The sequence below is a fragment of the Aristolochia californica genome, unplaced genomic scaffold, assembly GCF_029961685.1.
Source record: "Aristolochia californica isolate CCGP_79_NKW_82.1479 unplaced genomic scaffold, dmAriCali1.0.hap1 SCAF_11, whole genome shotgun sequence".
Lineage (NCBI taxonomy): Eukaryota > Viridiplantae > Streptophyta > Magnoliopsida > Piperales > Aristolochiaceae > Aristolochia > Aristolochia californica.
Window position 1 is genome coordinate 2270990 of NW_027181782.1, and position 70468 is coordinate 2341457.

The window sequence follows — 70468 nt, forward strand, 5'->3', positions numbered from 1 at the left end:
CACGTATGGCTGGCTTTGAATAAATTATGTATAAAATTATGCATACATTTTTAAAAAATATAATGATAGGGGAGGTTCAGGATTGAATTTCAATAATGGATTAAAATGCACCAATATTAATATTTTTTACTCCAATTGTTGTCTAGCTTGTTTTTTAATTTTTGAATCTGGCCATAATTTATTATTGCCTCCTTAGTGCCCCTAGATAAAAATTTATATTCTAGGAAAAACTAAAAATATTTTTCCTATGATACATATTCCCAAAAAAACTTTTAAATAAAATCTTATTACTATTAGTAACTTATTAGAAAATTACAAGAAATATTTTAAATTTTTCATAGGAAAGTTAAATGGACCTTTTATTGTCTCTTCTGGGGAAATAAATAAAAATTAATAATCAATCTAATATATTATTATACTTATCGATAAATTTTTAATTAAATAAAATATCAAACACAAAATTGCAATGAAAATTGCTTCATGCTAAAAGTATTACAGCATCAACTGTTAAATATTTATTCAAAAAATTTCTATACAGTTTTCTACCCCATCTTGGTACGAAAAATCTTACTTAGAAAATTATATGATTTTTAATTAAAAAAATCAATTAGAAAAATGTTTAAAAAAACATGAGACACTAATAGTTTATAGAAACTTATTTCTATAAAATTTATTTTTAAATTTTTCCAGAGGAAAAAGTTTTTTTTTTTTTACTTATGAAATCGCACGTGCGAGATCGTCTTCGTGCGAGGGAGGGGGGAGGTTCTGGTTTTCCGCCGAGACGAGGCGAAGGGAAGGGGGTTACGGTGCCAGGGAGGACCTATCGTCGGGGATGACGGCTACAACGGAGGCGACGGCGAGGAGAGGAAGAAATCGAAATGACGGCCACAAAGGCGGCCGGCGAACAGCTGCGATGGCGGTAGAGGCGGCGACAACAATCGATGGGAGGGGTCGGTGGTGATGAGGGGGGAAGAAAAAATCCCCCCCCCCCTCGCTCTCGATCCCGCTCGCTCGCTATCCCGATACCGATCCGACTCACTTCGAGCTGGCTCGCGAGCCGACGAACCGAACCTGGCTTCGGTCGAGTTCGGCTCGTTAAGGTAAACGAGCCGATTTCGGTGCTCGAACTCGGCTCAAGCTCGATAGATAATGAATCGAACCGAGCCGAACCGAGTCGGCTCGCGAGCCGGCTCGATTCGAAGCCACCCCTACTCACCGTGTAACTAAAGAGTGATTGAACTCTTTTTGGATACTCCCCTAGACTTGCCCTCAAATTTTGTATAGTTTAATATACGGTTTCTATATTTATTTTATAATATACATCTTTTTGTATATATTTTGTAATTTTTACATTTTTAATATATTATAATATATTTGATTGTAATTACTTTTTATGTTTCTTTCATACTATTATTTTTTATTTTTTATTTTTTCATATTAATAGGGCAAAATATGACAAAAGATAAAATTATGAAAATTAATACAAATTAATTAATACTTTCTACCAACGAAACTTTGAAATTGTTGGCAAAAGAATTAAACATGGCAATGAATTGGGAAATTCACTGGCCTAATTTGAACCTTATACCAGGGAAATTAGCAATTTGTTGGCATAGTTCAAAATCTATGCTAGTGAAGTTCCTATTTTACTGACATAGTTCAGAATCTATGCCAGTAAATATCCCCATTTCATTAGCAGAGTTCGAACTCTATGCTAGTGAACAAGAACTACTCTGTCATAGTTCAAATTTTATGCTAGCGCTTTTACAAATTCAACGTCTTAGTATTCAAACTACCTAGCAAATTTCTTATTTCACTGGCAAAAAGTCTATAGCGGAAACGAGACAGAGAATTATCCCAACGATTTTTTTGCAAAAAAAATAGAGATAATTATGGATATTAGAAGTATTTCCAAAATCAAGGGTAGAGAATCTAAATGCTATCAGTTGGACTTATACTTATTTAATTAATTTGATTCTTACTACATACTCAAAAAAAAAAAAAAAAAAAGATGTAGCACAAGGATGATTAGGTTTACATATTAAATCAAGTGAGGGACATTTTGTTATTTGTTCTAGCTGTCTGGAATCTATTCTGTTACTCATTTAATATAGAGACTTTTAGGTTTTTACCCAATTATTAAAACTTAATTAGATAAATGTCGTTTGAACTTATTTAGAAAAATACCCAACTTTGATCGGTTAACTGTACATGTGTACAGTCAAAAGTGACACATAAGCTTTGACGGATTAAGTGTCACTACGTCATTATGGTACACCAATACTCGGTGAGTCGATTGACACGTCAACTACTTTATCACCATTCTAACACGTCACCACCCATGTAAGATGCCACATCATTAAATAGGTAAGAGTTAATTTTTTAATTAATTAATATATTTTTTATAATTTATTATTTAAATATAAGGTAATAAAAAGTGTATTGATAAAATTGATTTTTAAAAACTAAAATATTTTTTTCAAAACTTTTAAATTTTTAAATATTTTAAATCGATGATAAAATGTATTACATGGATGATGACGTGGTTTGCCATGTTATATTTTAAAGGGAATTTTACCAAAATACCGGTTTGAAACAACTTATTTATGAAAATAACGAAGATCTCAAATTATTTACAAAACTACGAAACTTTGACCGGTCCACTGTATTTGTGGACAGTCAAAGGCGATACGTAAGCTTTGACTGCTTACGTGTCGCCCCGTCATCAGAGCGATACTAGAAGAACACATAGGCTGCCACATCATTATTATTGACACATCATCTGCCACGTAACTTACCACATCAATATAAATTACTTTCTTTTTGCCCTGTCATCTAGGGCCACGTAAGCACCCGCCACGTCAGCCCTCACATCTGTTTTTAATTCTAATCTCTTCCACGATCTTTCTTCCACGATTTTCTCGTCGCCTCTCGTCTCGGCTGCTCTCCTCTCGTCGCTCCCCTGCTGCCGCTGCTCTGCCTTGCCCTCGCCCCTTCTGCCGCCGCTCGACCTCGACAGCTCCCATGTTGCCACTGCTCTGCCTCGCCCTCGCCCCTTCTGCCGCCGCTCGGCCTCGACAGCTCCCCTGCTGCCATCGCTCTGCCTCGGCCTCACCCCTGCTGCCACCGCTCGCCCTCGCCCTCGCCCTCAACGCCCCCCTCTCAACCGCTCTCTCTTCGTCTCAGCCTCATCTCTCGTTCTTCTCCTCCGTTCCCCTCTGTTCATCCTCTCGCCACCCCTTCTCTCAAAACATTCTTCGTCTCCGTTCCCCTCTGTTCATCCTCTCGCTGCCCCTTCTCTCAAAACCTAGGAGGGTGATTTTTTAGGGTTTTTGTTAATTGAATCGAATTATTGTATTTAATTATAATGTTGATTTGAATTTAGGTGTTTAATGCTGTATTGATTTTTTTGTGATTTACTGTTTAATTTCTGATTTTATGTTAATGAATTTTTTGCCAAATTAAAATTATTGTAAAGTTTCGTAAGATTTTTAATTAAATAATATATTTTTTAATAATTTATTATTTTGTAAATAAGGTGATAAAAAGTATACAAATAAATTATATTTTTAAACACTAAAACAACTTTTTTGTATTATATTTTTTAATTTATAAATATTTTAAATGGATAATATATGGGTAAGACTTAAGAGTAAATTTTTTTCTATTTATAAATATTTTAAATGGATAATATATGGGTAAGACTTAAAAGTAAAAAAAAAAATATTTATAAATATTTTAAATCCATAGTAAATGGGTAAGAGTTAGATTATTTCTATTTATAAATATTTTAAACTTCTAAATATTATTATTTTGTAAATAAGGTGATAAAAAATATACAAATAAATTGTATTTTTAAACTCTAAAATAACTTTTTTGTATATTTTTTTAAAATTTTAAATATTTTAAATCGATAATATATGGGTAAGACTTAAGAGTAAGATTTTTTAAATTTATAAATATTTTAAATCCATAATAAATGGGTAAGAGTTAGATTTTTTCTATTTATAAATATTTAAAATTTGTAAATATTATTATTTTGTAAATAAGGTGATAAAAGTATACAAATAAATTTTATTTTTTTAATTTATAAATATTTTAAATCTAATTAATTTACTTATTTTATTTTATTTTTTAAAATATGAAGAAATAAAAAGTGTAACTATAATTTTTTTTAATTAATAAATATTTTAATTGATATTAAATGGTGTTAAAGAAGTAAGAGTTAATTTTTTAATTTTTTATTAAAAAATTAAATATTTTTTTATTTTAGATATAAGGTAATAAAAAGTGTATTTGATTTTTAATTTTTTTAAATTTATTCAAAATTTTATCATGTAATGACGTGGCAGATGACGTGTCAATAATAATGATGTGGCAGCCTCTGTGTTCTTCTACGGTATCGCTCTGATGACGGGGCGACGCGTAAACAGTCAAAGCTTACGTGTCGCCTTTGACTGTCCACATATACAGTGGACCGGTCAAAGTTCGGTAGTTTTGTAAATAATTTGAGATCTTCGTTATTTTTATAAATAAGTTGTTTCAAACCGGTATTTTGGTAAAATTCCCTATTTTAAATTGTGGTTTTTTTTGTCATTTAATGACATGGCATCCTACATGGGAGATGACATGTCTGTAATAAGATGATGTGTCAGTTGACATATCGTTGGACTCACCGAGTATTAATGTGGCAACACGTAATCAATCAAAACCTACGTGTCACCTTTGACTATACACATGTGTAATTGACCAGTCAAAGTTAAGTATTTTTCTAAATAAGTTTAAACAGTCTTCATTTATCTAATTACGTTTTAAAAATTGGGTAAAACACTAAAATTCCCTTTAATATATTTCAAAATGGGTGATGAGTTTTTCGGTTTTAATTCATTCACCTCATACAACTTGGTACTTTATATACCAAAACCCTAGCAATTATCAACACCGAGAGACCAGAATCAGACCCTGCAACAACAACTCCCTCTGTACTTTATATACCTTCATTCCATTGCAGCAACATCAATACAATACAAGTATTACAAACTGAAACCCCTACTGACCAGTGACGACACAGAAACGAAGAAAACATCTTCGACAAAGAAAGCAGATAGAAAACCACCTAATCTGTTGACATTCCTTGCTGACAAATCGGAAACTACATTGCAGAAGATTTTATTACCGGAACTAAGTTCTTATAAATTTACTGTACGTCTCCACTGATTGATTTAACTAGATGACCAGAAACCCAGTATCCTTCTCCAGTTTCTCCATAGCTTCCGCCGTCAAGCTCACCTCCACGTCCACGCTCTTCCCTCCTGCCCTCCCTGGATACAAAAAAACCATCCCATCGAACTTGTTGGAGCGTCCACTCCTCACCCTCTCCGGCGGACCGAACCCGAAATCCACGTCGTAGACGCGAAACCTCGGCGAGCTCCCCACGGCCACGCAGTTCATCCCCGCGTCCCTATACTGGAACAGCTTCGGCGCCGCCTCCCACTCCTCCGACCGGGCGGTGATCGCCTTCGCGTCGTGGGACGCTATCACCTGCTGCAGCATCCCTGCGGCGAACTCCGGGGGGTGCGTCAGCAGCAGTCCCGCCGCAGTCACGGTGAATATGGCCTGGATGAGGTTGCCGAAGTAGGCGTCGGGCATGGGCGGGGAGACTCGTTTCCGGCAGTCGATGAAGATGGTGAAGACGGTGAATTCGTCGGGCTTGAGGCCGCGGGCGCGGGTAATGGCCCGCCAAATGTGGGCACCGAGGCACTGGAAGGAGGAAAACGGCGGGGTTCCCTCCGGCCGGTCCGCGTTCACCGTCGACTTGATGGCTTCAACCGCCGCGTCAGAGAACTGGAATATGCGTTCCGGCAGCGGCGGCTCCACTGATACCGGGACGTCGCCGGTAATAAGGCCCTCCGGGATGTCCAGCTTCACTCGCGTGTCACGTGCTTGCGTACGGTCAAGGAAGGGCAGAACAGAGATTTTGTCGGCCCCCCGGCAGATCTCAGCCCACGCCGTCATGAAGTGCCACGTGGCGGTCCCGTCTAGAATTACGTGGTTGAATGCGCAGCCGAGGGCTAAACCGTCTTTAAGCTTCGTGAACTGCTCAACATCCAAATCAACAAATATGAATCTGACACATCAGCGTGACTCACTCAGATTTTACCAACTAGGCAAGGTCAAATTAGCCCACACACTTGCCTCTTGCATTGAAGACAAGCATTAAGGCACCCAAAAAAAAAAAGTCTTTGATCGAGTCTCAAAGTCGTCTCCTACGCATTAATTAAGAGAGAGAGAGAGAGAGAGAGACTTAATTAAGAGAGTTATTAGGGAGTTATTTCTTCAATTAAGGGGCTAATCTTCACCACTAACCTGAACAGCGAGGAGGGGTTTGTGGAAGCCCTGCACGTTGAGGATGCCACTGAAGGGCACTATCTCCTCCATCAAGCTCGAGACCTTCTCCTCCGATAGCTCCTCCACTGAGACGTCTTCAGCCAGCGCCTCGATCACTTCGACTCCTGTGCTGTCATCCCCGCACTTCTCTATCCTGAGCACCCCTTCGTCGTCTCTCCCCAGTCTCCCAGTGAGGGGGTAGAAGTATTCCAAGACCACCCCCAGTCCTTCCTTCAGCTTCTCCACCATTTCCTCATAGTTCACCTCTCTGTACAGCAACAACTTCTGGTTGTAGAAGAAAGTAACGTAAGGGAGATCAAATGTGGCCAGTGGGCACTCAGTTTTCTCCACTTTCTTGCTGGCGAAGGCCTTGGTTCTGCTCCTAACCTTTACCACTCCTTCCTCCTTGTTGCCATTCTCGACGGCCATTCTGAACTTTTACAGTCTGAATTAAACAAGGAGAGAAGACTGATGATCAGCTTTTGGAGAATTTGATGGGGAAAGGGTTGTGGAGAAGGAGGAGTTGGAGTGGAGTTTAAATGGAGAGAATTCATGGGATGTGGTTGGGACAGCATTGATGGGATTAGGTGCCTCCCATTGAATGAAACTCCTCGAATGGAAACTTTTTTTTTTTTTAGCAGACATGCAGCTTCTAACCTGCCAACTGAAAAAGGAGGTGGCTACCACAGCCACATGACTTGATAAATGAGAACTTGAGAAAAAGGCTGCCCCAATTTAATGACTTTGCCTTTTCCAAGGCCCTGTTACAAAGGTTATATTTTTCATGGCAGTCACTACTGATCCTGAAACAGAAAAACACAGAACAAATTCCAAGGGACTTTGAAGAATTTGAGTAGGTTGGGTTGGAGTCCTTTATCCTTCCCCACTTACAGGGTTGATCCAATACAAGAAGCTATTTGGCATCTGATCATGCATGTTTCACACCAAATAGTTTTTCGTATTGGATCAGCCGTGTTCCCACTAAAGCCTATATTAGTATTTGTTCTCCCGTTTAAACTTGTAACAAAACACACCCTCCTACTTCTCCCAATAAAAACATGCCTTGTCTCCCTAGATTTGTCCCACCCTTGCAAATCCACTTCTTTTACCCTTCTTCCATGATTCCATCATAAAAGATACTAGTTCCCTTTTCTCCTTTTATCATGTTCGAAGTTCACTAACTTGGAAGCTTTCTAAAATACCACCGCTTAGTCTTTTTCTATCCTATTGTCGCTTACTCTAAATGCGTTGACTGTGCAAATGGGTAGATCTAAATGGAGAGAAGTGAGAGAACTAGAACCCATAAGGAAAATCGAAGAAAACTGGGCGTGGCGTTCAGATTATTGATGGAAAGAGATGGGTCAAAAGCTTAAAGAGAAGCAGACCCATTAATGGAGGACTAAGGGAGGAAACCTCTTTCGGAGTTAGCTTCTGCCATTGATAGCCGAGAGAGTTCGTTGTGCCTGCCACCAGATAGTTGGCGATGATGGTTTGGTTGTGGCCGTCAGCCATTAACAATTGCCGTGGACCAGGGACGCGCGTCATCTGTAGCTACACTAGATAAATAAGACCCGCTCTCAGAAGCTAGGAGAGGAAGAAGAGTGAAGTGTCCATTAAAGAGAAGGGGGTGTTAATTTTACTTTTTTACTTATTTCGGTTTAATTTTAACAAATGGAATGAAAATGATAAAAAATTCTTACCCAATTATATATTTGGACAATTTGACCCGATTACCCGTTTAGCATTTATTAAATAGAACAAAACATAAGTAAGTGTTATTCTTCTACCTAATTATTCGATTACCCGATAATGTGTAGGAGTAATCCGATAAATTTTTATCTTAGTAAATGTATATATTTGAGATAACTTCTAATGATTTGTATAAGTGACTTTTTTAATGATTTCTAAAGGGTGTGACATTCAAAAAATTTGAATTTTTGCAAAATGTGGTCGACTACAACGGTTTGACATGATGAGTAAATGTAATCGACTCCTCCCACATTGGTCACTTTTTTTCTGATAAGTTCTACTGATGGTAACGGTCGATTACTTTTCTTTTTTGTTTCTTCATGAAACCAACTACTTTGCTTTGTGGTCCACTCCTTTTTAATTTATACTTCGATTCTTCATTTCTTATATTTAATATATCGATTCCTTACGAAGTGGTCCACTTCTTTTATCATATTTACTCTTTTACATTCTTTTTGGGCTTAGTCGGTTTGACAATTGGGGGAACGACTTCAATCGAGCCTTTTTCTCTCTTGTCTGGTCAAACGGTACGAGTTTTATGTCAAGTTTATAGGTAACGATTAAAATAATAAATTATAAAATAACACAAAACCTACAATTGGTTGGGATAATCTTGTTATATAACAATTAAATTTACTCTTAAAAAGAAAAAAAAAAAAAAAACTTGATCTTTTAAAAATCATTTTTAAAAATATTATGTAAGTAAATTAATAGGCAATGGTTGGTGGGGGAAGGGGAAATCATTCCATAAAAGCTTAAATGGGAACAGGATGGAGAACCCATTGGTAAATGGCATTCAATGTAATAAAAACCCAAGAACAATATTCGAACAAAAAAAATAAAAACATCCTCATTTGAGCAGAGATTTAGAATCCATGTTACTCTTAAGAGGATTTCACACATTGAGATACAAATTTGTAAGTAAGGGTCACCTACAAAACAACATTCACACCACAAAAAATCTCAAGGGACAAATTATGCTGTCATATTGGGGTAGGGCATGCACCCCAGGCTGGCCTGACATTTTTATCTGTTGGTGAAAGGACATGACCCATAGATGCCCATAACTAGAGGACCCACTTATTGATTTGGCTTATTTATGTTCATTTAAAAGGAAAATGTGAAGTCCATTTCTTGATACTTGTAAAAATAGTACTGCCCCAACATGTACCCATGTGTGTGTTTTTTTGTTTAATTTTTACTTCTCTAGCCCAAACATATCCAACTTGAGTGAGTGATATAATGTTCACCTATAAATTTAAGGGCATTAATTTGATACAAAATATTGATTTCTCACTAGCTATATTACCCTTTACTTGAAAATATGGCATCAAAGAAAGAGTTATTCCTAATTACCCATTTATTTGTAGCAATGATATTAAGAGATATATCTCCAAAGTTGTGGAATCGAACTTGGAAGTTGAACTTTTGTTTAATCGATTGTAAAATTGTTTGTTAGATCAATTTTCACATAGAATGTACAAATATGAAGTACACTTTCAAGATACACAAATTATTAGTCGTTTTTTTTGTTGTCCAGCTACTTCCCGAGAAAATAATCGATTAACAAGGTTGACCTAAACACTCCAAACTTTGATGCTTACGATAGCATTAACAACAATACTACAATTCTTGTATGGGTGGACCTGGAAACATGGAGGACCACTATTTTTGTAGTCAAGGTACTACATTGTAGCTATACACTTAATTCTTGGCCTCTAGGCCATTAAGCCACAACCACTTGCTATTTGAGTTTTGAGGCATTCCTTGCTTTTGCATGAGATGAACTTCAAATAATTATTACTCACATTGAAATTTTCTTTTAAAATCATAACAAAATCTTTTGTATATTTTATTGAAAACTTTCTAAAACTTCATAACTTAAAAATTATATGGGAATTTATTAGAAATTTTTACTTAGTGTTAGAAGAATACATTTAATATTCTAGCTAATTTTTTGAAGTTTTATTTCATAAAATATTGTCAACAAGAATTATTTCTTTAAATTATTGTAATGTAATCTATAAAATTGTTTCTTGTTCCAATTACTCTTGTGTCTTTTTAAATGCTTCTAAATGATTTAATGTTTGTTTCTTGATCGTTCCATATGAGTTTTAAAAAATTTTTGTTCATTTTCTACTTTTACATTTTCCGTTTGGTTTGTCCAATCAAATATGTGAGAGAGACAGAGAGGACGTTGGTTTTCCGCAAGAATCAAATCATGGCCGACTGTATCCCACACCGACCTTCTGTCACAAATTTGGGGTTCACATGCGACATTGTCAAATCTACGAATTCGAGAAGAACCGGGACGATTGTGGGTGGCGCCAACTGTCGATTGATGTCATGTTCAAGGAATTTAGTCTTTTCCATGCTGCTATGTCTATTTCTTAGTTCTTCATCTTGCAGGTCTTTCCCTTCTTCTTCCCCACTAGTACATAAGTCAAAAAAGAGTAATCAGAGCAATATGCAAATAATTGGTTTTCTTCTGCTTGATCTGGGAATGATGTCAATTGGCCTTTGTTTGTGCTTCTTATTCAACATTTCAATCCCAGATAATGAAAGAAAGAAAGAGTGACAAAATTGTATCTAAACCTTTCCCCGAAAATAAACCTATAGTAGATTTCATTTATTTTTTCAAGCCATATTGAATTGGTCACACTTTACTAGTATAGACTCACATTGAACAAATTAAAAATAACTCAAGATAGATGAGATATAATAACATTATAATAGGGGCATTGGTGAACTCTCTTTATGTATTAGCACTTGAACCTAGAATATAAAAGTTCTTCGCTTCGAAATTCGATAAGAGGGTGAAGAAATTCATTTTTGACTTCTAATTAAAAATTTTGGGTTCGAACTCAATAACAATTTTAGGCTCGAGACTGGGTTCAGTTCGAATCGAGTTTTAAATATTTAAATCAAGTTCTGCTCGAACATAGGCAGATTTGGGCTCCTCAAATCAGACTTTTACATATTGGGACGATCATGCTGTATCCTATTTAATTAATAAATTAATATTAAATCAATTATTTATTTACTTATTAATTCATCAGGAGTAAAAAACTATCTTAATTTATTTATAAAAATTAAAGTACAACTATCTTATAAGAGTTAATAGATTAACTTTGTGTTGTATTTTTTTTTTATACTTTAATTAATAAAATAAATAATTGTTGGTAAGTTAAAATCTATCTTAGTTTATTAATAAAAAATTAAATACAATTATTGTAAGAGTTAATAGACTAATTTTATATAATAAAATATTTTTTTATATAACTATTTGATATTTGGATGTTACAAAATTACAATTTGATTACCATTTTAATATTATAAAAGTATGTATTTGTTTAATTATTATATTTAATATATTTAACTAATTAACTAATATTAATTTAATTTTAATGTATTTCATAATTTTTTAAAATCTATTTTTTATTTTATTAATAAAAAAATAAGTAAAAGTTATAAAAGTAAAAAAATCTCTTGTTTCTTTACACCACATTTTCCATTATGCACACTAACACAAACAAAACAAACACAGGCAACTAATTCATTGTCACTTTCAGACGCCCTCTGCATCCCAGCGACTTCCCCCTCTGCAACCTCTCCCCAGCGATTTGTCTCGCTGATCCTCTCTTTCTCTCGCCGTCCCCAGTGATTCTTGACACGGACGACCTTCAACGAGCAGCACTGTTTACTTCTCCCGCTCGACTCTGCAGATATTAGGGTGGAAATCGAAGGTATGTGGCTGAAATCTTTCTTGGTTCGGAATTAGTTTCCTCTGCCTATCATTTTATTTTTCGTTTCCATTTTCATAGAAGTGAGTGAATCATGCTATTCGAAATGCTTACCTTTTCTGGTTCGGGAATTTGTTTCCCTATTCCTGGTTCCTGGAAATCTTCCTCTTTCGATTTTGTGTTGTTGTGAGGTGGTTTGCTTTTTACTAATTTATTTATTTATTTGATGAACTAGGATGCGTAGATTTAGATTCTGACCTTGCACCTAATAATATTTGGATTTAAATGATCTTTTTCTTCTGTATTCACTTCATTTCGGAAATAAAATCGTGCTGTATTTTTTAACATGTGGGTGAGATTATCGGCAGATTTGATTCCACCGAGTGTTCTATCCTTCATTGGATTTGTACAAATTGCCTGTTCAACACCTATTCCAATCTGTAATTTTTTGTTGATTCTGCTCTTTGTCTGAATTTTCTCCGACTAGCTTGTCAGCTGTTTTTTAGGCCTCAACTTTGATTTCTGCAGTTTTTTTTGCCTCCTGTGTACTTCGCTCTTGGTTTTCCCCATATAAAACACTGCTGCTCAGGGGGGGGGGGGGGGGGGGGGGGGGGGGGGGGGGGGGGGGTGAAGAGACATTTTCTCCTCGGTGGAATCAAATTAAAGTGGATAAAAGAAGGTGAAAAGGAAGTCTAGTTTTCATTTAATTTTTTTTTTGAAATGGTCATTCTTTTGGTACTTCATCGACCATGATGGATACTATTTATTATTTGATCAAAGTGTTTGTACTTGCATATTTTTGTTCCATTATTGGTATGCATTATGCTGCCAGTAGGGTGCTTTTGTGTTCAAGGTGCTGTAAATTTAGATTGCTTATTTTGTTTTGGAACAGCATAAGATAGTAAAATGCTTGACAAATGGAGTATGGAAACATGAAGTTTTCAATGACTGTGTCAATATGTTTAATGGACACAATGAACTAAAAGACGAGTGAACAATTGAAAAACCACATGAGGACTTTGAAAACCAACTATCAGTTTGTAACAACTTGCCTCAATACTAGTGGCTGTGGGTGGGTTCCAACAACGCAGAAAGTCACTGTAAGAATACATAAAGGTTTGTAAACCTCAGCGATTTTCTCCACCATTAATGCAGGTAACCGTCTTCTTTACCCGTTTTCTCTCCCTCAATTCTTTTCGTTTCTTTCCTCTCTCGTCAACCAATTCATTCTTGTCCTCTTTCTTTTTACATTTTCATTTATGAAAGTTGTTATTGAGAGGAGAACTTGTCGAAAGAACTGGTCAGGTCAGAGGCTGGGAGAGCATTGAAATATCTCTATTTTCCACATTAAGTCTCACTGTTGCCTCTTCTTAGTCGACATTTGCTACGTTTTCTTACATTAAATACTGAAATTATCTGTCTCTTTTTTTTTTAATTTGCTAGAGGCATTTATATGTTCAATATGAAATATGCAAATGTCGTTTGCTTGACTCCGATGGAGCTCTAATGTTTCTTAGCGTAGAGGATAACAACAGTGTACGAAATGATTCTACGTTTATTTCTCAGCATGTTTGTCAAAAAATTTGAAAGTTGAGAACAGGTGGATTATTGATGGCATTAACAACTCTTCAATTAGTAATTTTTTGTTTTCTTATGGGAAAAGGTACTAAAAGCAATTAGGAAAATAGGATACATTTCTGGCAGTATTTTAGTGTAAAACTAGTGGCATTCTGGTTTCTGAGTTTCCCAGAAACTCATATCCAGCTTTTCCTGTCATACTTATTTCCATCCATGGCCACTAAAACGTAAAAGTAGTAGTGTTTGAACTCTTCAAATGCTATAATGTGGAACCACCTGCATTCTTCATAAAAACTGTTTTCTGCAATACAGATAAAAATACTAAATCATCATTATCTGTCATTGAAAAGCATGTATAATACATATAATTCAGTTCTCAAATGATTACTCCTTGGAAATTACATTAATAGCTACGAGGATAGTTGGATGAATTTCCTGCCAATTTCCTAGTAAAGCATTAATAGCTTTTCAGGTTAGAAATTTTTTAGAAACTTGTAATCAGGAAAAGCATTTCTAGCCTAAATGTCCATCTAGGGGCACTGAATAACCTTATTGTTTTTTATACATAGGAATGGTGGGTCTATCGGTTGGAGAGAAGCATTTTATAAAGGGTGGGATTGCCCAGGATCTCAGGTGTGATGGTCGGAAAAGACTTCATTATCGACCAATCTCTGTTGAAACTGGAGTCATTCCTCAGGTACAACTTTCATTTTTCAATGTGTGACCTGCTGTGTCCAATTTCCATTTTTTTTGGTGATCTCAACTTTTCCTAGATGTCTTGCAGCATAAACCTTAAAATCTTCCTATGCCCTTGACTCTGCATGGACTGGGTACTTTGGTGATGGTTTGCCCAGCATTGGCTTGAGAGGTCCAGATTTACCCTCCATTTTGGAGGCAGAATCTCTAGTCTGAGAACCCCTTTATTTTTTCTGATGGAATTACATTTTAAGAATAATTTTTGAAAAAAAATCAGTTTTTCTATGTCCCTGCTGCTGTACAAAGTTTCTTATCTTTTTTATCCTCTTTCACTCCAAGTGAGATGGCCCCATTGAGGTCCCTGTTTCATGGCATAGAGATCAATTGAGATCAGGTTCACTGTCTACAAGCTGTCTTAGTATGGACGAACATTGCCATATGCATTTAGTGTTTCTGTATTCAACTTGTATACACAACTTGTCATTCTTGGCAAGCTGAGCACCTAATTCTGCATTTCTGATACATCCTTGGATGCTTTTGGTGGTTAAGAATGTAGGTGTGATCAGATATAAGTCTTTAAACCTTTCCATATGTCTTCAACATTCCTTTGTAATTTGTATTTTCCACTGGTTTTTCATTTAAGTTTCTGATGGTTGTATAATAGGCAAATGGTTCTGCCAGAATAAGACTGGGGGCAACAGATGTTATTGCTAGTGTGAAGGTATGGAAATGTTGTTATATATTTTCAAGGCGTAAGATATTCTGAAATAAGTTTCTGATTATGTATTTGCTGGTTATAAGTGCATAATGGAAGTAAATTCTTCTAATAATTTTGAATTTTTATTTCATTTATTATTACAATTATTGTTAGTATTATTCCTTTTTGGGTGCGGTGCTCGTGGTGTCAATTTGTTGACACTGACACTTTGCAGGTGTTGCCCTGCAACTCAGGTCCAAAAATTTCTTTCCACAAAAAGAACTGCTTGTGTATTCATACTGTAACATTTTATAGTAAAAAATGAATTTTTTACTTCATGTTTATGATGTACCCTCCTTCACTGAGAATAGATAACTTCAGATAAAATTTTCTTTTGACTATATATTTTTTTCCTTTTGGAAATAGTTCAAATGTCTTTTTGCAACTTTTGAAAGGTCATTTTGTGTATTGAATATGAAACTGGGAAGTCAGAAGATTCTGTTCTTTATATATCAATGTCTAGCAAAGTTATATTGCCATAAAACTTCTTTTACTATACCTGATATTGTTACTTTTTAATAATTGATCTCTTCTCAGGCAGAACTCGGAAGGCCTAGTCCTCTTCAACCTGGCAAAGGGAAGGTTGCCATATTTGTAGAGTGCAGTCCTACAGCTGCTCCAATGTTTGAGGTTAGTTGATTATTTTATTCTGCATTGTTACGTCCACCTATCTCATGAGGATAGCTGTTTTGGTGTGTTAACTTAGAGGATTCTAGATGCTGCTATTGACTCCCTGCTCTTATATTCTGGAAGGTTTTTTCAATTATAGAGTATTACTATTAGTTGATATGATATTGGGGAGTTGATACTGTGACACAAGTCCAGGAAGGATGGAGCCACTCAGCTACACTGCCAGTTGTTACTTGCCTGAGACATACTTTCTATAACTAATAAATGAAATCTTGAAATTATGAAACGAAGATTCTTGTGGCTGGGTGCTTTGGACACATTCCTATACCCCTTAGTAAAATGGGAGCGATTATTTAGAGGGGAAAAAAAGAGGAGCATTAGGAATAAAAAGCTTTAAAGCAATGATAACATCAGTTTTATTAAAGAGGCTATGGCAAATCTCAACAGAACATCAAGCACTGTGGAGGAGGATACTAGTGGCAAAACTCAGCCCCTTTCCAAGCTCTTGGGCTCCCTCAAGCATTCTGATAAAAACTATTGTTGAAATACTAGTTCAGGAGCATTTTGGTCATTTCATCATCTCGCATGGTTACAATAGCTGTCATGTTTTTATGTTTCAAGTTACACTCAATTCTGATATGTATTCATGGAGTTATGAAACTTTCTGTACTAAGGGGCATAATTGTCCTTTTGTGTAAAAAACAATTTAAGTGAAATATTAAAGGGGAGAGCTCGACCTTTTTGAGCTCTAACCCCAATGCAGCCTTTAAGCTGCTCTCTCATCTCTTCTCCTCTTCTATTCTTCCCAATTTTACAGTTTTACACCTATAAAATGTTAAAATATTCAAAATTAGAAATCATAAAAATGCTTGCATAGTAATATCAAAAACTATTTTTTTTTTCAAATTTTTTAACTTAAAATGTATAATTTTAGTCATCTTTTACTAAAGATTTCCAAAATTATGCTATCCATTGCATAGGGAGATGTTCTTTTATCTTACTTAGTATAGAGGGGTTAAACGCCGATCTCCATATCCATATAATGAGGTAACCATGTATAGAGTACCTATAACTGTACTCGTTCCTTTAAAAAAGTGTTATAGGTAAATATGTGTGCTTATGCTATTGTTACATGGATGAGGAATTTTTCCATATCACATTAATGCTATAGAATGGGTAATTATAAAATTGCCAGCCTTGATGGACATCTATTACAGTGTTAGACCTTTTTGAAGGAATTCAGTGAAAGAATGTTTTGGAAAAGGTTCATGGTGCCGATCTTTTTTCACCATCAAGGTTGTTAATCCTTTCATTGTGAAGGTAAATTATCTTTCACTTCTGCATTGTAAGCTGTACCTGGAGAAAATACTAGAAAAACATTAATATCCGTTAAATGTATTTCTATTTCTTTCTAAAAATTCCTGCTTTTCTTCCTTATGGTATCACACATGTTAGACTAGCTAACACAGCATATCACATGTCTAATTGTTGATTATGGGTTCTCATTTTTATGCAACTGAGGACTATAATCATGTCTTTTCCTTCTATTTTTGCTCTCCCTTGATCATTAATTTCTTATTGCACAGGGAAGAGGAGGTGAGGAGTTGTCTAGTGAGCTATCAGAAGCACTTCAGAGATGTTTGTTGGGTGGCAAGAGTGGAACAGGTAAAGTAAAATTCTATTTCTTTTATTATCAAGATTCATTTAGTATTTCTTTTAAAAGGTTCAATTAAATGTCAATTTTATAAAATCAAAAAATCAATATTTAAATATCACTTTAGGTTGTTCATATTTTGCTTCTTTTTCTAAAACATTTCTATATTCGTTTTGAGAATAGAATGCCTTTAGTTTCCCTGATATCTGAAGAAAATTTATTTATTTTTATTTAGCTACTATTTGGTTAAACATTGAACAGTTTCGTCCTTTACAAGCTCATTGTAGTAAGGGCTTAACATCATGTCTAGAATCTCCTATTCAAATATGAGATGGGGAACTCTATTCCTGGAGATTGATCTTTTGTCAGTAGGATTTTTCTCAAAAAAAAAATGAGCTTCCTAGTTTAAGAAAACTCCTAGCACATTTGGAAAACAATCCTACCACACGATGTAATAACTAAATTAAACATCAAACTTTTTCATTTTTTTAGGATGTATTCAGATGACAAGTCAATACAATTTCGAAATTAGAAATAAAAGGCTAATACTGGAACATAAAGAGGGTAATGATTATTATATTTTCAGTAATTTGATTTCAGTTCCACTCTCTTTCTCTCTATCTCAAGTTTATAATTTTTCTCAATTTACTGGGAGTTGAGTTCTTGTAACATGTTTATAATAGTGCTTTTGTGAGTTCTTGTCACAGGGGCAGGAATAGATCTCTCGTCCTTGATGATTGTAGAAGGGAAGATATGTTGGGACCTATATATTGATTGCCTTGTGATCAGTTCAGATGGCAACATACTTGATGCACTGGCTGCTGCTATCAAGGTAATTGGTGTGCTTCACATATTAGACATACGCATGGTGTACTCCCGGCAACTACTAAGGTGCTGGCTTATATCTATTTTCACTAAGGAAATGGTGTATCTCAACTAAAAGAGTCTAGAAAAACTTTGAAAATCTATAAAAGTGGAGAAGACTCCCGTTGGCTGACGTGCAGGAAAGTCCTTTCTTTTCTATGCCGACTACACAGTCTCACTTGTGATCTGTCTTCTATTTCTTAAATTTCACTCCATTCTCCTTCTTCGGAGGTCAAAAGACAGATATTAAAGGAAGCTGGTGATCCACAGTTCTTGCTCCAATTGCTGATGTTTATGGTCCGCAGGGAGGAAATAAATAACCACCCAGGGTCTGTTTGGAACCCCTGGAAAAGAAAATGAGAATTTGACCATTATTATTCTAAAAAATAGTTAGTAAAATTGAGATAATGATCAAATTCTCCTTTTCACTAACTTTTTTTGGAATAATAATAGTCAAATTCTCATTTTCTTTCTTTCTTTCTTTTCCATGGGGTTCCAAACAGACCCTCAAGGACACAATATACCCCTTTTATAATGAAACGTTTCTGCAATTAAAAACTTGGTCATGATATGTGCTTAACTGATTAAGATGGGTCTCTTCTTTATAATAAAATATTATATACTTTTGGCACATGTTTCATCTTGTCTTCTTGATTCAAGGGATGAAGACCTGCAGGCCACCATACCTGAACTTTTCTCTTCTTTTTCTATACTTTTTTGCAATGGTGGAGGAAATCTCATAGATGGTTTTTTTATGGATCTCAGTCATTGTTTCTGAGAACTCTTTAAGTCTCTCTCTCTCTCTCTCTCTCTCTCTCTCTCTCTCTCTCTCTCTCTATATATATATATATATATATATATATATATATATATATATATATATATATATATATATATATATATATATATATATATATATATATATATATATAGGTTGGATCCTGTAACTTGTACTTGTCAGTTTCCAGAGTGCAACGGTAGATGGCTGGAAATAGACGGATGTTCTGTCTTTTGTGCATGAATAAAATGTTGCTTCTCCAACCCTACAGTTGACATCTCTTAGTCTCTCTTGCAAGCATATGTGCAGCTTGTGTTCACTCATCATCATGGGACTCATTATTTATAATACATTTGCCTTTATCTTTCTGTTCATCTTTCTAGGCTGCTTTGACCAACACTGCCATCCCAAAAGTTATTGCTTCTAATGCAAATGCAGATGATCAACAAGTGGACGTAGACATTAGTGACGAAGAGTTTTCACAATTTGATACGTCTGGAATTCCTGTCATAGTGACTTTAACAAAGGTGAGTTCATTATTATTCTTCCATGGCGTTGCTGAAGTTAAAAAGCCTCTTTCAAGGAATAAACATATTTATCTTTGTAGGTGGGCAAGCACTACATCGTGGACGCAACACCAGAAGAAGAATCCCAAATGAGTTCTGCGGTTTCAGTTTCAGTGAACAGAGATGGGCAAATTTGCGGCCTGATTAAACGAGGCGCAACTGGGTTAGATCCTAGCGTGATTCTTGACATGATATCTGTAGCCAAGCACGTAAGTCAGCAGCTGATAACTGTTTTGGATTCAGAAATTTGTTCTGCAGAGTCTGTAGAGGAGGAGATGTAACTTGGATATTATCCTTTAGATGTTGATCAAGTCTTTGTAATTTCCTACTTATTGGATCCTAGCTTCTATTTATGTCATGCAAAAATTGCTAGGTTTAGCTACCGACCCTTGCAGTAGTTACTGTGACCATAGCAGCTCCTGCAGCAGTCTTTTGGTTATTATAGAGCGTTTTGTGCTAAGAGTTGAGCCTCAAACATGTATATGTTCGAGTTTGGTTTGATCTGAATACTTTGAACTCAAATTCGAGTTCGAGTTTAGCCTTGAGTCTAAAATTGAAATTGTGTTCGAATACAAAATTTTAAGTTCGAGTTCAACTTTGAACCTAAAATTGAAATTGTGTTTTGAGTACAAAATTTTAATCGAGTTTGAGCCGGGTTCGAATTTTAATTTATATTTAAAATTATAAAAATAAAAAAAATTATAAAAATAAATAAAGAGAATATTGGGATGAATTGAATTATAAGTTATATATTTTATAATGGAGTATATTAATGTATAATAACAAGAGTAAATATTCCTATTAATAGTATTTATTTTATTAATAAATAATAATATTAAATATAGAGGGACCTAAAAGGATGAATTATCAATTGTCTTTGAGGTTGGAGGTAAATAAGAGTAATTATTAACCAACTAAAGAGAAAATTATTGAAAACAATTAAAAACAAATCAGCTCATAACTAACAAGTCGAGCTTGGAAAATCTCTGAGTTTGCACAATTGAGAATTGGCCAGCTATACACACAAGTGGGTTTATTTATTTGTAGTTATTATCTGATCATTATCGCTTTACTGGCTTAATGTTGGAGACAGTCGAGAAGATGAACATTGAATTTTGCTTACAAGTTCTAAGAAAACACTTTCATCTTTGTTTGCGAATTGGGAGGGATTTGATCCGTCTTCTTCAAGATTTGGTTTACATTCCCTGAATTTTATGAAATTTGGAAAGACTTGTTAATGGTACCTGCCAGGTTTGGGGTTCCTGGGGTTTGAAATCCATAGTCTCTCAATGTTCAAAACAGGTTCTAAGTTTAAACCCAAGTGCCCTTGAGAAGGGGAAAGTTGATGTGATTTCCCCAATTTGTGTAGATCAAATTTGAGCAAAACGCATCCGATTCTAATCCTGTCTTGTACTCTGAATTTCACACAGACAACCCAAGTGTTTATCGTTTTTTTTTGTTTCACTCCACATAGCAGTTTACATACAAACACAATCCTTCACCAGTTACAACCTTGAGGAGCAAAATGCGCACTCCGCGCAGTTTAGAAGTCGCCTCCTCCGTAGTCGTCGTAAGCGAGATCGTCTTCTACTCTCTCAGCCGCATCGTCCGCGATCTTGTCTTCCAATGCGCTCACGCCCTCCGCCAGAGCCAGTCCGCCCAGCGCTCCGGCCACCGCGCCCACCGCCAGCCCCGTCCCCATCCCGAACTTGCTCCCCTTCTTCCCTTCTTCTGGCCGCCCGTACTCGCTGTTCCCGTACGCGTACGGCGCCGGGGCCGGATTGTAAGAATAACCCACAGGCGGCGCGTAGGGCGATTGCGCTGGCGTGGACGGAGCCCCGTAGGGGTACCCCACCGGCGGCGGGGCGTAGGGCGATTGTGCCAGCGCGGGCGGAGCCCCGTAGGGATACCCCACCGGCGGCGGCGCGTAGTCTCGCGAATAAAACCCGTAACCCGCCCGCAGCGGCGGCGGCTCGTAGTAGCGCTCCTCTCGGACGGTGACCTCGATATCGAGCTTGCCCTGTGGCCGGCCAGATGGACGCTTGAGCTTGAGGGTGCGGAAGCAGCGCTCGCCGAGGCCGACGTCATCCAGGACGTCGCGGAGAGGAAGACGGGCGGAGCCGACGAGGGGCTTGGTGTCGTCGGCGGCGCATACGTGGACGATGTCGATGGCGAGGGTGGCGTCTTCTATGGGAAGGCCGCGGAGGGGAATTGTGAGGGTCTCATCCGAAGTTGGGGAGGTGTCGCCGGCGAGGTCGACCTTGGTGGAGCACTTGGCGTCCGGGTGGACCCACACGACGGCGTATGGCTTGAGGTCGCCGTTACGCCAATTGACGTTCTTCAGGTCCTTGGCGGAGCGGATCCTCACCTCGACCTCCATGGGTGGCATTTTCGCAATTCCCGAGAGAAATGAGAATCACAATTCGAACAGCTGCGGGGCATATCTGGAAGACGACCATACACAAGACAGGAGATTTATAGAGCATGCAGTGGCATCTTCGTGAATTATGATGTTATCATGGGCATTTATCAGAGTAAGAAATTTGAAAACCGGACGCCGAGACCATGATCGGGACCTGCCGGTCGTGATCCTGGATGTGTGGGAGTTGCCTACCGGTCAATTGGGTTTACGTCCCGCTAAAAGAGGAACAACCGGCAATAGCAGGTACCAACCACCGATAGGCGCCGAGAACAATCCATTTCATGGCGTAAATTGGAGACAGCGTACGATAGTGGGTCCACTTCGAACAATCCAGGTCAGTTACAAAACTCGGACCGGATCGGAATCTGATTATAAACCGGGGTTATATTGGGTAAAAAATCAATTAACCAGGTCGGGTTTAATAATTCAATTGGAAGAGCCAACTGAATATAACCATTCAATCTCCCTTGCTGATCTCTTTTTACTACAAAATCCTGTGTAGTCAGAAAAAAGGAAAATAACATTAGAGCTTCTCGAGATTTCCGGAATTTTCATTTTCCAGTTAACAGTATCTACATTCTTCATTTGCTCGAACTTTAGCTGCAAATCAATAAATAGTTCTTACAGGGCAACTGCGATCTCCTGCTAAATGATTTAGTCTTGAATAGTTCCAAAAAGCCACACAAGTAAAAGCATGAACAATATGTTCAATCAGGGAAAGATAAACCTCTGCAACACCAAACAGTGACAATGGAGGATTTGGGTTTTTGAGTTTGCATGGCACAAGTAGGTTTATAAACTATCATCTCCATCTGATCAAGGTAGAACCAAATGCAAACAGAGGTTCCATAACAAATTTTTATGACGCGGAGTTCTCGTGCAACAAGACATACTCTCGGCTGCAAAAGAAAAGCAGAGTAAGGAAAAAACAGTCAGAAATTACTCCTTCAGCTATCTGATGCCTATCGGAACAACAATGAAGTGAAGGTTTCTAACTTTTTAGCGTTTTGTGGTATTTTATAAAGAAGGTAGTCATACTTGTTAAGAGTGAGTTTTGATGAGTTTGGAATTGGAATTCTTAGGGTTCAGTGACTAATCTCCCTCTCTTTTTCTCTACAATATTATGGTCAGATTCCATTCTCATTGAATGTTCATATTAGTTTCAGGAAGATAGTGCCTAAAGAAGATCCGTTTAGACCTTAACTTGGCAAGGATCATCATACCTACTATTGCCAAACTTAATAGTGTCTCTTTCAATTAGTTCATAATAACGTTGAGGATCAATTCGGTTATCCTACACCACAGAAGCCCAAATCAGAATAGAGAATTCAAAAAAATTAGCATAAAAGGTATTGTAAATAAATAACTACAATGATGAGATAATCTAGTAAAAGTACACACAAAATGAAGCATAAAATGTTAAATGATGATAGGAAAGAGAACTCACATTAATGAATGTTCCATTTGTGCTTCCCAGGTCCATAAGATAAGGCCTAGAAATAAGGGCCCGAACATCGGTTAGCTTTTGTGTAAGTCCACTGAATAACCAGATTGATGATAAAGAACTAAGTAAACCAGTTGAAAGTATGCACGACACTTACCTTACTTGTTTTGAAACAGTACCATCTGGCTGCTCCTTTTCGACATGCCTGGAGAGAGATCAATAAATTACTTTTCCGCTTTTATGTCCATGAAAATGAGACTTTACATCACTAATAACATTTTTTCATACTAAACTTACCTAAACTGGATAACCACCAGATGAACAAATACCAAATTGGTTTTTGCTGACCACAACTTTTTTCTTTTTTTGAATGTTGATTAGACTCACTCACTCACACACACACACACACACACCCTTTAGCTCTGGTGAGACTCAAACACAGGACCTCACACTAGAAAACCCCACTGACCATTGAGCTAAAAGGCCAAGTCATTCTATGCCAATCACAACTTAACAATGTCAAACACCAGGATTACCTAAATTGGATTACTGCATGTTGCTTGCTACAAGAAGGATGATCTGTTGGGATGTCTGCAACCCTTCTTTCTCTGCCAAAAAGATAACAGCTTTGCCTATGTACATAGAGAGGATCTGTAAATCCAACATAAGATAAGTGTGAGTGCAAAGACATGAAGGAAATCACAAAATTCACAAAACGGGTTTCTCAAAACCTCCACACAGTTTAGAAATTATTACACCTAACACAATTTCGAGTGGTTTATACACTTCAAGCAGGTTGGATGTGGCCGGCTACAAAATATCTCATCTCCAGATTCTGGGTGTTTCTTGTTACAGGAGTATAGGTACAGCAGTAAGAGGTATATAAATGGAACAGAATAAGTTATTCCATGTACCATTCCATTTATACGATATATCGGTATACGGTAATATTGCTATATAGAACACTATTTGTTTACCTACTTATCGGACAGTAGAACGGGTAATTGGGTATATAAATGGAATAATAAGAAAAATGACTTACAATTTATAAAATCAAAGAAGTATAAAAAAATCAAAATAACGAAATCCATTATACAATCCTTAGAAAAAGGCACTTGAATCATATTTTATATCAAACATACATCCACTCAAATTAAAAATTTACCGAATTATTCTTATATATAATCGGATAATTAAATAATTGGATACAGTTACCCATTACCATTCCATTTAATAAATGATTACTGAAATATCTGATAAAACATCCATATAACTAATTGGGTAAGTACTTTTGTTCTTTTCTCATTCTATTTAATGAATGGTAAATGCATGAAATTGACACCCATAAGGATGGGAGGGGAATGGCTGAAAATCAGGTAAATGCATGAAATTGACACCCATAAGGATGGGAGGGAAATGGCTGAATTTTTTTTTTTTTTTTAAATGTTGAGCCACTTAGCTTGGATAAGAAATAGACCACTCCAACCAATATGTTGATTGAAGACAGCACATTTCTCTATGAGCAACTCAAGAATGCTACAGTGGATCTTACTGTGTTCAATGTGGAATGTACTGATATGAAGTGATACTTGGTCCTCTACAGTCCATATTGACCAACTGGAATCTGCAGGGGTGCTCCTTTTGGTGCATTAGGACCCTTCACAGCTGATACGATACCATCACTATCTTTTAGAGTATCATTCTGTATCAGGTCAGCCTTTGGAAAAATAAATTAGAAAATTCCATATGATGCAGATTGGGTATCATATCATCCACCTCAATATCTTTTTTTTTAGAAAGATAATAAACATGATAAATATCTGATATGTATTGCTTGACATGAGACATACATCGGCAATCAGATACTCAGGAACCTGATTTACTCCATACCCATATGGAGAGCCATGCTTTCTCTGCCCAACAAGGATGATTACTGTCCCAAATAAATTACAGTGAAGTGAAGAATGACTGCCTTTAAGTGCTGATTTTTTTTTATGGACGCAACTTTAATATATTTGACCTTGCAGGAACTATACACACAACAAAGTATATAGAGCAAAGACAGATGAAATAAATGCTAAACAACAGCACAACAGTGTCAAAAGCAATGATAGAAGGCAATGGGACAAGCACCAATTTGGAATTATTACCATTCAGAGCTTCTCCTGCTTTGAACACATACAATCGCCACCTTACATTAGGTTTGTGAGCATCCGGAGGTTCAGTGAACAGCAGGGTCACACCTGAAAAAATTAGTCTCACACAAACAACCTAATGAGATCACTAGGCAAATAATAATACAAATTGCAATTACCACCACTGCATGACCTCAGCTTCATTGAAAAGATACTTTACCTAAATACATATTTAAGCAAGTATTTCCAAAAAAATAAAAAATAAAAAACCAAAAAGATTTGAGCTAGAGTTATAGCAGAAGACTCACCCCTTACTCGATTGGTTTCCTCAGCAAGCTTCCCAGAAAGCTCAAATGAAGGTTTTTGCTGCATGAAAAAATATTTGTTATAAAAACTGGACCAATTGTTAAAACGTTGGCATGACCCATTCAGCACGAGCATCTCAACATTCTCTAGATCCAATTAATACTTTATTTCAGTTGGTATGACATGATGTATTAAATGACTCCTTCGAACTTATGGATACATACTCTTATTTATTTTATGAAATATATATTACTCTTGTTACCAAAACATCTATTCACATCAGCACATAAACCAAGGAGGCACAGCTCCCAAAGCTCTCTGAAACCAGTTTTATGACCTGCGCTCACTGAAGTACCCAAGTGATTTCACCCTTAGTTTTTCTTTTTTTTTCTTTATTTATTTATTTATTGGAAATAATAGAACGCTTTTATTATGCTTGAAGTTTAAAAGAAATACAGAAAAATGAAGCTAAGCTACAACGCAAATGCGCCTCCAACCAACAGCGAAGGTCTAGAGACACCTTCCTTAGCAAAAACATTTAATAAGTTATTTGCAGCACGGAGTGTATGCTACCAAGATTCAACTACAGAAATACATAAAATAATGATTGCAACAAAGATATAACAAAAATTACCACAGAAAGGTGAGTATTTCTTCATACAACTAATAACCATTGCTGGATCTCAGTCTACTTGGACTGGAGTTGAAATTTTTTGCTCATACAACCCTTGGGGCAGTGTCTTTAGTTCTACCTCTGTAGAGTCTGCCAACTCTATGGGACCAAAAATGATAACAGAATAAATTCACCCTAATCCTTAATGACTCCACCAATGCCTGCAGGACTTGGTATTCCCAATGCCCTACTATCAAAGTTAATTTTGAGGGAACCAGAAGAAGTCGGGATCCGGCTAATGAGAGGAGGCTGAGTGTGCAGGGAAAATGTGCAACAAAACTCCAGTGCCTTCTAATGATTGAAGGAGGCAATAGAGGAAGGCTCTAGAAATTTTAGCCCAAATGAAAATTGTGTGGAAAATGAAATTTAACAGTGACTGTTAAATGTATTATTGTTTCGTTCCTTCCAAATAAACCATGGAACAACAGTCGTTGCTGCCTAGCATATTCCATGTGCAATAGCAAACCTGGATCCCAAACTAGTTGAAAACCACATTCCAGATTGAAGAACAAAAGAGGCAATGGATTATTAGATGGCCCAGAGTTTCCACAGGGAATTGCGAAACCAAGTGACTTGATAATAGGACATCCACACATGTAACACAGTCCCTCTGCAAATTCCGTAACTCCAACGAAGAGACCCTAGATCATATTAAGATTCACTGCGCCTTCAACTTTTAATCTGGGGTGATGTCCTCAACAAGTTCAGCATTCCATTCTACCCTCCTTCCTCCTTTCTTGACCCTATTGCCTAGTACCACACAAGGAATCTAGGAAGGCAATGGGAAAGGCAGCAGTAGTGATTGTCCCATGGTTCATCGGGAATGATTGTAACAGTAGAACTTTCAACAATCTTCCTGTCCCAGTGGATGCATCATTGAGAGGTGTTTCCAGAGAATCCTGATTTGGGCCAGACTTATACAAGCCTTCCACTTTTACCCTCTCAATAAGACGGAATCGGAGCTTTGTGACATCATTCTCCCTCGTGTGCTGCCTCCCTCCTGGCTTTCTTAAACTACAATTGATGGCAGCTTGTTGGGTGACTCCAGCCCCACCGACATTGGAAGTGTAATCAAGGACCATGGAGGCTCTACAATGCTATCCTTCTTAGGCCCCGTTGGCATCGACTTTGTACCCTAATGTATTCCACTTCTCTTCTCAAGTAATAAAAGCTTTCCACCTTTTTTTATAAAAAGGATGCCCGTGCCTTTGGAGCTCATCACAGGTTAGGGTTTTCTTGTGAGCTGTTGTCCAAATAAAAAATAGAGTTCTACCCTTAAATTTTAAAAACAACTTATCTTTTGGAAAAAGGCATTTTCTTTTTTAGATATATATATATCGGATGTTGAACTTCATACCCTAATGAGACTTGAACTAACACCTCAGAATAGAAAAACCCCTGTAATCATTGAACAAAAGGCCCAATCCACAAGTGGCTGATTCCTTAGCAAGAGGCAGAGTCACCTAGCAACAGGTTGTTGACATGGACTCCCTCTTCACCCTAGCTAGGCATTTGGGTATGCTTTTCCTTGTATTCTTTTTGGTTCTTTTGCCCTCTTGGGTCTTTTACCATTGCTTTCCCACCATGCCTTTGTACATTACTCCTCTTTCTTCTATAAATAAAAGTATGCATTAAAAAAAAAAAATATAGCACTACTAATAGAAGCATGTACCTTCTGCTTTGTCTCCAAGGCCTCTTCAACAGCCTTCATCTTGGCGACTGAATCATCTTTCTTTCCCTAACCAAGTAATAAATTTTCTCAGCATAATCGATACATTTATTATGACTCAAAGGTAAAAGCAACAAAATTATAATAAAAACAAATATGAATTCAAATACTAATTATTTTTAAAAAGAAATTAAAAATATTTTAAAAAATAACAAGAAGATGTTTTAAAACAAGAAACTCCAAGTCTGAATGAACATAAAATATTAAGCATAAATAGTTGACTGTCTAGAAGATCATCACTTATTTCAAACTGCATCAACATCTATATCATGCACCACCAGTTATTAGGAATCTCTCATTCATTGTGACCATTGGCAGTTGCACCTGGGCCTCCCTCATGTCTCCAGGGTTTCTACTCAATAACTGCTATTTGTTGGTGGTAGGAGTGCAACATACTACATTGTCTCTTTTAAGCATAGGGTGAAATGTCATAAAAGATGGTATCAGGTGGAAATACTCTATTAGTGACATTCTTTGTTGCATTTCTCAACTAGCATATAATTTATTATAAAAATTAAATAGTAGATATATGCAAATAAAAAAAAAGTGCTCTTAAATAATTAGCCTTTTTCTGAAAGAAAATGGTTAACCAATTCCCAGACAATATTTTCAAATTTAAAACATAAATCAGCATGTACAAGTTTTAATAAGCCTAAATGGATCTCACCTGTTACAAATGACAACTAGCAAAACCAACCTGGACATTTTACCTTTCTTAGACAAAACAGTACTTAAAAAAAATTCTAATTATTTAAATTGAGAAAGTTTTATCAAGCATCCCACAATTGAAAGTTGTGGAGTCACTGCAAATTCTTTTAAGAAATTAGAAAAAAAGGAAATAATCATTCAAACAAACGAACAAAAACATATGAAATTAGAGCAGCAAGGATTGAATAGCACCAGACACCTCTTCATGCTTTTCGGCCTTAGAAGCCCGTGAACCATGAGGTGAGCTGGATTCATATCTACTCCTGTGGCTATGGGCATGCTCAGTGGGAGATTCAGAAGAGCCACGTCTGGGTCTAGAATCACCATTTCTACCTCGTTTTCTTTCACTGGGTTCCTTATCTCTACCTCTTTCTCTATGCTCCCTGTCATCATCCATGCTACTGTTTCTCTCCCTCTGTCTATCCACAAGTCGCTCAGCTTGGACCCGCCTTAAACGTTTTGAACGGGGAGAAAGGGAATGAGAAACAGAATATTTAGATTGTGTCTTTTGGGGAGACAGGCCATGACTAGAAACTTTTTCTCTTGCAGGAGATCTTATAATACGAGAAGAACTAACTCTAACAGGTGATCTTGCTCTTGGGGAGCCTCTGCGCTGGGGGGATCTTTCTCTGTGTGAAGAGCTCCTCCTTTGAGGGGATGACTGTGAGCGCACTGGAGAAGATGATTGATCAGATGAGTGTCGCCGCCTAGGTGATCTTCGGTGAACTGAAGGAGCCATCTGAAAATTAATAGACTAAATATTTAATATCAGGACTAATGCTTCTGTAATTACATGCTGTAAATTTCGTAATCACAATTTTCAGTAAATAAATAACATAAAATAAACTCTGAAGTGCATAAGGTAGTAAACAAATGAAACTCCGAAATTCACACTGGTAACTGCAACAGTAAGACTTCTAACAACATGAACTGTTACTTTGTCGAAAAGATATCCTGTTAGTGCAGAGGTAAAGTGAACCACTTTCTAAACATTAGTCCACAAGGAGAACTGGAAGAACAGCTGATTACATAGAGAATTGGAGTAATTGCACACATGTTATCAGATAAAACATGCTATAGTTTACAGAGACAAAAATGTAACAGAAGACCGAAATATTAAACCCAAATACAGAAAATTCGAAGTTTGCAAGAAACTCTCTTCCTAAACATTGAATATGCAAATGTAAGGCCCCAACATTTAATTTATAAATATAGGGCATGCCAGGCCCTCCAATTTGTTTTTTTCTTGCACCAAAAATACCTTGTAATGTTACTGACATAAGTAAAGTGTGATGTAGCATTCTCACGTACATCTACCCATTACTAATCTGCCACTATGTAATGTCCATATCTCGCAAAAAGAAAAGCTGCAATACACACTAGTACATTTACATATGTACTAATCCTACCACAGCTGTACAACCACTCATATTTACAGATACAAACTGACCCTTCTCAATCCAAAGGCAAGATACTCCGGCAACTCTGATCAACCTACCTAAACTGCCAATTGATTGGCCTTCAAATGCTTATGCCCTTGCATGCCACAAAAAGCTAAGCAGTTTCTTTCGTTCCTCTGAAAAAGATATATCCAAGGGTGAGCTAATGCCCAATAACTCCTAACCATGGTCAATTAGGAATTAACAAGGTTTTCATAAATCACAAGGATAATCAGCTCTTATATCCAATTCATCTTGAATATTAAGGAAGAAACAAAAATGACTAAAGCCTTAAATGTCCAGAATCGTGTAGATATAACACAATTAGCATCCAACAAGTGCCAACATGTTTTACTACAACGTAATTTACAGACCAAAAGAAAAAAAGAGAGTAAAACTAATTCGAAAAGAGAGAGTATATACAGAAAGGGACTCACGCTTTTCAAAAGCCACCAACGGCTAGAAAACAAATTACTAGGATTTCTCTGCGAAAAAATAATATTACACTTTAGTTGAGTTCACTGTGACGGGACTAGGAGAAGAGTGTACATGCAAAAAAATAAAAGAGAAATGAAATGGAGACTTACATTGTATAGCTCAGCGCAGAGTGGTAAGGATAAGAGAGGTCGGGCAGGTGACGATGCTGCTCCTCCTTTTTTCTCTCTCCCTCTCAGTAGCCAGGAACAAGAAGGAGAGCAAACGTGATACAGTGATGACGAGGAACGGGAGAATGAAGCCCCAGGAAGCACAGCTTTTGGGAGGAAAATTGCGGTCTACACCAGCAAGCAAGCAGTTCTTAGCTTTCTTCATGTGAGGTCTGAATCGTGTTTTGGGTTGAACCAGTAACCATTGAAGCATGGGTCAGTAGCACGGGTCGGGTTCGACTCCGGTTTTTTGAACTCATCTCCGCTCTCCTGGTTCGCCCAAGCAGATTCAATCTTTAAATTATTTTATAAAAAATTATAAAATAATAATAATATTTAATAAAATATAAAATAATAAGCTCTGTCGGCTCTCTATGGAAGGGATAATTTGTGAACCATCCCTCAAATGTCAGTCATCGTCCCGTCTATGGGAATGAGAATTTCGAAAACCTTAGAACCTCTACTGTCACCGCACTCTGTCAATCTCTCCATCTATGAGAAGGAGAATTGAGTAAAACCCGGAAAGCTATCATCGTCTCTCTTCCTCGTAGTGCCGATTTTTAAAAACTTAGAAAAAATTCGATTACAAGTTTAAAAAAACTAACAATGAAACAAACTGATAACCCAAAGCAGAAATTTGGGGATGAAAATGGGAAGAAATAGAACCAAGTAAGAGAGAAACGACGAGGACTCCTATGGTTGTTCAGTTTACTTGATAAGAAGAGAAATTCTTATCTTTATCTTCTACAATAGCATGCTTATAATAGAGAAAATTGGTGAAGGGTCCTCTCTACGGTCATCCTCCTACCCATCTTTAAGCTTTCAATCTTGGTAAATGCTTGCGATCTCTTTCTCTGTTGCTTTCTCTTAGTGCCTGTTTCGTTAGTCTCTTTCGTTTTTTCACTTTAGACCAAAGCGAGGAAGATGACCCAGTGTGCCTCAAGCAACGCATGCTGGCATCCTGGTCTCATAATGAATTCGTTTACTGAACAATTTATCCGATTTTAAGGGATTACAAAAACATGATGGAACAAAAAACCTTAGATTTCACAGCATTGCAAAATAAATCATCGCAAATGCCTGAGATATTGATCCATCTGGGGAGGGTAAGACCGGAGGAATGCAAGCGTGATCATAGGATCATGCATATATATACTTGATTGGATGTTCCTTGGAGATTGCTTTCCCGTACTCCATGAATTCCCCTTTATGTGTAACTCATCGAATATACAGAAAGCTTGCCGAGAAACTTCATCTCCTTGGAATCCCAGATCTCCATCCCTACTGACAGCTTCCAACCTTCTGACAAATCATCTAAACTATGATGAGACCAGAGAAAAGATCGCCAAATTTCTTCATTCACTTTGAGCGTCTTTGCTCATAGCATGCTTCACACAAACCAGATCATCCAATTTATTCCCATCCATTTTATAAAGTGAAACACCTCCCATTTGGATATAGTGCTCCTGTGCTTCCTTTCTGAGGTTCTCAAAAGGTAGAAGTTCCCACTTGCTGTAATTCGAATTCCTCCGTTTCTCACTCATGTCAGGAGACCCAGAAATTGGTCCACTGCCCTCAGATCTCACTGTACCCCAAACCTTACAACTACCAAATGGTCCAGGTTCATAAGGTTGACCGGCTTGATTTCGTTTTAAACGCAAAGCAACCGAATGAGCATTGTTTATCACCTCTTTGCTCGGCACATCAGACCAATCTCGCTTCCTCTCGGCTCTCATGGGAGAATGAATCCTGATAACCTGAACATATGACCACATCAATTAAGTTTAGGGTAGTTTCTCTTGTCCATTATATGTTTTTCTATTTCTATCTTACCCCAAGGCACTCTAGAAGCTGATAATAAGCTCTCCCTTGCAATGGATTGTGACCCTTTCTAGGGGTAGAGAAGTAGCGGGTCCTGAATAGACCATCATAGAAAGGTAAGATAGTTAAACTGAAAAATTCAAACAAGATAGTAATTAAATAATCATGCTAAGCAATTCAACAAAGACACATGCTATGAGTTAACACTGAATTATGAAAATAAAGCTGTTGCAAACTTTTTTTAAGTAACAAACAAGATCATAAGTAATTTGTGGCCAGATAATGATTATGCAGGAGACAATGAATAAATATGACTTCGATTAATCCAAATAAATTTTAATTTGTGTTATACTTCTCCATCAGAAAAACCACAGAATGAAACTGGTTTAGACTTAGCTTCACAGCAGGCACTGAACATGGAAAGACATTAAAGATGGTTCAAGCAACTATAGATCATAAACAGAGCAAGTGAGGCAACAAGGTTCCTATTCTTTTTCTTTTTTTTTTTTCTTTTTTTTTTATGTAGCAAGGTTTCTATTCTTGAGTAACAACACAGATAAAACATGTACCAAAATACTGTAGGGCTTACCATTCAGTGTAGCCGGGATCCACTGTAAAACCATATATGTCGACAATGTCACACATGGAAAGAGCAAGCTCTATAGATTTCATTCCAGTCCCTTTAGCACCTCTTCGTAGCACAATACCTTGGAAAAGATAAACAGGATTTGGAATCTCCTGCATAGCTCATTAAACGAGTCGTAGATGCACGATAAGAAGTGTGTAAACAATACTATGAGTGGGAAGAATATGTTTTGTGCTTATGTGCAGTATCCCATTTATCAAATAAAGGAGTTTTTTAAATAAATAAATTGAGATTTTAGGACGCAAGCAGTAAATACTGAGTATTACCTTTATCCTTGCATTGAAATCTCTGTGGGTGACACTTTTAATTATTAGCACTTCATCATCTGCAAATGGAACAAAATACAGACAAACAAATTCCAAAAAGGAGAAGTAGGTGAGTAAATCTGTAGAAATAACAAAAAAAAAAATGTCATCACAAAAGTATAAGAATAAGTTGCAGAGAGAAGCACAAAGGATGTTTTTCTTATTGATTTACTTCTCTGCTTGTCCTTCAGTCAACCAGAGTACCAGATGATAAACAATCTCATGATGAATGAAACATTTAGTTCCTAAGAATGTGCAAGTAATAGTTGCAAAGAAACCACCAGATGTTATTTGATTTGGTGAGATAAAGAAAAAAATTTAAAATTGATAGTGTGACAAAAGGTTGTAGGCAGCTTTTTTTTTGTTTTTTAGTAAAACTTTTGAAAATTGAAAACTACTTAACAAGACCACTAAAAAGCAAAATCACAGAAAGTTGTAGTAAGACAGATACCGAATACCATAAACATTCAAGATTAGGTAATTTCACTTCCATTTGGAAGGACAGACACCAGTGAAAGGTAAATTGTAACTAGGTATTCTAGCTTACCTGAACCATCAAGAATAGGAATCATGTTACGGGCAGCACCCCTTACTACCAGGCGGAAGTCCCTCTTCAAACCAACATATTTAGCATATTTCTGTGTAATATGGACAAAAGCAGAATCAGATATTTGCTCCATAAACAAGTTGATACCTCCAGAAAACCATAAAAAATCCGGCCTTATGTATAACAATCAACAACAAAACAGCATATAATTGCAATCACAATTCCTTCCATTTGACTGAGAACAAACAACCACTCAGAAAGGAATTTGGACAAGGGAAAATAAATCTGAAACATTGTTTAACTTTTCTTTTGTTTCTTTTTAAATAGTGAAAGATTTTATTAACTTGAGAAACATTGTTCAACTTTTCAACGTAGTCAAGGCCCAGAATGCAGAGAGTTTAAACAAGCTACATGTAGAGAAGCGAATGATTAGGGCATTGAACAGATCACAGAGGTCAAGATTAACAAGTTCAGTGGTGCCAAGCCAGGACACAAAGAAAGGCTTTGTAGCAGCCTTAGTGAAACTGATTAGTTACGTAAGTTAGAAATTTTCAGTTGCACTAATGATTTCTATGATCTGCTTACATGATCAAGGCCTGTGACAACCACAATTTAGTGCTTCTTCCTTGCTTTCTGAAGAAAGAAATACACTGAAACAGCAGGCTTTCCCAACCTTAATTCTTCGATGTCCAACTGCATCTTTTTTCAGGCAAGATCCCTACCAGAGTTAGTTTTCTTCTTTCTTTCTTTTTCTTGAATGAATGTTTATTTTCTTCTTTATGCAGCACTATTTCTCCATTTCCTTTTTGAGTTTCAACTAGGAACAGATTCTTGAAGAAAAATCACATTCCAATAAGCCAGAGAACCATTATGCTCTCATTGTTTTCCTCTGATCTCCTTTCACTAAAAGTGCCTTGGTAATTTTTACTTAATAAAAAAAGGGAAACATGAAAATAGGAAAAAACAGGTTGAAGTTCAACTCTACCCCATTAACCGGAGCTTCATTTTCTCGAAACACTGCATCACGCTCATCTATCTCCTGGCCAAATTCTGTCTTCAAGAGATCTCCTGAGTTTCCAACAACGGCACATCTCTGAAACTGGTGAGGGTAAAAAGGTGCTTTTGATGGCAAAATCAGATTGAGGTGTTCCTCACATAGAGTGGAATTGTAACATTTATCTGCACCCCTATACTCAGTAAAAAGTAAAAACATGCTCAACAGGCATTCAGGAAGAGATCTTAGCCAAATAGAGATGCAATGCCAAAGAAAGAAAATGACAAAGCATTTTGAGTTCGGCATCATACAACTGGGCAATTCTTTTTGCAGCATAGTCTAGCCATCCATCTGGTCGAGCATCTAAGTACTCCCTTGTCAAGACTGTAGTCATGTTCCGGTACTGCATTATCCATCGAACTGGTAAAAAACCATAATGCTAAAAAAACATAAACTTACTGATCAATGGGAAACACTAACCTGCTCCCATAATAAAATGGCCTCACAAACATCATAGCGGTACTCTAGTGACTCAAAAACTTTAAATTGTGCATTGTACTGCAATAAAAGAATAAGCAAAAAAAATAGCAAAAAAGCATAGTCTTCATCAGCTTAAAAATGGTTTATGAAAGAATAAAAATGAAATTAACAATACAAATGGACCAACCCAGGTACTGTTTGTGCCTTCTGGAAATTTGAGGACCAATTTGCAGTGATCAATAATTTGTGCAGTGAGTCCAAGTCCTTTATTAGCCTAAACAGATTGTCATGGCCAGTAAATGATTTACAAATTAGTCTTGATAGGACAAGAAGAAATAAAATTTACATTTACAGTCTTGCCCAAAGCACAAAAAAATAAATAGTGGGACAAACTCCATGTAATGAAGCTTGTCACAGTTTAAAGCAGCTCCGACAAACAAGAGTAAATAAAAGAAGTAACATTCAGATTAACCAGCATGTGGAATTGCATTTTTCAGTATGCAGCAACAAGTTATGAAACATGCAGTAAAATTGACGTGTACACCATGTAAGCAGGCTAAGCATATATTGCTAGTTAAGCTGAACAGGAAGTCAGTTGAAAAACTGAGGATCCTGTCAACAGTTTAAACCTAGAAATCCATTTTAGACTTACCACTTTCTTTTTTTCTTTGAAATAAGTTTCCACTAACTATCCATGACAGCATAATTATCAAACCTTCTATCCATGACAGCGTAATTATCAATTTCTTCAAAGAAGCTCAGAGCATTTTCCTTCCAAACAATCAATGTCAATTCCTAGGTGGATCTACTTCCGCAGGTAAGGCGCAGTTAAGGAACGTAAAAAGTGCTGAGAATTCACTGCCCAGATAATGCAATTCCCCCTTTCTTGAAGCTTTTATACTACAAGTCACTCCGAACTGTCTACAGAACGATTACTGTTTCAAGCAGATTTTAAGAATTAAACTGATATAAAAAAAAGGTAATAGACACCGAACTTCTCGGTCCATATCTTAACGCCAAAGCAACCTTGGAGGCAGCACAACACCAAGATCTACTCACCCTATGTAAAAAATCCGAATATAACATCCTCGCTCATTCAACGTAAATTAAATCAATAACAGCTAAACGAAAACGTAACCAAAACAGCGAAGAGCGAGAGCCCGAAGCTCGAAGCTCAAACTCACCACACACTGCTGCACGCGGGATTGAAAATCATATAGAACCGAAAGATCTTCCTTGCTGATACGCACTGTACTGTTTCCTACAAAAGATTTCACAACGTCGATCTGAGAACAATTCGAAGAGAGGAAATACCGGGAAATGTGGAAAAAGAAAAAAAAAATTGAAATATCTGCAGTTATTGCTGAGTTTGTACCGGAGAATAAAGAGGACTGGATGGAAATGAGAATGACGCAGAAGAAAACGGCAGCGAGGACGAGGAGGAGAACAGTGGGCCTTCGGTTCGAGGACTTCAGAGGTTTCATTGTCGGTTCCTTGCGAAGAACTCGTTTCTGGACGAACCAGTGGCAACTAACGGTAAATAGAAAATGGAGGGGAAGAAGTCACTCACGTGAGATCTCACGTGCCTTTAAGGAAGCGATCAATTCGACCACTCCATAGTACCCATTAATGGTAATACAAATGATTTTCTAATATTTTCGTTTTAATTATGGTAATTAATATCTTCATCTTTTAGGGAAGTATAAGCTTTAAAAGACACAGCAGATAAGGACTTTACAGTGAAAAATCCATGGGCAAGATCATCATCCTCAAACCAAAAGCAGGTAAAAATATGTATGCCTATTGGATAAAGAACATCAATTCCTGTAAATCTTAATTGTTTCACAAACCATTTTGATATGAATCCCGTCTGCGACGCCTTTCAGATTATACAAAACCGGCTCATCACTGGTCTTAGAACTATGACATGAGTTGGAGTAACTTGCCTAGAGATAGAGGCAGAAATGACAGAAAAGAAACAACAATGCATAAATAAAGATTTACATTTGACATACACATTGGTGTCTTCTCAAGGCTGGAGGTCTCAGGATTTTGAATAGACCAAGCCGGATGGATCAGATGGTTTGCTTGAACTACTGCTTTCTACTTTTTATTTTTATCGCAGTCTTTGCCTCTTGACCATCAACAGCCATAGGGACGGCATCTGTTGCCTGTTTGAGAGAAAAAGTAAAAATTTATGAAGAATAATTCAGATAATCTATGCAGCTTCAACCTTTCCTAGTCAAGACAATTTAAAAAAGAGAATACACTATTCTTTAGTATCTCATATTGGTTTCATAGTTATAGGAATTGGTTCCATAACAGAATGAAAAATAAGGACAGAATGTGGAAATTGTAGATTTTGGCATCGGTATATGGCTTACTTTAGGACAAGAGTTTTCTTCTACCTTTCATGTGCTCAGCCTATCCCTTGAGATCTTCCTGCAGAATGTGGAAAAAGCACCCGTTACAATCGGGATATAAAAACCAGTAAAGATACAGTGCACTACACCATTAAACAGGCACCCGACAAAAGGACACTTTATTTGTGCTAGTGGGTATGTGCATGTGTGCTTAGTAGGTCTTTCTTGTGTCTGTCAATGTGTCTGCATGTGTGTGAGCATACAAACATAGGGATCAAACATGACAATGAACAGTTCACATCTATCTGCTTTCCCATCATATGTCACCGTGCCTTCCATCTGAACTGAGCCATGCCAACAGTGAAAAGCTGATAGCGTAGCCATCCAAAGTAATTAAAGAAGACGGCAAAGTTTACACAAAATGATGTTTCAATAGGTGAAGGAAGCTACTATTAGTGCACCTTCAATAATGATTCTAGCAAACATCTCTGAACATGAGGAGCAATACAACACATTTCCTTCAAATTTTCCATACATAACAATGCTAGCACAATATAAAAGTATCAGATATAGAATAAATATCCATTCAAGAGTTAGCAATTTCTGCCAGCACTTTGTTTCTATTTTAGAGTCATACAGGATATTTGCTAGTTTATATTAGGAATATCCTACATGATGCAACTAAGGATGGCAAAAATTAACCTGATTTTAGAATCAGAAGTGAACCTGATCCGTTTATCTAACCAGCACAACGAACAGGCAATAATTAGGTCAGATTACGTTTTTAGTAACCTGACCTTGTTAAAACCACCGAGTTTCAGATTGTACAACCAGACCCAATTTATCATTGTGCTGCGACAGCCGAGACCTGAGAAGACCAGGATATTTGCTAGTTTATATTAGGAATATCCTACTTGAAGCTGCTAAGGATGGCAAAAACTAACATGATTCTAGAAATCATAAGTGAACCTGACCCATTTATTAAACCAGCATTGCAACCAGGCAATAAATAGGGCAGATTAGGCTTTTTGTAGTTTGGCCATATTAAAACACCAAGTTTCAGGTTGTGCAACCAGACCCAATTTTATCAATGTGTCAGCAGGACAGCGGAGACCTGAGAAAGCCCACTTGTCCAAGACATTGGAGAGAGTCTGTCCCCATGACACATCACCCTATAATCTCTCTTACACATGTTCATTCCTCATCCTTCAGAACCCTCTTCCACACACTCCATGTCTCCTCTGTATCATTATGTCCTACAATTCTACCAGCTTCCACTTTCTATTTCTACTGCATTAAATGCTCTCTTCCCCACTTCTCTGAAAACATTACATGGGACAAAAGTAACTTCAACCATAACTTTGAGGGTACTAAACATTATAAGAAGTTAAAAATAGGGCTAAATCGCTACATACCAATGAAATATTGCATAGATACCTACAAATCTCTGAGTTTCAACTTTATGTCTATACAAACCATAATATCATGAAGATTACATACTGCTCCAGTTAGATTCTATCAGTCAACTCTAATTTTACACAAACATCCTCATAGAAGCAGTATTCTGTCTTTTCACCAAGTGAGCATACAAGTTATTTAATGTAAAAACATACTAGTAACAGGGTCCAACTTAACGTGGGCCAACAAAAGGTGACATACCTACAGTGTTAATAGGTGGGCCCAAATTGAATAACACATGCATGGATACATACAAAAGAGCATCAATTTCATCATTACAGGAATATTACCATTTTACTTATCAAAGTTAAAACTAATTGATAGCATTAAATAAAATGGTTATGTAGGTAACTTGTATGTAGGCCTATTCCCGAGGTATTTAGGCAATGAACCCTTAAAACTACCCTTTCGTTCTCCCTCCAACATCTACATGTACGTAACAGGAATTTCTTGAAATAAATACAAGCATACTGACCCAGCCCCCACTAAAGTTTCTTCCATTTATATAAGGCGAAGCCAAAAGATACTGTCTTTTTTTACAAGAGATGCTGAAAGATTAGTCTTCATCTTTTTTCAAAAGAGGCTGCAGAAATTCAGTCTCTCATTAGAAGAGAAACGGAAAGATACTCTTTCTCTTATTAGAAGAGAAGCTGAAAGATACTTGTGTGACCTCAAGGTTTTTTAAAGCTACATAAGGGTACGTACAATAATTGAACCAGAATCATTTTGTTTCATTAAAATTAGTGAACATTAACTACATCATGATATATATTGCTTCCTCCATGGAGGTTAGCTATGCTCACATACGGGAATGCTATAGTTTAGTCACATTTAAAGTACTTTGTTTTTCCATGAATTATCAATTTTCCTAGAAATAAGTTGAAGCAGAATCTATGCTTTGGGAGCAATGGATATTGAGGGTCCAATTGTTTAGATTTTCCTTTTTTCTTTTTCTTTTTTTAAATGCTGAGAAAAAGCATTCTTTAAGAAAGCTCATTAGAGCAGAGTACATGAGACAACACAAGAAGACCAGGGCTAAGCCCAAAGAAAACCAAAGGACAACAGCACTAAAAGGAAAACAATCATAATGGGAATAAGCTACCAATAACGAGGTGCAAGTGAGTAGCTCCTCTAGCTAGAAAGTCCGCCACACCATTGGCACACCTAGCAGTATACTCCAAGTAATGATCAAGCGACTACATATGTCCTCCATATCATCAAAGTACATCCAAAACCTCCCCAATGGAACTCTCTTTCCTGAGGGCCACGAGATAACAACTGACAAGTCGCTTTCCACAAATAGAGGACAAGAGAAATGCTCCTTGTATAACCTGAGGCCCTGGAGGAGGGGCCCTCAACTCTACCACTGTGGACTAACACTGTCCAAAGTAGCAAAGAAGATGAGGAGGCAACAGCCCGAAGAGTCCCCACTCAACTCCCTCCCCCCACTACACACACACACAACCACCTAAGCCCAAGATTTCCCCTAGAACTACAAGTTTCGACCATTCCTCATGCGAGAGAGGCAAGAACCACCTAGCCATATGATGCCATGTGGAGTCAATTATGAGCTTCTAGTTTCTCTTAAAAACAAAGCTAGGGATATGGAATATTTCAGCATGATTACTTACCCAGAAGAGAATATCCCTTTCAATGATTCCTCCGATTGTTTTCAAAAACTCCATTATTGCACCCTTTCCATGTGTTCCAAATAATGTCAGCCCGAAATAATTGCCAAAGAACCTTTCCAATCTTGAAGAGGATTGTTCAGATTTTTCAATTGGTAAATAATGATTCCATGGTTTTATTTCATTAGCATTATCTTTTTCTCTAAACAGGTGAAGTCAGTCTTACTTCACTACCTAGAAATAATATTTTTTGCTTTAAATATTCTTTAGAAGTTTAGATTCTTCCTTTTTGTTTTAACATATTATCTTCTCATAAACTTTTTCCTCAAGTCAAAATCGACAACAAGAAACGTACTACAAGTTTAGAGCCTTACAAGCAGCTATATAAAGAATCAACAGTTCGCCCTCAATAAGTGTTGAGAGGACCAGAGCCTTCTTAAGCAGTTCTTTACTAGTGTAGAAGGCAGCAAGCCTGGTCCCATTTTCGAACAGAACCTGTTTCCTCGCATGCCCTCTTTATAAATGGGATGATCCAGACTTGAATGGGGACTGTTTGGGTCCATACTTTACACCCAATTTATGCTAGGTTCCGTACACGTTGACCCAACCAAAAAAAGTTTAAATTCAACAAAACCCAAAGCCAACAGCACCCCTTAATGCAGTATCAGTTGAAGAGACAATATCCATAGACGATAAAGAACAAACTCCCTGGTCAAGACATGACAATGGAGACACTCAAATTTGATGGAAACTTAAGAGGGCAAAAGCTTCTTATAATTAGTGCCACGTCTTGTTTTTATTTGTAAATACTTATCCAACGTTTTTTCTTCTTTTTTTCTTTTTCTTTGGAGCAATACACTCCCTCCAGCCTTTATAGTCCTAATGCTAATAATAGTAACATTAAACAATACCAATGTGCCAATAACAACACTAACAAGAAGTGAGGATAGATCTCCACGGGTAAAATTGGAAGCAGAGGTAAGGAATCAAAAGTGTAATGTGGTTAATGGAACCAAGACAGGCCCAATAATTTAGTCCAACCTTGAGTTCATGGCAAACATAAGAAACATGGAGCTGACCAATTTGAACAGCTTGAACTTTGATCTTCACCTATTACAACTAAGATTCGGGTAATCATTCATCATGCAGGAGATCATAACTTTAGATTCATTTCCAATATAAGAACTGAAATAAAAAGGTGAAATGGCAATACAGCATCTTACTGTCAATAATTTTTTAGGAAAGTATCAAAATGAAGATACAGAACTTGACAGAACATCAATGAACATAACTCCTTGCCAACATCACAACTTGTTACATCAGCATCATTCCAGCCTCCACAAACAAAACATGCTATATATAATTAGCGATAAAATTACACAAAATAAGTAGAAATTTACCTGATCCTTAGTCTTGGGCTCAACAATTTCTTTCTTATAAGAACATTGGTAGATGCAGGCTTTTTTGTAAATATATTCACATTTCAACCATATGTACACAAGGAAATAAAAGAAAAAATAATTGCATGAATGATACACAAAAAAGATCAAAAATGAAAAAATGGTATACCGTGAAGCCTCATCTAACAGCTTAGGATTGTCAACTTCCATGTCAGACTCAGCATCCCATCTCTCATCAGGATCTTCTTGATCTTCATCTGCCTGAAAATTTTCAGATTCAATCACTTCCGTCATTCAGAAGCAACCATCAGCTAAGCTGAAAAATTCAATGGGAAAATTCGGGTGTATGTGGCAGCATGTGTATCCATGTGTACGCATCCTTGTGCGTGTGTGTGTGTGTGTGTCTCTGTGTGTGTGAGAGAGAGAGGTTGATTTACATGAAAAAGTATTAAGTTTTCTTTTTCTTGTGCATTAACTATTGGACTGCAAAGCACTTGTGAGGATGTGAAGGATGGATCACATACTTGTACCTTCAAAATAATATATGATTCCAGCAATTCAATTTTAGTAACTTCTAATTAAAGGCTTCAAGGAACAATTTCAGAATTTCATTCCTGAAGTAGAAACTATGGCAAGCAACCTTTTCAACCAAAATAACAAAAAAAAAGTTTTACAGATGAAAAGACGTCCTTACAAACTTTTTGGAACTGAGATGTTCATGACATCATACCAGTAACATGAGTATGACAGATTCAATGATTGTTGGTTAACACTTTAATCCTTTACAGTTTATTTATAGTATGCTTTAAATATATCAGATGCAAATCAAGAATGAGTCATTATCACAACAGTAGAGAATGGAACTTGAGCATTCAGAAAATGGAACGCATGAATAGACATTCAACATATATAAAAATGACAACTCACACAACCATTATCTATCAAAAATGGAAGGGCACAACCATTAAAATCAAATAAGAAAAATAAGAAGGGCAACTCTTGAAGGAGAAACGCACCTCTGGAAGTTCAGTTTCAGGTGGTCTTTCCTGAAAATGGACACTAGGTGCATGTCGAAGCTTCGAAAGATTGTCAAGCAATTTTGCTCGGATATCATCTAATAATTGACGAGAATTTTTATTTTCCATGTTACTGGGAGCAAAATGAAGAGTATAGTCTGGACCAAAATATTCATAATACTCATGATGCGGTAGATTATCATCCAATTCCACACCCAGTGCAACTCCTGTCTGCTTACACCGACAAATAGAAATATCTTAGAACTCACAAAGAACACCAAAAGGGGAATTCACACATCCAGTCTCAGCTTCCAAGTGAATGTCCTATTTATTTGCAAAATGTTCATAAACCATCCTGCATTTAAAAAGCTGCCCAATCAAGCCATTACTTAACCATCAATACAGAGATGTCCTAAATGTCATTCACATTGCTACTGATAGTCACACCATCCCTCTCATTGTCAAGGCACCTAATTTCTTCTCCTACAAGCAGCTCATTCTTTGTCTCACAGACGAATGTAACAAGCATAATATAAAATAAAATAAAATAATATATTATATTATATGTTACTTTATTATAAGAAGAAGATAAATGAGTATGTAAATGAGAATGTAACAACCTTTGGAGCTTAAGTATACCTAATTGAAGTCTAACTGATGGAATTGTCTGTGAAAAATTACCAAAACAACAATAATGCTAATATAAAAGCAAGTTAAACACATTCAGAAAAGCAAACAAAAAAGTATGTTACAATGCAATTAACATAATGATTATTTACAATGACAATGAATTATTCTTGAAAAAAAATCTAATATTAAAAAAGGAATAAAAAAGCATAATTCATTGTAGAATTTAGTATTGAAACTCCAAGAAATTACCAATTAGTTGAAGCACAGAGAAAGTACCAACTTTTCAGCATCCAAAAGCATTAGAAATAGATAAATCAGAAAATATACAAACATAAACATGTAGCTTAGCGATGAACCACTACAAATTCATGCCTCCTCATGGACGCCATAACTCTAAGTATGCAACATTTTGACTCTCAAATGCACTCTAGACCATCACAAGCCTTCCAGCATCATCAGCATCATCATAGTCAGGGCTTATTCCAACTATGTTGATCTTGAGCGAATACAGGAACCCCTTCATTCAGATTTATCGTATGTCAGGTCCATTATGAGGTTCTCAATATTTCAATCCAGGAAAACTTTTATCTTTGCTGAAAATTAATCAAGCTTTTAATGATTATATAGTACATTAAAAAATTTAGACACATCACCCATGACAAGAAATTGCAAAACTAGTTTACTCTCTGTGAATCAATGCTCTTCAGGTTAAAAGAATAAAACAGATTATTTCAAGGAAAACTACAGCAATCAGTCTATCATAAATTAAAGAATTTACAGAGGAAGGATTAAAAAGTAAAAGACTTCACCTCATAGCACCAGCATCTTGCAACATTCCTTATAGTATAACCCCCACCTCCAACCAGCAGCAGTGGCACATTGAATGACCTCATATATCTTACACACTCAGCATGACCTGTAATGGAGAGATTGAAACAACCCAACAGATCTCCAGACAAAGAGTCTGCCCCACATTGAAGGACAACAGCTCCTGGCCGGAACACTTCCATCACTTTTCTAATGATAGGTTTGAACAAAGACTGGTAACTCTCGTCATCTATACCATCATCTAGAGGGACATTCAAAGAGTAATATTTCCCTTTCCCATGCCCAATGTCACGAATATCACCTGTACCAGGAAAATAGTCTCCAAACTTATGGAACGAGACAGTCATTACCCTGTCGGTCGTGTAAAAAGCTTCTTCTACTCCATCTCCATGGTGTACGTCAATGTCTACATATAGAACCCTCTGCCAAAGACATGAAAAAAGTATATGAGGTACAAAGGCTAGCACATTCTACCCAAATATCCATAGAAGTAGAAAATAACATTATAGTAAAAATACATTACTGACTCCACTAGTACTTGGAATAAAATTACCATGCCAGCTTCTATATTGGAAATTTCTTACGAGAGGAAATAGGAACGATTTTGAAAATTTCTAGGAAGCAAAGATTTTGAAAATATCTGAAAGGCAGAGGGGAGGAGAATGGTATTATTCTCTCTAACTGAAAGGTCGATGCAGCATGCAAATAAAATATACTCTCTCCAGGGTACAAGTGGAGCTTTTGCACTGCTATTAGTTTGATAAAAGAAACTTATGTTATATATAAACTTATGTTATTTTCAGATACAAGGAAGGAGATATTACACAGTTAAAAGGGGTACCCCGATCCAACCTCATGCTGTTTGAGAAGTTCCAATATCGCCAAGACGATATCATTAACATAACAGAAGCCCGAAGCCTCACACTTTTTAGCATGATGAAGACCACCGGCCCAATTGATAGCAATATCACAACCATGATTCAATTTCACAGCGCCACCTACTGATCCACCAGCATATGTCTGACAGAAAGAGTAGAGCCCATCAAATACAGGGCATTCATCTCCAATGTTAAACCTCTTCAGTGCTTTCATCTGGTCCTTCGTCATATCAGGAGTAATGCTCCTTAAGAAGGCCACATAATCATCAGCATGGAATCGGCAGAGGTCTCTATCTCTCGCAGGAAAGGGCTTAAGAACTTGCATTTGTTGCAGTAATCCATATTGTGCAAGAAGGGCATGGGTCATGCGAATGCGATGAGGCTTCATAGGGCGACCTTGCCCATAATAATAATTTCCCACCTCAGGATCATAGAAATAACAAACTTTCCTCTTAACCCCATCAGGCCCAGAAGGTAGAGAATTGCCCCCTGAATCCATTACTGATGTGGTAGTCTATGCAACTGAACAAAAAACAAATAAAAAGATAATCAGACAAGAACAAAATTAGAAGAGTCAAGAGCTTAACCAAAAGTAGTTGCTTCTTACTGGGCTCACAACATTTAATTAACATAACGAATCGAAAAATTAGTCTCAGTGCTTAACTAGCAAATACCCAGCAAAACTGAACCAAAACCTCAAGAAGCTAAGTCGTTGACTTTTAAGTCAAATAAATGGACCGATAGGGAGAAGGTCCTCGAAACCAAAAGCACTATATTCAAGGGAAACTTACGCGTAGAAGTTTAATGTATGTCCCCCTCGATGAATAGCTTAAAAAACTCGGATACCCCAAACATCCAAAGCATGACCAAATATTTCATTAGTAGATGCAAAACTAAACTCCCGATACCCTCCCTCCCGGACCGCTATACCAAAAACCTGAGAAATCAGATTAAAAAACACGAAAAAATTATTTGAAGAAAGAGCATCCAAGTGAATTAAATCCACCGAAAGTATTTTCCTCTAGATGCACATCAACCGATGACTGGCTAGGAAAGATGCAGCATAAAACAAACAAACCGACGCATGAGGAAAAAGCAACTTCAGGAGACAGATAAGCAAAAGAAGTTTCACGAACAGCGACGAACCATTAATAACAAAACAAGATACTGATCAACGCGTAGAAACGCTTCTCCAACGAGCAGACCTCAAAAAAATCAACACAATGAAGAAACGAGAGAATCAAGTACAAACATGCATTTGGAAAGAAAAAAAACCTCCTAAATTACAAAAGAAACATGTTAGAAACCATCCTGAACTATCCACGTACTCTCTGAACTATCAACCCAATCCAACCAGATAAACACAACAAACAGCTCCAAATACCTAAAAAGAGCATCAAAGCAAACGAAACTTACATAACAACAACACAGAAAACAAATTCAAAAGTCTTCAACATAAAAAAAAGCCCATTCGCGAGCACAGCAGAAGAAAGCACATCAGTTAGGAGAAAAAAAAAAGTAACAGGCTCGATCGAACCAACAATCTAACCACAATTCAATCAAAGAAAATTTCCGCACCTTTTCAGTAGTCACAGTGATCGGACACCGGAGAGAAGAGAAATAACGTCCGCGACTGCGAGTACTGAATCGCATGAAGAGAAATACGCCCAAGAGCTTGCGAGGGGAGCTGTTTCTAATAGAGACATATTGAATTACTAAAATACCCCCATGCTGGTCGTACGTGTGTTTTTTGGCGTAAGCAGAAGGCACGTGCTGTGGGGCGAAAGGCTAAGGTAGGACTCAAAATATTATCTATCCAACGGGACTGAAATTAGTTATTAGAACACTATGATGATTCAAACACCAATTCTAACCCAAAGTAGAAATTTAGTACTTCCTTAGTGCTTGTTTGGAACCTATAAAAAAAAATAATAATAATAATAAATAAATAAATAAAATAAGAGAGAGAGAGAGTTATTTTCTGTTGTTATTAGAATTCAAATAGAGGCAAATCTACCGATTTTTTTAAATCATTCTTATCGCCAAAACTAAAACGTGGTCACGATTAGTCTAAAGTTTGTGAATATTTGGTTTTTGAAACCATGTTGAGAGCATGTGGGTGGACGAGAAGAGTTTACATTGAGAAAGACTTTTAGTTTCTTGGACGCCAAGGAAGGATTTCGGTGGCATCGTTAATGAAAAGTCAATGTCATGGCCTAAAGGTCGGGGAAAAGTTTATTTAACAAAGAACTTGATCGAATCTTTTCTTTTCATTGAAATGGGAATCAAGTTTTTGACCAGGATTAGGTAAGTTAGAAATAGTATTAAATCTTGTTTAATAAGTTAATAAAAAAGTAAATCAAACAAAAGGAGCCTAAAAGGCTTCATTCTTCAATAAAAATAAATAAAATAATAATAAAGCTTTCTTGATAATAAGAGTTCAGAAGAGCCTTAACTCTTATCCGATGCAGGCGGCTACTGGCGCATCCCATGAATGTGCCTTTATGGAAAATGGCCGACCAAAGATATTGTAGGAGCCTTGATTGATGTGACAAATAGGCCAGCTGTGTGCCGGAGGATAAGATTTCCTCTGTAGCTTTTGGACGGACTTGGCCGACGAATCTGGAACAGATTTATCTGTCATAGTCATATCCTGCAAAGTAATTATTTCTTTTTAGATGTTGCCTTGAATGCTTGCAACATGAGATTAATATATTCTTCCGGATCCTCATCAGGTGGCTGACTATCCGGTAAAGAGTCTTGAGCATTATCATCTTGCTCAATGCTATTATAATCAATATCTTCCTCATCTTCAGCAGCAGAAGGTTCAGATACGGACATGTTGTCGTCTGCTGGATGGGGAGAAGAAGTGCCTTCATTGCAATGAGTATCCATAGAATCCTTCATTGATTCTAGTAATTTTTTCGTAATATCCTTTTCCGAGATATTCGGAATTAAACTCTTTAATTGAGTTTTGAAACTGGCAAATAAATTGTCGGAGTCATAATGGACTTCCGGGATGCGATGCAATCCAAGATTGTTTTCATTTTGTATGATAGCAGACTTAATTTCTGCAACTTTGGTATCAATATTGGGGAAATTTTTCCACCATCGAACATGAAAAGTTCGTAATAATACTGGTAGGCTTTTATCATTAAAGCCTGTAGTACAATCCCATCTCCAAATCCATGGTAGAGAAAATACCATAAAGAAGATAAGACTGTCCCATTGCTTTGGGGGTTTTTCATAACCCAGAGCTTTAAGCTCAGGACTGGATTGAGTCCATTTACTAAAACAAGCCTTAATGGGCTCAGGTAATATTGAAATGGGTGGCCCAAATTTGATCCACCATGCAAATACCCAACTGGGTAGAGGTAAATGACCTCTGAAAGACATTCTTTTCCCATTGGAAAAACCAGGAATGCCTATGGGAAGGATTTTGGTAATAAAAGGTATTATACCATGAATCCATATAATCCAGATAATTAAATTCCTTATCATTAGGAAGGTTAGCTGCTTTAGCCAAATCAAATTTTCCCCATGTTGAGGGATGCATGAATCTTTGGATTGTACATTTACTGTACGCTCTTGGGCTATCCCATTTAGCCACATTTGTCAGTGTATGATGCACTGATATAGAATTTAAATGAACCAAAATAGATTCAAAGGAATACCATCGTTTTCCTGCACGGATGGGACAGTAGGCTTCTCCAAGCCATTTCTGTAACATCTCCCAGGAATCCAATGTACCCTCAAGATCCTCTTTATTGAGGAGTAGAATTGTTTCCGTATCCGGAAGAGTAATATACTCTGGTTCTACTTCAAGTGTCTCTTTATACGACACTGGGGCTTTGCCCTTCTTGTCTGAGGAATATCCTCTTTCTGGATTCTTTCGGCCTCGGCCTCTGGATTGTTGATTTCCACGTCCTCTCATTGGGAGTGGATTGCCCCTTGCGGGGTTATACATGATTTTGACCCTGGAGAAATTCACGGGTTAGAAAATCAGGTAAGGAGTTCAATTCTCCTTTGATATGTTCTATATCAAAATCAAAGGCGCTTAATTCCGCCTGCCATCTGGCAAAGATTTGTTTGGAAGTAAGATTCTTCACGTCCTTCTTAAGAATCGATTTGGCTGCTGAACAATCAACTCTTAAAAGGAATTTTTGATTTAATAAATCATCCTGGAATTTATGAATGCACTTAATTATTGCCAATATTTCTTGTTTTACAGTGGAATAATTAAGCTGTGCATCATGCCAGTTGCCAGAGGTAAATCGAACAAGTTCTTCTTTACCTGATGGATTTTGTTGTTTCAAAATACCACCATAGCCTATATGGGAGGCATCTGTCTCGACAACCTTCGGATACGAAGGATTAGTTAGGTTAAGACAAGGGAGTTGTTTAACCTTACTCTTAATTAGTTGGACTGCCTGGGTATGATTGGGAGTAGTCCAGGGCTCAGGATTCTTTCTGAGTCTTTTATGTAATATTGCAGAATCTTGTGCAAGATGAGGATAATAATCTGCAATATAATTGAGACTTCCTAAAAATCTCTGAAGTTGAGTTTTCTCCAATAGTTCATCTGGGAACTTAGAGGCAAACTCAATGCTTCGATCAATGGGAACTATTTTTCCCTTGTGAATATTATGACCTAAAAATCTAACAGAAGTCTGGAATAATTTCATTTTCGGTGCCGATATCACCAACCCATGTTTTCTAATAACTGATTTGAAAACATGTAAATGCTTAAAATGAGCATCAAGAGATTCTGAATAAACTAGAATATCATCAATATAAACAATGGTAAATTCAGAATAAGGAGCAAATATATCATTCATGATATTTTGAAATTCAGATGGAGCATTTTTCAAACCGAAAGGCATAACATTCCATTCAAAGTGACCAAAAGGGACAGTGAATGCAGTTTTATATTTATCCTTTTCATTAATTTGAATTTGCCAATATCCAGATTTCAAATCAAATTTGGAAAAGATTTTAGCAGAAAATAATCTGTCTAATAAATCTTTTTTATTTGGGATGGGGTATCGAATCCATCGCAAACAATCATTTAGTGGTTTGTAATTAACCACAAGTCTGGGAACACCTCGTTCCTTCTCTGCATTTTTATTTACATAAAAAGCAGTACAACTCCATGGGGAGTAAGATTTTCTAATTAAGTTTTTAGCCAATAGATTTTGGATTTCCTTTTTGCAGAGGTCTAGTAAAGCATGTTTCATTTGACTAGGCCTAGCTTTGGTGGGAATGGTTCTTTCATTGAACCCATCAATATAGGGTAAAGACACAATATATTTATGTCGATCCCAAAAGGCTGTAGGAATTTCACTACAAATTTCTTGGGTTAATAATTTCTGAAGAGAACTAATTTTCTCTTTGATATCTAGAGTTTCCAATTGTTGTTCAAGGGTTAACAACTGTAATTCTTTGTGCAGGAAACTCAGATGATGTTCTTTAACACTTCTCAATTCAGAGATCTCATTAATGAAGCTAATTTGAGGAGGAGATTTGAATGAGAAATAAATAGGTTTATTATTAACCTGACCTTGGATTCCATGATTATCGATGCCTTTTATTGGCATGATTTTCTCCAGAAATGGAGTACCTAATATGACTTGTTGAGTCATATTCTTGACTAATAAAAAGTCAGTTATAATGCACTGATTATTAGTGCAGATGGAGGCATTATTCAATTTGTATTTAATTGTCATTTTGTCTCCATTGGCATTTGCCAAAGTTTGAGTGGTTTTCTCAAAATATTGGGTTGGAATTAACCCTTCCTGGATGGAGTTTAGGTATGCTCCACTATCGATCAGCGCTGTCAGTTTAGGAATGACAAAGTTCTGATCAATCACCAAATTAATTACAGTATGCCATCTTTGATGGATGACTTTAGTAATTTGATTCAAAAAAGAACCTTCAGGTGTCTTTTCTGATAAACATGTGTTTTCACATTTTTGTTCAAGCTTTTTATATAAAGATTTTAATTCTTTTAATTCATGCTTGATTTCTTTAATTTCTCCTTGTAATGAGGAGATGGTTATTGGTTGTTTTGAAGCGGTGTTTGCTTCATAACGACCAATAATTTCCTTCAAAGAATAAGGTTTTACTCCTTGGATGGGAGGACTATTCTTGGAAATACTTTGAATTTGATCGAGATATTCTTTAATTAAATATCTCTTGGTTTGAGGATCTTCCTCTTGATCAATGTTCTCTAACATGCTGCGTTGCAGGGATGTCAGAACATTAATTTGATGCATTTGAGCTACAGATTGGAGATGAGAACAGCTACAATCTGGATCATCTGATGGGCTGGATGAGGCATAATCAATATCATCTCCAGAATCAGAATTTAAGAGAATTTTAGCCAACTGGATTCTCAATCCTTCATCTATCTGAAGTTGGTTTAATTTCTCTTTGGTTTTGCATCTATTTGAATAGTGGCCTAATTTACCACATTTATAACAGACAATTTTCTTTTTGTCTGGAGGAGTCCTTCTAGGAGGAGGTCTTCGAGGAGGTCTCCTAGGTTTTGGACGAGCCTTTTGATGAGACTGTCTTTTGGGATATCTCCTACTCTGGTGAGAGTAGGGTTCTCTCTTGGAGGAATGAGAGACTTTCCCTTTACCCTTCCTTTGATGAGAAGGTTGGGGTCCTGTGTCACAAGCAAATTGTTCACAGAATTCCCCAAGCTCACGCTTACCAGAAAGATTCTGTTGTTTAAGCTGAGCCTGAAGCTTTAAATCATTACATAGGGCCATTCCTTCTTCGATTATAACACTGGTAAGAAGGCCATATGTATATTGGTGGTAATTGATTGCACCACCCTCATTACCTATTCGCTTTCTGACTTTGTTGGCAAAAAGCGGAGGTAAGCCATCAATGTATTTGGCTTTCCAATATTCATTATTGGCATCAGTTCTTTGCATTACTCTAGAGAGGAAAACATCTTTATACCATCTGAAATGGCTAAGTGTTTTACACCTTAAGTTTTGCAATGTCTCTCTTCCCTTATCTGTTTGGGAAGTAAGTCTGCCAATAAAATGATGAACAATACAGGAGATTAAGGTATAAACTGCATCATCCTCGCCAAGGTATGCGAGACCTGCTTCAGTTTTAATTACCTTTTTGGAATTATAAATTTCCTGATGTTGATCATGGGTGAGGAGATTATCCCACCAACCTTTTAGGATTCCCGAGAATCCAGCAGTTATCATTTCTGCTATTCCTTGATCGGAATTTTTATGTTGTCTACAGATGGTAGCATACATTAACATCCGTTGACAATGTTCCATTATCTGATATTCAGATAAGCCATCTATACTCCATTCATAGATGGTTTTCCCATCATAGGATTTCTGATCTAGATACAAATTTTCTTCATACAATAGGTCCTGAGGTGTAGGCCTATGGTAGCATCGTTTAAGTTCTAGATCCCATTTCCGAGTAGATGATTTCTGATAATCCAATTTTTGGATACTCGGTTGATCTTGAATCATTTCCTGAAGCATTTCTTCAGTCTGAGTGATATTGGTTAAACCCAATTTATGAGGATCTGGATTTTGACCGATATCAGAATCAGAGTATGCTGAAGGAGTTAAATCTTCAGAATTATTTTGAGATAAAGAACCTTCTTGTGATTCTTCATCCTGTGAATGGTCAACTTCCAAAACATGTAGAATTGGTAAATGTTTTTGGATGTGTTGACTCACCACATTAGCCGATGTTTCTGGCTTCTTCTGGGCTTGTTTAATCTGCTCTTCCGAGAGATTTAATTTGCCAAGCCTTAATAACAATTCTTCTATTACCTCGGAATTGTTATCTAATTTAAAGTTCCTTACTGGAACAGGGGGTTTGATGAGTGGTTTATCATTCATCAACAATGGTAATTTTCGAGAAGATAAGTCATAAGGATTTTGACATACCTTTTCGGTAACATCTTTTTCTAATAAATCTTCCATACGGGTCAGCTGTTGGCCGATCGTTTGAAGATTTAAATTGGTGAAGTTGTTTTGTCTTCTGATTTGACCCATAGGGTTTATGGTCACTTCAGGGTTAACAAAAGCAACTGCTTCAACAAATTCAGGAGATTTTCCTGAGGGACTTGCAAATTCAAGTTTAATTGGATCAGTGGGAGGATGGACTGATCTGATATTGATGCCAGACATAAGATGCCATTCTTTCGTTAGGGTAGAAAGAGATGGAGCATTGGAAGAAGAAACTAAGGGTCGTTTCTCTGCCTTCTTGAGTCTGGTTTGCATGAACCAATCAACAAAGGACATAATAACCTTATTTGTTTCCAAATAAAGATAAAAGTCATTTGAGAATTCCATGCGTTCTGCGGCCCCATAGGTGTCAAAAAACCAATTTTTGAAACCTAGATTATTGGGGTGAAAGAATTCAGCTTTAATGGCTGCTCTATCCACCACAAAAGGTGGTGGGTCTGGGTTACTCTGGAAAGGTGTATAAATCATGTTTACAGAGTAAAACCAGTCATTTCACTGGGAGTGGGAGAAGTGCGATCATGCTCCCTTTCTCGGTAGACCGTGAATATCCAGGTATGAAGTGAATTATTATAAATTTTATATATCTTAATCAGAGTTAAGGCTCTGTAATTGGTATCAGAGCCATGGAAGGCTAAACCGTGAATATCCAGGTATGAAGTGAATTATTATAAATTTTATATATCTTAATCATCAGAGGAGTTAACTTCGTTCCCATAATGTTATACTACTTTACTATTCATCTTCGTTCCTGTTATGATATGGAACGTCACCCAAGTCGCGTTGAGGTATGCCCGTGTTGCCGTTGCCGTGAATAGGCGTAGGCGTTGAAGGGCCACTATACTCTTAAATCGTTGACAGACGTGTATCTGATCAAGAAGATGATGAACAGTAAATTGATTATGATATTAGGAATCAAAGTTTGCTTCGTTCATGATTACAATATATTCTGTTTATAATATGTTTACTTCATACTAGGATATTCCTCCTTCTGGTTCTCTTTTTACCACTCTTTAGCTGTAGGTTAATTTAGTTTACTTTTATTTTGTGTAATTGTTTTTATCATTATAATTTGTTGTTAAATGGCATCCAGTAGTAGGAGTACTGGATCAGTTAAGAATGCATCTTTGGTTGAATATAAAGTTCAACAACAATTAAATGATTGGACAATTCCGTCCATAAAACCTACATCAATCTACAAGAAAGGAACTTTCACCCTTTCGAGTACCATGGGAATTAAAACCATGGAACAAACAATTAATCTTGAAAATCAAGATTCCACTCTAAAATTATTAGAGTTAACAGATCTCAATAAGTATCTAGCCGATACTGAGAAAAAATATATGCATATTGGATGCATACAGATTGCGTTCAAACCCTTGACCTTATTAGGGATGAACACATGTCTACAGGCCATTCTTAGAGATGGTCGTTGTTTGGATTGGAAACCCTCATTAATGGGTATCGTAGAAACAAGTCTCAGTAGGGGACCTGTTTACTTTAATGTCCATCCAAACCTTACCCTATCATTAACAGATAGGAATTTGTTAGAATCTGTTCAATTGAGGATTATAACACAGGGATACAATTTTATTCCTGGAACTGAAACCATTGCTGTAATAGCAAGGATTCATTTCAAAATTATGAATACTTTAGTCCCTAAGGTATTACACTTACCAGATCAAGGTAAGACTGTTTTGATCGAAACAGATCTCATGAGTGCGAATATAGCCACTCCAAGAATGATCAATTGGGAGGAAATTCATTTCCCAGCCAACTGGACTATTCCTCAGGCTGTTCCTCCACGACTCCTGATTAATCAGGATATTGATCAGGTCATCCAATCAACTGATGGCGATGTGGTAATCAATTTCAAAGATAAGACTCCATACCGAGTCTCTTTACCACCCACGTCATCCCGATATTCGGATGTAGGCCCATCTTCGCGCCTACAGGAATTGGATGAAAAACAATCCTTAAAGGATGATTCCTCATTAAAAGGAATCCAACCTTCCCCATTGAGAAAGACTTTTAGTTTCTTGGACGCCAAGGAAGGATTTCGGTGGCATCGTTAATGAAAAGTCAATGTCATGGCCTAAAGGTCGGGGAAAAGTTTATTTAACAAAGAACTTGATCGAATCTTTTCTTTTCATTGAAATGGGAATCAAGTTTTTGACCAGGATTAGGTAAGTTAGAAATAGTATTAAATCTTGTTTAATAAGTTAATAAAAAAGTAAATCAAACAAAAGGAGCCTAAAAGGCTTCATTCTTCAATAAAAATAAATAAAATAATAATAAAGCTTTCTTGGACAAATAAGTAGACGAGACAGAAAAAAATAACAAACTTTATTTGGTGTCACAGTTAATGGATTTTCTCTCAAAAAACATGTTCGTGCATCTAAACAAGACAAACTATATTTATCTTTCATTTTTTCTCTTATTTCCCATGGGCATCCAAACAAGAAAAAAGTAACTTATTTTCTTTTCTTTTCTTTTCTCTTTCTTTACCTCCTCTTTTTCTTTTTTTCTCTCCGCTTTCCGTGTTCCAAACACAACTTTAGGCATAGTGACAAATCACGTTACGCAAGCCATCAAAACAAACAAAAATAACAAAGGAAGATGAACCATAAAGGAGTCTTTGTTCGTTGAAATTTCAAGGGAAAAGTTGGAAAATATTTTCCATCTAAATAGATTTTCAAATTAGAAAGACTTTTCATGTAGGTTGGCCTCTCAAAAAGTTGTATGCTTTCAGGGGGAATTGGAATAAAACAATTTCCAAAGTTAGGACTACGCAAAAACAAAAAGAGTAAAATAGTTTCCTTTGGAACAAAAGTTTGTAATGTTTGTATGGTTTCTATAATAAAAAAAACATTCACCTCTTTATTTTCATTCCTCAAGAGTTCAATGACCAAATTATTACATTTTGTTTACCTATGTTTCAATATAAAACACAAAAGCTACTATTATATACTGGAGATATTATTTTCTTAAGAAAAAAAATATTTTTATATAAATTAATTAATACAATAAGTACAAGATTAAGTAGAAATGCTACCTAATTGATTTTCTTTTAAATAGTTTTCATGTATATATATTTTTATAGATAAATAAAGAGAGAGAGAGAGAGAGAGAGAGAGAGAGAGAGAGAGAATTCAATGAAATCATTTCTCTCGAGACTGGCAAAATTTTGATATGTTGAATCATATCCTATTGGCTATTCTTTTTATCAGGTATTTTATTTAACTAGCACTATGTAACATATAAAAGTTTTTCATGCTAAGTCAAAGGAAGATGAAGGAGAAAAAATAAAATAAAAATTCCCACAAGATTTTCACTTTAGATGAAAAATCGGATTTTCATCTAATGACTCAGCTCACAAGAAAAGAAGTTCAACTATTTTTTTTAAAGAAGTTTGGGCACAACTTCGCTTCACCATGACCAGAGGTCGACTCAAGGCCAAAACTGCATTCGTAGTTACTAAAGCTCAACTTCGGGTGAAGCAACATCTAACCAAAAACGCATTCTACTACTTGCTTCATTTATCCACGATGTTCAATTTGCTTGTTTGGGTGCAAGGATCATTCACTTCACCTTTAACAATTAGCACGTCAATCATCTAAAGCTTCAAGAAAGAGAAGTGAACTCCTATTTTTATTTTAGAATTTGATGTTTTTCAACCAGTTCATTGGTGTCACTGATGCAAAACCAAAAGTAGTTGAATTTTGAGGACACTTCACTAGTGCGGAAGGGATAAAAAAGTCGAGGACATCGATTGGTAATAGGAGCAAAGTTGTGGATTTGGAGAAAGGGAACATCTCTCTTTATATCAATTTTTCTCTTCTTTGTTTTCCTAGGAATGAGTATTGGTCTATTTGTTTCCAATAGTCTCACTATAAATGATGTACAAAGCTTTTATCAATTCTCCCCTTATTCTCTACCTTTAACAACCTCCTTACCTAGTTAAAAGATGGCCACAAGCAACAATGGTAGATCTTGTAGTGGAGAATGGTATTGTTGGCACCTTTCACTTGGAACTGGTCATAACTCTTTATATATATTAGATACACATTCATTTTTTTTCGTCTCAATGAACTACAACATTGACTTCCCCTTTTTTTGTTTTTTTCTTCTTACTGAAAAATATATTACAAGACCATTAGAAACCGATATACTCAATCTTCTTATTTGTTTCAATTAGCCATCACTACATATGGGTTGTAGGGCTAATTGAAACAAGAAAATAAGTGCAAGTATTTGTTTTAAAGAAGCTAGGGCACAACTTCGCTTCACCATGACCAGAGGTCGGCTCAAGGCCAAAACACCGCATTCACACATTCATTTTTTTTCATCTCAATGAACGACAACATTGATTAGGATTGATCGTTCTTTTTTTTTCCTAACTTTTGTTATGTTCCCCTTTTTTGTTTTTTTCTTCTTACTGAAAAACATATTACAAGACCATTAGAAACCGATATACTCAATCTTCTTATTTGTTTCAATTAGCCATCACTACATATGGGTTGTAGGGCTAATTGAAACAAGAAAATAAGTGCAAGTATTTGTTTTAAAGAAGCTAGGGTACAACTTCGCTTCACCATAACCAGAGGTCGACTCAAGGCCAAAACATCGCATTCACACGTTCATTTTTTTTCGTCTTAATGAACGACAACATCGACTAGGATTGATCGTTCTTTCTTTTTCCTAACTTTTGTTATGTTCCCTTTTTTTTGTTTTTTTTTCTTACTAAAAAATATATTACAAGACCATTAGAAACCGTTATACCCGATCTTCTTATTTGTTTCAATTAGCCATCACTACATATGGGTTGTGGTTTGTAGGGCTAATTGCAATATAATTCTCATTGTTAGTCTTAAATAAGTTATTATGGTATAAAAACTATGGTGAGGTAGTGCATTGCTATAACAACAGCATAATATATTTTAAAATTTTAATTAATGATGATATTTTTTAAATATTATAATATATATATATATATTTATTTTAATATATAATATAAGATAATGTTTTCCTTCCTTCATAAAAGAGGGCGCAGAGAGACATGAATTAGATAAAGAAAGGACGGAGTCACACCTAGCACGTTTCCAACTCTTCCTGACACCAGAGTGGCATTCTCGTGGTTTTATGGTAAATATTAGTTGTTTATTCGGAGCATAAGGAGACAATAGTGTGAGCTGGCATTAAGACGTTTTCGTCACGCAAGAGACTTTTTACTGCGAAAATAGTCTGACTTTTGTATAAATTTACGAAATTGACACAATGGTGGTCCTCGAGTTGTTTGATAGTTTATTCCTTTAATTTACAACCTAATTTTGGGTATTAAATATTAAATTATTAATCTTAAAATACAAAATTTTGTCAATAAATATTTAAATAAAATATAATATTTCTGTCATTTTATTTTTATTTGGCGGCATAAAGGGTTACTTAATTACATATATTTAATTTAAGTTAATTATTTACATTTCTTAATTATCCCAAAAAATCCAAGACGTGTGGAAAGTCAAAAGGCGATTCATTAGGGGTAGTCTTTTAATAATCTTACAAACGAGGGGTAAAATTGTAAGAGTGGATGATATTACCGTAGAAAGGACTGGGGGTAGAAAATGCGACAGCTGCCGTTTCCATTTAAAGCGACGCCTTAAAGTCTTATTCTTGAACTAGACGACAAAAACAGATGTTGAAGCAGTTTGCCGGTGACCGGAAAGCGAGTCCGGTCACCGGCTAGTCAATCTAGGTCAAACGACACCAAATATCTGAATATCAACTTCGTTGTCCCTAATTACTAAAACTACCCCTGACCTGCCAATGCGCGTGAAAGCATTTTAAATGACCAAAAGACCCCTGTTTTGGAAATCTAATATTATTGTTTTCACTTTCTCTAGTAAATATGAAAAATTAAGAACTTAAAAGACCATTTTTTTCCAAAGAATAAAAGAGTGCTAATAATTAATTTTTGGTTTCGACTATAAAAATATAGAGTCAACTTTTGACTCAAAGGTTATATCGAGAAAATTGTCCGATGGGTATTTGGGTTTAAATTTCATCAACCGACCACGAATGAAAGGATGCATATAATTAACATTACTAAATAAAAACCTGAATAATTATTAACAATCACGTATTTGAAAAGAGTCGATTTGTCTCTATCTTTTGCATTTATTGATCAAGCTCATTCTTATCTGTCTAGTTATATTAGGACATAATACAGCCGAGATCCCGACTGTATAACTCCATTGCCTATATAATGCTATGTCCCTTTGTTACTCTTCCTATCCCTTTGTCGAAAAGTTTTGTTGTCTATAATATTTAACATTGCGAAATTTTCAGAAGGGCAGTTCGTCGTAGCAGGTTTTATATATCGTTTGAAAGGTACGTATTTATCTAGTTTGGATAGTTAATTTGTATTTCGTTAATTCAACATAATAAAAACAATTGAAAGTTTTTTGTTTCAATTTTTTTTGTAAGAAACTAAGTTATTGTGAGGTATGAATTGTTTTGCTAGAGCGATCATTGATCTCTATAACTATTTTATAATCGTACAATAACATTTTACTTTTTTTAAGATTATCGCTAGTTTCTGTGCTAGTTTACTAGTATTTCAATAATCGTTTGTATGGTACTGGGTGTCGATTTTATGGGGTTTGGTTGTGTATCTGGTATTGCAAAAAAATCATCTTATGAGTAAAATTATTATAAAACCTAATTTTTTTGTTCCTAATACCATAATATTGAAGAATAATTCAGTACATAAAAGAAAAAAAAAGCATATTAGTTCATACTGATTTTCTCTCATTGGAAGGTTATTATTGTAATTTGGGCTTTGGTTTTCTTGGCTCAAAGCTGTTTTTGGAGGTAGAAACAAGAAATTCTGAACTCAAAGGTCAGTGCCAGTTTCGTTAATTTAAGCTTTTCCGAGGGCGTTAGTGAATTGCTGTTATCCGGCGAGCCGTGGTAAGCGGGCCGAGCCCTAGAGTTCATTTAAAAGGGGGATTCTCGAAAGGGCAAAAAAAAAAAAAAAAGAAATATATAGAAAAACGAATATTAGGTCTAGGGTTTTGACTGCAGAGAAAATCCAAATCGTGGGTTAAATTCTCCGGTTTCCGGCCAGATCGCGGATTCCCAGTGAAAAAGCACTGCCCGATCTGCAATCCGATACTCAGCAGAAGAAAAACGGCTCAGAATTGAGCGATAAATCGGCGGAAAAGGTGACTGGTAATCGACCAGGGCCGCGTTTTTATGCAGCGAAAATGGTGGGAAGGGGAGAAAAAGGCGGTCAGGGAACTGGGATGGAAGAAAAGCGGTTCTGGGAGAAACAGCGGGGTTTGGGGTTCTGGGTTTTGGTTGCTGTTTGAATTTAATTCTGTGAATTTCGACAGTTTTTCGCGGGGGGTTTAGAAGGAATGCAAGCGGGGGGTGGGCCTGGGCGGAGTCCGGTCGTGGGCCCCGGCGGAAGGTCGTCCTCGGCGTCCCCTTCATCGTCTTCTTCAGCGGTATCGGCTCCGCAGATAGGGTTTGAGGCAATACAACAGCAGCAACAACAGCAACAACAGCTTAGTTTTAGACAGGTGAGTTAAATTTTAGCGCGCTCATTTTCTTTTTATCCTTTTTTAGTTGTTTGTTTGTGGAATTTGAATAGCGGAGAAGTTTCTTGCTTGGTAAATTTAGTGTGGTGGAATTTAGTGGCATAAATAATTTTGTTGTGTTTCATGGCGTTGACACGTTGCTTTTATAGGGATGTGAAATGGCCTTCCCGCCTGTTTTTCAGTTGATTTTTTTTCTTAATTGTGCTTTATCATCAGTCAACAAGCTTTTTATGCTACCTTGACAACTGATTCCGATGAAATTTTTATCTTTTCCTTTTTACTGTTTTGAAAACTTAAATATTGGTGAATTGATTTGTGTGCTTTCGGGGTGTGAGTTAGGCAGTTGCTGTTTAGTTGTCTTTTCTAGTATTTGCTTCGATGGGTCAGTTCAACTCTGGCCACTTCGAATGGGGTGTCTAGTTTTGTATCTCCCTTATTTTTGTACTTTTTCTCTTTCTCGAGTCGGGTGGGGTTTACTACGTTTTGTTTTGGTGGCAATTAAGTTGGATGGAATCGCAATTGAAGAAGATGGTCGGCTTTTTAATTTTCATATTTTCTAGCATTCAATTCATACTTGTACAAGAGCTGGTAGTTTGTTAATTTGAGAATGAGTGTAGGTTCTGGGAAAGTTTAACTGTGATTAGCTTCTCTCAGCTCAAATGAAGATTTTCTTTTCCCAGGTTTAAATTTTCAGTAAAATAGCACCTATAATACTATGCAATAGCCAAAATCTGAATATAGATCCCTTTCTGCTACATAGTTGTTTGATAACTCTGGAAATTGCATTGAAAGCTTTCTCAATTTCAATTTTCTGAATGGGGTTTTCTGGGCTGTCTTGTACGATTGTAATGTGTTTAATTTCATTATTGATTCTGTATCCATAGGTTAGGTCGATTTTATGAAAGGATTTGGTTGACTTACGATGTCGTGTTGGTTTTGCTGGAAGTTCATTCGAACCTATATTTTTCAATTTTTCATCAAGTTTTCTCAGAATTGGTTAAGGTTGGTTATAAAATTAGGTTCTGGGTTGCTTTTGGCTTCATCTTCCTTGGTCCCTTCAATCTCAGATTTGGTCTTCAAGTGTACCATTTTTTCATGGTATGAATTTTCTTTTATGCTCTTGGTTTAGCCTCTCTATTGTGTCCCGTCCCCCTCTCCTTATGGACCAGTGCACCCAACTTCATGTACATGCAAACACTGTCCAATAGGGGTTTTGTAAATAGCTGTTGGGATATTTATTTTGGCACATATCCTTTTTGCTCCATTGTTTTTTGTTTTTTTTTTTTACTAATGGGTGTTTTTCTTTGGTCAATTAAGTCTCTTCAGCAACAGCAACTCAGGAAATCAGAAGGAGATGAGGCTCTCTTAGCATATCAGGCTGGTGCCTTCCATGGAGTTATTGGTGGTACTGCTGGCTTTCCTTCATCATCAGAAGCTACCGGGTTTCCTCAGCAATCAAGGAAATTTATGGATCTGTCTCAACAACAGGGACCTTCTCAGATTCGTGAGGAGAACCAGAATAAGGTTCCTGGGCCAGAACAGCATACTCAGAATGCAGTTCGTCAGGCCTACCTTCAGTATGCTTTTCAGGCTGCTCAGCAGAAGGCTCATGGAAATGCAATTCAACAACAGGCTCAAGGGCGAATGCTGCCCCCATCCGTGAAGGATCAAGAAATGCGTATGAACAATCTTAAGATGCAGGAGCTTATGTCTCTCCAGGCTGCTAATCAGGGGCAACTATCCAATTATAAGAAGCCCACTGACCATTTTGGCCATGGTGAGAAGCAGACTGATCAAGGCCGGACAAGTGAAGTTAAACCTCCTCAAACAAATATGATGAGACCCCCCATGCAAGCACCACAGGGTTCGCCAGGCATACAAAACCTTGGAAATATCCAATTTGCTATGTCTCAATTGCAAGCAATGCAGGCATGGGCATTGGAGAATAATATTGATCTTTCTTCTCCTGCCAATGCCAATCTAATTACCCAACTCCTACCACTTTGGCAATCCAAGATCACTGCTATGCAGAAGCCAAATGACGTAACAGGTCCACATCAGTCGCGAGTTCCTATAGCAAAACAGCTGAATAGTACGTCATCCTCTCCAGCTGGTAATGACAATGCTCCCCATGGGAGTTCTTTGAGCGATGTTAAAACACGACAGACACCTCAACCAGGGCCATTTTCAACCGTGGGATCCACATCTGCTGTTACTGCCAATAATGCTTTGATTCCGAGGCATGCAATGGGGTTTGGAAATGGGGTGCCAACCATGCATCCTCCACAATCGTCAGCTGGCTCCATCCAGAACATGGATCATTTGCAGGGAAAGGGTAGTACTGGTCCAGAGACATTGCAGATGCAATACATGAGACAGATTCAGCGGTTGAACCGGCCAGCTTCACAGCCCAATGTTTCTTCAAATGAGAGCCCTGGGACCCACGTGCCTCTTCAGGGAAGTGGGTCTGCAACCCAGGTGCCACAGCAGCGAATAGGTTTCACTAAGCAGCAGCTTCATGTTCTTAAAGCACAAATATTAGCATTCAGGCGTTTGAAGGTAAGTGATGTTCCCAAATCCAAGTTTCATACAGTGATAAAACACTTGTTCAATCAAAATACTGCTATAAGCACATGCTGAAACTCACCTATTAGTAGCTTAATTGTTGAAGGTACATGTAGAATATATTCAGGCATAAATGGAGGCAAATATGTAGATATAAGTGAGCACATGTACCTCACTGCATGTATGGTTGAATCTCCAAATTAAGGTTCCACACCAGATGGGTGGTATTTGTCACAAATTAATGATCCTATGACTGGTGAAACCATTAGAAAACTGAATAGAGAAGATTTCTGACCATGGATTTTTGTTGCCAAGATACTTAAATTAGTGAACGTAAAGTGTCTGAATGTTGCTATGGAGAAAATCCATGGCAGTTTGGGTTTATTTTTTCTTTCTTTTTTCTTGTTTGAAAAGCTGGGATTATTATTATATTTTTTTGTTTGGTTTTGTTTCTTTAATTGATTTTGCTTTTCTTACAGCGTGGTGAAGGTAGTCTTCCTCAAGAAGTTCTTCGAGCAATTGCTCCCCCACCCCTTGACTCTCAGCTGCAACAAAATGTTGTTCCTCCTGTGGTAATTAATCATGATAGGAACCCAGGGAAGACTGCTGAAGAACATGTGAGGCATTTGGAGGCAAATGACAAGGCTCCTCAGTCTGTACCTCTAATTAAAGGTTCTAGTCTACCAAAAGAGGAGCCATTTGGTGGGGATAATAAAGGAAATGTGGCCTGCAGTCACTTGCAGGGCCCAACTAGTGCAATGAAGGAGCCTATCAGGGTTGGATCTGTTGGGAGGGAAGAGCAAACTTTGAGCACCACTGGTTCTGTTAAATCTGAGCAGGAGATTGAACAGACTAGTCAAAAGGTTCCTGTTAAAAGTGATTCCAGTGGAACTCGGGGAAAGTCTCCTTTGCAACACGGGCCACCATCGGATGCTGCGCAAGTAAAGCAGCCCCCTCCACAAAAAGATGTAGGACCCACAAGAAAGTATTATGGCCCACTTTTTGATTTTCCTTATTTTACTCGGAGGCATGATTCATTTGGCTCTTCAAATAATATGGCTAATTCAAGTAATTTAACTCTAGCATATGACATCAAGGATTTGCTATATGAGGAAGGTATAGAAGTTCTCACAAAGAAGAGGGAGGAGAATTTGAAAAAGATTGGAGGTCTGCTTGCTGTGAATCTGGATAGGAAAAGAATCAGACCAGATCTTGTTTTACGTCTTCAAATTGAAGAACGGAAGCTCCGACTCTTAGATCTTCAGGCACGTTTGAGAGATGAAGTAGACCAGCAACAACAGGTTATAATGGCCATGCCTGATCGGCACTATAGAAAGTTCGTTCGGTTATGTGAACGTCAGCGACTAGACCTTGTGAAACAAGTCCAGCTGTCCCAGAAAGTTGTGAGGGAGAAGCAGCTAAAATCCATTTTTCAGTGGCGAAAAAAACTCTTGGAGGCTCACTGGGCCATTCGTGACGCAAGGACTGCCAGGAACAGAGGGGTGGCAAAATACCATGAGAGAATGTTGAGAGATTTCTCAAAGAGAAAAGATGAGGATAGAAATAAAAGAATGGAGGCATTGAAGAATAATGATGTTGATAGGTATGCTATAGAGAAGACATTCTTGTAGGTCTTTAAATTTTATCTTTGTTACTTGGTTACTAAAATTAGTTCCTTTCTTGATTTTCCCTGAAACAGATACCGTGAAATGTTATTGGAACAACAGACGAACATGCCTGGGGACGCTGCTCAGAGATATTCAGTTCTCTCATCTTTTTTGTCTCAAACTGAAGACTATCTTCACAAATTGGGGGGTAAGATAACAGCAGCCAAGAGTCAACAAGAGGTTCAAGAGGCAGCAAATGCTGCTGCTGTTGCTGCACGAACTCAGGCATGCTCTCTCTCTCTCTCTAATACGCTCAATTACTCTCGCTGGATGTTGAAGATCTTCTTGCTTCCTTATGCCACTGATGCTTTTCCTTGTTTCCTTAATAAATCATTTTCATAAAAAAATAAAAAAGGATCTACTATCTTGTTCGAAAATCAAAGATTTGATATGGTTGATCAAATTTGTAGAACTTTAGTACAACACCAAAATCATTTAAAAAAAGAGTAAAATTGCAGAATTGATGTGCCTTTCTAGTTTCACTTAATTATTATCTAATGGAATTTTTTTGAAAAAAACGATGCATGCTGTAGCTTTCATGAGTTTTCGTCTATCATTTATTATTGTTTTTTTTTATTTTATAAATAGAGGTTTTGATTTTATTAGGATTTTTTCTGTAGGGACTGTCAGAAGAAGAAGTGAGAGCAGCTGCTGTTTGTGCAGGGGAGGAAGTAATGATAAGGAATAGATTCTCTGACATGAATGCTCCAAAGGAGAGTTCATCTGTAAACAAGTAAGTTCCTCATCCATCTCTAAACGGCACAGTATCAGGATAGTCAGCCGTTTTGAAGAAAAGATTATGATATTGAACAATTTCTGAAGTGTGCAGGTTTTGAACTAGGATGAATCTTGGTTTTTCTGTGCTTGAGCCTGTAAAGATGATTTTGTTTTTTATTAACTGCAAATAAGTTCAAGGATCTTTATGTGGTGATGGACAGAGAGATAAAAACATATCATATTGTGCATGTTTTATTTGGTTAATTGACTATAAATTCTTGTAGATTGTGTTTGGGCATCCTAGTAGTTAGCATCAACCTCTGTATCCTCTATTTTAGCAGTAGCTTTGGCCTATAACTGATCTGAGACAAGTAGGGAGTGGCCAAAACTGACTTGGCAGTAGCGAGAAAAGACTTTTGTAACAAGCTAAACTATGATTGTATTTTAGAGGTCAGAATGATCTAAAACTGGGTGTGCAAGAAGTAAGGGAAGCCAGAACTGATGTAGAAGTTCTGAGGAAAGACTTTTGAAAAAGTCCAAACTATGATAAACTCAGCATATGCTGATCAGAATGAAAAAGAATGTTTCTTTTTCTTTTTTTGGATGACAAAAGAAGAGACTGGTTCATGTGGCTGATAACTACATGGTTTTTGCTAGTCTTGGTGATGATGAGTGTGTTTCAGAACAATTCACCAAATCTGTTATTGTATTCAACTCTATGGCACTCTTTTTTTTTTTTTTTTTTTGCTTTGTTTGCATTAAAATGAAAACATTTTGTGGAGTTTGACTATATTGTTAGTGACTTGTGGGCGTCTTGACTCAATATCCACACGTGTGGGTTTCCTAATGTAAAGTCCTGGGTTCAAGTGTCGTGAGTGATGTATGTGTATGTATTTCTATGTCAAACTTCTATTGGACTTGGCCTCTTGCTCTCCTCACAAGCCTGCTTTTTTGGTGACTTGCCTCCCTCCTTTGGTTGGTACACTGAAGCTGAATTTTGACGGGAGCTTGCTTGGCAATCCCGACCCCGCTGTTTATGGTGGTGTGAGTTATAACCATGAGGCTCATATTCTCCTATCATACTTCAGGCCTTTGGGTATCTCGGACTCCTCTTAGGAAGAGGTTTTTGCCCTCTGTCATGGCCTTAAGATTTATTGGAGGCACTTCTCTAGTCTAGTGATTGTCGAAGGGGACTCAAAGACAGGGATTTCTTGGGCTAAAGGGGTCAGTAGGTTTGCCTGGAGGTCTGACCATTGAGCTAAAGTAGGTTTGCCTGGAGGTTTGACCAGCAATTCATCCTGATTGAAGATGTTGCTGCTGCTATTCATATTGAATAGCCTCCCATCCCTTAGAAGACCTATTCAGATGCTGACCATTTTGCCAGACTGGGAAGTTCTCAGGATGATTTAATAATCAACCTTGCTGATTCTGTTTCTTCTTGATGCTTCTTGAGGGGAGCTTGCTTCCCACTGCTTCTATTATCCTTTTTCCTTTAATAAAGTTCCACCTTTTCATAAGAAAAAGCACTTCTGCTGGACTTAACTTCTGTTTTTGTAGGTATTATAACTTGGCTCATGCAGTGAATGAAAAAGTCATAAGACAGCCATCGATGTTGCGTACAGGGACTCTACGGGACTATCAAATTGTCAGTCCTTGGTTCTTGGTCGTTGTTTTCTGTCACTGCCTGTATAATACATTTTAGTTAATGTTTTTGTCCTTGTTTTCCAGATTGGGTTGCAGTGGATGCTTTCCCTGTATAACAACAAATTAAATGGAATATTGGCAGATGAGATGGGTCTTGGGAAGACAGTACAGGTTGGATTGCTTGTTGTCCTTTTTTAGTCGAGTGCTCTCTTTCTCTCTCTTTCTTTTTCTCTCGCTTAGGTCATTTCTGATCATATTTTGGAAGCAGGTGATGGCATTGATTGCGTATTTGATGGAGTTCAAAGGGAATTATGGCCCGCATCTTATAATTGTCCCTAATGCTGTTTTGGTTAATTGGAAGGTGCTCATCATTTTTATGCCATCTTGATTTATATGTGTGTATTTGTATTGTTCTTTCATAATATCACATCTTTTTTCTCCATTTTCAGAGTGAGCTGCATACTTGGCTTCCATCTGTTTCCTGCATATTTTATGTTGGTGGAAAAGATCAAAGATCAAGGTTATTTTCTCAGGTAGGATCATTTTTCCTCACATTATTTGTTTGATGTTTGGGTATTTATTGCTAATACTAAAAGTTTCGGCATGTGTCTTGAATTGTTCTATCTCTGAATTTTTTTTTTTTTAATGCTTTCTTTGGCTTTTATCTCATGGAGAGAGTCAAATGACAGATTTGAGGAAAGCCTCAGATACACCAGGGAAAGAGTCCCCAATCAGCAAAGAATTGTGTAGAGACACTCTCTTTACCGAGGGAGTGAGAATATTATTTGGCATTCCTTTGAGTGTGCTGCTACTGGACACCGAGATGATTACAGTAATAGTAATTTTTTTCCAATACATACAAAAGTCTCCAGGGGGGAAAAGTTCTTTTCATTCAGAAAAATAGTGCAACATAAGAGTACAGCATGGCTTGTAATTTGAAGTCTCTATTATTGCATGGGGAATGTTAGGAGAGAGTGAATTCTCTATAGACAGTGCTGTGGCTATGGTCAGTTTTACCAACATAAGAGTACAGCGAGGCTTGTAATTTGAAGTCTCTATTATTGCATGGGGAATGTTAGGAGAGAAAGTTAAATTTCTATAGACGGTGCTCAAGACACTTTAGTGGCTATGGTAAGTTTTACTGTAATGTAAATTACCTAGAGAAAGGGACTAGGGTCTTTGGCTCAATGGTCACATTGGGGGTTTCCTAGTGTGAGTTCTAGGGTTCAGGTCTCTTCAGGGATAAAGGGTGTGTGTGCCCGTGTAATCAACATTCAGAAAAAGTGAACCACTCCATTTATGCATAAAAAGAGTGAAATTCTATCCCAGGGATAGAATTTCACTTTTCTAGAGAAAATTTTAGTTAGATGTCATCCATGATCCCAACCTTAGATTTGGATTAGAAAGTTAAAGTGCTCCACCCTTTCCATTATATTTTTCATTTCCATATACTAATACAAAATGCACATTCAGTGGACCCTGAGGTGAGTTTTTACCTTCTCTTTCTGTTAACCACTAACCCCCCAAATTTAGGAGGCAAAACTTAGAGAGAAAGCTGTATCTATAGTAAGAAGTATCACTAACAAGGGAGGAAAGGTGGAAAACTTTTCCTGATTTCTGGAGTTAGTGACTGTTCATAGCTTTTAATGGCTTCTTTGTGACTAATTTTTAGTACGTGTTCTCTATCTACAAGAATCCTTTTTCTCTTGAATTTCATAGGAGTTACACGTGTTTTATGGGTTCCAGTATGCTACACATATATCCTTCCTGATCTATTTTTTCTTTTCCAATGTATTTTTTCTAGGAGGTATGTGCCTTGAAGTTTAACGTGCTTGTCACAACTTATGAGTTTATTATGTACGATCGGACAAAGTTATCTAAGGTTGACTGGAAATATATCATTATTGATGAAGCTCAGCGCATGAAAGACAGGGAATCAGTTTTGGCACGTGACCTTGATAGGTATCGTTGCCAGAGACGTCTGCTTCTCACGGGGACCCCTTTACAGGTTCATTTAGTAAAACCTTCGTAGTATTTTATTTTTTGAACTTTATCTTCCCATCTGGTTAAAGTGTATAGTGTACATCTTTTGGATGTATGCTTTGAGCAGGATAACTTTCTTTCAATGTTTTTATATTGCTTATTTCTCTTCTTCTGTAGTGAATATTTTTTAGCTTATCATTTATTTTGTAACTGGGCTACCCTGGCTTGTTTAATATTTTTTTTAAAATGTTGGTATACTTGTATTAAACAGAGAAAAATAGTTTACAACATGAGTTAACATGATCTCAAAACAAGCTAGAGCACTAGAGGGTGTCCCACTACCAAATTTTCTCTAGAGGTTCCTACTTTAGCTA

At 36.9% G+C, this 70468-nt stretch overlaps 7 protein-coding genes across 9 annotated transcripts in view; 2 read left to right on the forward strand and 5 right to left on the reverse strand.

Annotated features, from left to right (window-relative positions):
• Positions 1 to 4963: 4963 nt before the first annotated feature.
• LOC137944293 (BAHD acyltransferase DCR-like) lies at positions 4964 to 6881 on the reverse strand. Its single transcript, XM_068789936.1, has 2 exons — positions 6367 to 6881; positions 4964 to 6096 (listed from the first exon to the last, which is right to left on the reverse strand). Exons 1-2 carry the CDS (start codon positions 6814 to 6816, stop codon positions 5227 to 5229), a joined length of 1320 nt encoding a protein of 439 aa, XP_068646037.1. The 5' UTR covers positions 6817 to 6881; the 3' UTR covers positions 4964 to 5226.
• A 4788-nt stretch (positions 6882 to 11669) lies between these two features.
• On the forward strand, positions 11670 to 19732 carry LOC137944209 (uncharacterized). Its single transcript, XM_068789789.1, has 8 exons — positions 11670 to 11882; positions 14027 to 14154; positions 14818 to 14874; positions 15448 to 15540; positions 17127 to 17205; positions 17902 to 18026; positions 19220 to 19363; positions 19444 to 19732. Exons 2-8 carry the CDS (start codon positions 14029 to 14031, stop codon positions 19681 to 19683), a joined length of 864 nt encoding a protein of 287 aa, XP_068645890.1. The 5' UTR covers positions 11670 to 11882; positions 14027 to 14028; the 3' UTR covers positions 19684 to 19732.
• A 970-nt stretch (positions 19733 to 20702) lies between these two features.
• Positions 20703 to 21791, reverse strand: LOC137944314 (protein SRC2-like). Its single transcript, XM_068789964.1, has one exon. It carries the CDS (start codon positions 21789 to 21791, stop codon positions 20946 to 20948), a length of 846 nt encoding a protein of 281 aa, XP_068646065.1. The 3' UTR covers positions 20703 to 20945.
• Positions 21792 to 22529: 738 nt separating this feature from the next.
• Positions 22530 to 31046, reverse strand: LOC137944313 (FHA domain-containing protein DDL-like). 2 transcript variants are annotated; one of them, XM_068789963.1, is made up of 11 exons: positions 30846 to 31046; positions 30696 to 30743; positions 29019 to 29558; positions 28055 to 28120; positions 25712 to 25769; positions 25419 to 25511; positions 23805 to 23919; positions 23426 to 23473; positions 23272 to 23317; positions 23048 to 23118; positions 22588 to 22723 (listed from the first exon to the last, which is right to left on the reverse strand). In XM_068789963.1, the coding sequence occupies exons 3-11, from the start codon at positions 29556 to 29558 to the stop codon at positions 22684 to 22686; spliced, it is 1077 nt and encodes a 358-aa protein (XP_068646064.1). In that variant the 5' UTR covers positions 30696 to 30743; positions 30846 to 31046; the 3' UTR covers positions 22588 to 22683. The 2 variants fall into 2 exon arrangements, with proteins under 2 accessions (XP_068646063.1, XP_068646064.1); XM_068789962.1 differs by lacking the exon at positions 23048 to 23118 and having other exon boundaries at positions 22530 to 22723.
• Positions 31047 to 31822: 776 nt separating this feature from the next.
• LOC137944083 (sialyltransferase-like protein 5) lies at positions 31823 to 37225 on the reverse strand. Its single transcript, XM_068789600.1, has 11 exons — positions 37071 to 37225; positions 36880 to 36956; positions 35883 to 35969; positions 35696 to 35773; positions 35527 to 35618; positions 35207 to 35408; positions 34222 to 34312; positions 33636 to 33694; positions 33313 to 33461; positions 32736 to 32817; positions 31823 to 32659 (listed from the first exon to the last, which is right to left on the reverse strand). The coding sequence occupies exons 1-11, from the start codon at positions 37177 to 37179 to the stop codon at positions 32258 to 32260; spliced, it is 1428 nt and encodes a 475-aa protein (XP_068645701.1). The 5' UTR covers positions 37180 to 37225; the 3' UTR covers positions 31823 to 32257.
• Positions 37226 to 37564: 339 nt separating this feature from the next.
• On the reverse strand, positions 37565 to 46395 carry LOC137944084 (histone deacetylase 1-like). Its single transcript, XM_068789601.1, has 6 exons — positions 45871 to 46395; positions 45000 to 45440; positions 43561 to 43791; positions 42714 to 42805; positions 38080 to 38137; positions 37565 to 37866 (listed from the first exon to the last, which is right to left on the reverse strand). Exons 1-5 carry the CDS (start codon positions 46393 to 46395, stop codon positions 38107 to 38109), a joined length of 1320 nt encoding a protein of 439 aa, XP_068645702.1. The 3' UTR covers positions 37565 to 37866; positions 38080 to 38106.
• Positions 46396 to 60961: 14566 nt separating this feature from the next.
• LOC137944087 (ATP-dependent helicase BRM-like) overlaps positions 60962 to 70468 on the forward strand; it is a 14478-nt gene continuing 4971 nt past the window's right edge. The window contains exons 1-10 of one of the 2 annotated variants that reach the window (XM_068789606.1): positions 60962 to 61500; positions 62836 to 64077; positions 64563 to 65686; positions 65783 to 65975; positions 66371 to 66483; positions 68025 to 68112; positions 68196 to 68282; positions 68380 to 68472; positions 68561 to 68644; positions 69916 to 70119. In XM_068789606.1, coding sequence (XP_068645707.1) covers positions 61336 to 61500; positions 62836 to 64077; positions 64563 to 65686; positions 65783 to 65975; positions 66371 to 66483; positions 68025 to 68112; positions 68196 to 68282; positions 68380 to 68472; positions 68561 to 68644; positions 69916 to 70119 — 3393 coding nt within the window. In that variant the 5' untranslated portion in view covers positions 60962 to 61335. The remainder of the gene's footprint in view (positions 61501 to 62835; positions 64078 to 64562; positions 65687 to 65782; positions 65976 to 66370; positions 66484 to 68024; positions 68113 to 68195; positions 68283 to 68379; positions 68473 to 68560; positions 68645 to 69915; positions 70120 to 70468) is intronic. The other variant, XM_068789607.1, reaches the window with a different exon arrangement.

Excerpts from the sequence above, each read along its gene's own strand:
- LOC137944293 (XM_068789936.1), bottom strand. The coding sequence starts at position 6,816 with ATGGCCGTCGAGAATGGCAACAAGGAGGAAGGAGTGGTAAAGGTTAGG. Across the intron at positions 6,097-6,366 it reads AACCCCTCCTCGCTGTTCAG|TTCACGAAGCTTAAAGACGG; the intron begins GTTAGTGGTGAA and ends GATGTTGAGCAG.
- LOC137944209 (XM_068789789.1), top strand. The coding sequence starts at position 14,029 with ATGGTGGGTCTATCGGTTGGAGAGAAGCATTTTATAAAGGGTGGGATT. Across the intron at positions 14,155-14,817 it reads AAACTGGAGTCATTCCTCAG|GCAAATGGTTCTGCCAGAAT; the intron begins GTACAACTTTCA and ends GTTGTATAATAG. Across the intron at positions 15,541-17,126 it reads CAGCTGCTCCAATGTTTGAG|GGAAGAGGAGGTGAGGAGTT; the intron begins GTTAGTTGATTA and ends CTTATTGCACAG.
- LOC137944314 (XM_068789964.1), bottom strand. The coding sequence starts at position 21,791 with ATGCCACCCATGGAGGTCGAGGTGAGGATCCGCTCCGCCAAGGACCTG.
- LOC137944313 (XM_068789962.1), bottom strand. The coding sequence starts at position 29,558 with ATGGCTCCTTCAGTTCACCGAAGATCACCTAGGCGGCGACACTCATCT. Across the intron at positions 23,920-25,418 it reads AGCAGGAGAAGCTCTGAATG|ATCCTCTCTATGTACATAGG; the intron begins GTAATAATTCCA and ends TTGGATTTACAG. Across the intron at positions 23,318-23,425 it reads ACTGTTTCAAAACAAGTAAG|GCCTTATCTTATGGACCTGG; the intron begins GTAAGTGTCGTG and ends CCTTATTTCTAG.
- LOC137944083 (XM_068789600.1), bottom strand. The coding sequence starts at position 37,179 with ATGAAACCTCTGAAGTCCTCGAACCGAAGGCCCACTGTTCTCCTCCTC. Across the intron at positions 35,970-36,879 it reads CCCGCGTGCAGCAGTGTGTG|GCTAATAAAGGACTTGGACT; the intron begins GTGAGTTTGAGC and ends CAATCTGTTTAG. Across the intron at positions 35,619-35,695 it reads CCATTTTATTATGGGAGCAG|TACCGGAACATGACTACAGT; the intron begins GTTAGTGTTTCC and ends TGGATAATGCAG.
- LOC137944084 (XM_068789601.1), bottom strand. The coding sequence starts at position 46,395 with ATGGATTCAGGGGGCAATTCTCTACCTTCTGGGCCTGATGGGGTTAAG. Across the intron at positions 45,441-45,870 it reads AACTTCTCAAACAGCATGAG|AGGGTTCTATATGTAGACAT; the intron begins GTTGGATCGGGG and ends TGTCTTTGGCAG. Across the intron at positions 43,792-44,999 it reads CAAGATGCTGGTGCTATGAG|ACAGGAGTTGCACTGGGTGT; the intron begins GTGAAGTCTTTT and ends CGGTGTAAGCAG.